The following is a 72089-nucleotide window of genomic DNA, read 5'->3' as shown; positions in this document are numbered from 1 at the left end:
ATCATCTTGTCCTTCAAGTTGACCAACCCCCTCCTAGGTGTTGCTTGCAATCACACTTCTATGCTTTTGGGGTATCAGTTTGTACTACCTCTTTCCGTTGCTTTGGATCCAAAGACTGGAAACTGGTGGCTGCAATATGACGGCACCACCAACATAGGCAATGGGTTTCCCTTGCCCTTTGGGAAGGCCAAGTGAAAACTAAGAAGTCAAAATCCGCACACATGAACAAGAGAGTCAGACCCTTCGACCCAAGAAATAGAGTCCTATCAGATTGAAATGAGACATGATCCACAATTGTCTCAACTCAACATTAAAGACAACAAAGAACGATCAAAGACAAGATACCATCAACAAGTGGATCATCCATCGAGCAATAACCAGTTTGGAATTAAAAAATCATAGCTAAGAGTCCTAAAAATCAAAGTTTTTATACCATGTTGATTTTCAAGACTTCATGGATTCTCAGGTAAAGAAGAGAACACATGTTGGGGGAAAAAGAGGAGGAATAATGAGTTTATGAACTTAGTCCAAACCCTCCCCCCTTAAGCTATATTTATAGATGATAAAAGTACAATATTACAGTTATACTCTTCACCCTAGTAAAAGTGAAGAAGAGAAAAAAAACATAAATTAATTACATCAATGACACACTAATTACATCATATATTTCAACAACAAGAAAAAATATGAAAGGAAAAAGAAGAAGAAAGCAAAAAAAAGAAAAATCAAGAAAAAAGTTAGAATTGACTTTAAAGTATGCAAATGATGCTAAAGAATTAAAGGATACATTAAAGAAGGCTAATGGGTTTTAAAGTACCAAATTCTAACTTCAACTTCAACTTCAATGTTGATTCAACTTCAATTCTTCCTTGGGTGTTAGTGTAGACGAGTTCAAATACACCTGTTAGTACTCCAAAATGAAAAATATGATGTAAATTAACTTTTTAAAATATACTTAAATAGAACATATACCTAAACAAATAATTAACCAAAATAAACATGGTAACTACACTAATTAGTGATTTAATGTAGTATTAAAATATATTAATATACTAATTAATGAAATACTATATTATATTAATTAATGATTATAATTTATTATAAATTAATACAATAATTACGTGTGAGTATAATAAATTATAAAAAATAAATAAATAAGTAAAAAATAACATAAAAGAATATTAAAATTATTAATTATTTTTTTAATAACAAAAAATATATTTTAACATTAAAAATCACTAATTTAATACAGTAAAAAATATAATAAATAAATAAATATATTATTTTACCAATAACACAATATATTTTTAACGTATTATTAATTAATAATATATTACCAAAAAATTTAAAACCATTGGTTTAATTAATTAGAACAATGGGATAATTAAACCAAAATAATTGATCAAATGTTTACTTTAGTAATATTTTAATTATGACTATTAAATCAGTAATTTAATTCAGTAATTACAAAATGAATATAGTGAATAAATAAATAAATAATATTTTATTAATAACAGAAGATGGATTTTTTACGTAGTATTAATTAATAATATATTTTTACAAAATTAAAAATGAATAGTTTAATTAATTATAAAAATGGGATAATTAAACCAAAATAATTGATCAAAGGCTTTCTTTAACAATATTTTAATTACTAGTCTTAAATTTATAATTTAATATAGTAATAAAATTAATGAATTTAATAAATAAATATAGTATTTTATAAATAACCTAGGATACACGCGCACACACACACACACACACACACACACACACATATATATATATATATATAACTAAAACTTAAAAAACATGCTTGAAAATGAACCGAGTTACTCGTAATAGTCCACAATTTACAGCATAAAAGCAAACGAGTTCGTGCCTTTAATATTAAAATCATCAACTTACTAGTTTATGCCTTGGAATATAACAACGAGTTTGTGAGTTAATATTAAAATAATTCATTTACTAGTTTAGTACATATGAACTATAAAATACATTTTCAAAAGCATTAAGATACAACCATCAATGATCATTCCACATGCGAGTCGCTATGTCATCTCGAAATTGTGCGACTCTCGAAATTAACTACATCTTCATTGAACCTATTGACACAGTCCATATACACCTCAAGCTTCCAAACGCCATAGGGCAACTTGTTCCCCATATTGACCTGCTCAACCATGAGATCGAGCATTTTGCTGTCATCCTCGACAGTCCAAATATCATATGATCAAGGAGTTTGTTGTCTTCTTCCAGTCATTTATAATCTAAATCTGAGATGGTCCTCATGGAAAAAAAACTTTATCGGACAACCTTTACCCGTTATAGTAAATAGGGACACAAGGAAACAGAAATAACCACATAAAAAAAACACGTGGTGAATATTTATAACCTATCCGAATCTCCTCACCACATGGCAAGATCATTCCGTAACACTTCAAAATTATTCAGCAACATTCTATAACATTTACAAATAAATCAAACTAATTTCATTGCAAATGACTAGAACAATGTAAAAACACACTCATAGAGTCCAAATTTACCGAACACCCCTAGTAGAGCCCCATATGACTTCGTAGTCACTACGAACCGTACCTCGTCAGTGATGGGGGTCGGGTTTTGTTGGCTAATGGATGCTCGTGTAGGCGACTTAACCTAGTTTGAACTGGACTCAACCCACCTAGTAGCCCCATAAACCCTAAACCCTAAACTTAGCCCCTCAAGCCTAAAGCCTAAACCCATCCTCCATTAGCCCCTAAACCCTAAACCCTTAATCCTAACCCTAATTCCATAACCTAAACCCTAAACTTCTTACATTAAACCCCCTAAAATCCCCAAACACTAAACCCTAAAGCCCTAAACCCTAACTTCTATTAACCCTACCTTGACTGTGCTTTAAAAAAAAAAAAACTCTAACCCTAAATACCATAAACCCTACCTTAACCATACACTAAATACCCTAAACACGAAGTTATACCTTACCTTAACCCTAACTCTAAATACCCTAAACCCTAAAGATGAAATTGAACCCTAAATACCATAAACCCTAACCCTATATCCCGAAATTATGCAAAAACTAAACAATAAATACAAATACCACAAATTGAAATTAAGATTAAATCAAATACAACAGTAAGTTAATAAAAAAATTAGGCTTTAGGGTTACCTTCTGAAATTTTGAAAAAACCGAAACCCAATGTGGAAATCGAAGCCAAATGGGGAAATCAAGGGAAATTGAAGTAGAATAGAAGAAATCGATGTTGAAATGGGGAAATTGCAGGAAATTGAAACCAAAATGGGTTAAATCGTAGGAAATCGGGAGGATTTTTAGGGGAAAAGAGAAGAGCCAGAGAGAGAAGGGAGAGGGAGGCCGAGAGAAACAGGGAGAGGAGATGTGAAGACGATTAAGGGAGAAGTGATGCAAAGTCGATGAGAAGGGAGAAGAGATATGAAGATGACGAAGGGAGAAGAAGCCAAAGGGAGTGCGAAAACAAGAGGAATAAGAGAGAGCGGGAGAAAAAAAAATTCGAGAGAGGAATGCCAAAAGGGAGAAGCGTGTGCGAATGAGAAAAAAACGTCGAGGGAGGGAAAGACACGTCCCAAACGAGGCTTCATATGGATGATTCGCAAATTTGGGTTGAATCACAATTCCATGATTTTAGCCTGAGACGATTACTTGCATTTTTCAGATGACACAATTGAATGAACTACATAATGTGTATGAACTTCATTTCAACTTCATTGTTGACTAACCCCCTAAAAGTAGATCAAATTGACTTAAATTTATGAATTTAATGTGTTTTATTGATGTATGAAAATATTATTTAGTTGATGTTAATTATCTAAACATCATTTGAAAGAGTATAACAATGTTCTTTCATAAAATCCAAAAGAGTTGTTAAATTTCTATCATACATCATTGAAGAATGAAATTGAAAGAATATTTGGAGTTCTATTTTTATTTTTTATTTTTACAGACACCACCACTAGGGGTGACATCGATCCAAGCCGAGCTTGATTTAAATATTTTGAGCCGAGCTTCGAGCCGAGCCTCGTCTCGAGCCTAAAATTGTTATCGAGCACGAGCCGAGCTCGAGCCTCAACATACATTTAAAACTTTTCAAAAAATATATATCGAATAAAATGTATATAAAATTATGCATACATTTTACATAAAATTGGACATGACCTCTACATAAAATTGGGCATAACTTATATATATAATATGTGTATAAGATTGGGCATAACCTCTACTTAAAATTGAGCATAATCTATATATATAATACTTGTATAAAATTCGGCATGACCTCTACTTAAAATTGGGCATAATCAATATACATAATACCTGCATAAACACTCCATAAAATTGTCTATACATTCTATAAACACTTCATGAAATTGTTTATACACTCCATAAAATTGTCTATACATTCTATAAACACTTCATGAAATTGTTTATACACTCCATAAAATAATCTAAACACTCCATACACTGCATAACATTATAAATAAACTCCATATAATAATCAAACACAACAAAATTAAATAAAATATCACTATCAATTTACAATCACCCAAATAAAACTTATAAATCCTTTAAATAAAATCTTATTACTATTACAGACTTACTAGAAACTTGCAAGAAATATTTTAATTTTTTCTTAGGAAAGTTATATGGACCTCTTATTGCCTTTTCTAAGGAAATAAATAAAAATTAATAATTAATCTAATATATTATTATACTTATCGATAAATTTTTAATCACATAAAATGTCAAACACAAAATTGCTATGAAAATTGCCTCATGCTCAAGGTATTATATCATCAACTGTCAAGTACTTATTCAAAAAAATTTTATATGGTTTTCTAACCCATCTTGGCAAGAAAATCTTACTTGGAAAATTATATGATTTTTTAAAAAGAATTTATAATTAGAAAAATATTTTGAAAAAATATGAGGCACCAATGGTCCCTATATTTCTATTAAAAATGTCTTTTCAACATTTATTGAAAAAACCACTAATAGTCTCTAGAAACGTATTTCTACTAAAATATCTTTTCAATTTATTTAAGAGCCATGAGGAAGGGACAAAGAGTTTTTTTTTTCCTTGTTTATGATCTCGCACGTAGGGGTGGCTTTGAATAAATTATATATAAAATTATGCATACATTTTTTAAAAATATATTGATAGGGGAGGTTCAGGATTGTATTTCAATAATGGATTAAAATGCACCAAAATTAATATTTTTGCCTCCAATTGTTGTCTAGCTTGTTTTGTAATTTTTGAATCTGGCCATAATTTATTATGGCCTCCTTAGTGCCCCTAGATAAAAAATTATATTCTAGGAAAAACTAAAAATATTTTTCCTATGATACATATTCCCAAAAAAACCTTTAAATAAAATCTTATTACTATTAGTAACTTATTAGAAAATTACAGGAAATATTTTAAAATTTTCTTAGGAAAGTTAAATGGACCTTTTATTGTCTCTTCTAGGGAAATAAATAAAAATTAATAATCAATCTAATATATTATTATACTTATCGATAAATTTTTAATTTAATAAAATATCAAACACAAAATTGCAATGAAAATTGCTTCATGCTAAAAGTATTACAGTATCAACTATTAAATACTTATTCAAAAAATTTCTATACAGTTTTCTACCCTATCTTGGTACGAAAAATCTTACTTAGAAAATTATATGATTTTTAATAAAAAATTTCAATTAGAAAAATGTTTAAAAAAACATGAGACACTAATAGTTTATAGAAAATTATTTCTATAAAATTTATTTTTAATTTTTCCAGATGAAAAAGTTTTTTTTTTTTTTTTTTAACGTGCGAGATCTTCTCGCTAGGGAAGGGGGAGATTATTTCTCCCTTGTTCTGGTTTTCTACCGAGACGACGCGGAGGGAAAGGGGGTTACGGCACCGGGGAGGACCTATTGTCGGGGATGACGGCCACGACGGAGTCGGGGGCGACGGAAGCAGCGGTGACGGAAGCGGTGGCGACGGCGAGGAGAAGAAGAAATCGAACGGACGGCTACAGACGTGGCCGGCAAGCAGTTGCGACGGCGGTATAGACGCCGACGAACAACTACGACGACGGTAGAGGCGGCGACAACAACCGATGGGAGGGGTCGATGGTGACGAGGGGGGAGGAAAAAATTTTCCCCCCCTCTCTCGCTCCCGCTCCCCCGCTCGCGATCCCGTTACCGATTCATACCGATCCGACTCATTTCGAACCGGCTCGCGAGCCGACGAATCGAACCTAGCTTCGATCGATCTCGGCTCGTTAAGGTAAACGAGCTGATTTCGGTGCTCGAGGTCGACTCGAGCTCGATAAATGACGAATCGAACCGAGCCAATACCGAGCCGACTCGAAGGCATCCCTAACCACCATCGTCTCCATATCCTATTCAAGTGAAGATTGTATTGGTGTGTTGTATTATCCATAATTAACTTCTTGGAGAATGTGTAAGTGATGAATTTACTCGAAGAGCAAGGTCCAAGCAATGCCTTAGAGTTGACAAACTTCATGGTGAGATGACTTATCGTATGTGGGATGATTCTTGTTATCATATTTGACTTATAACGTAGTTTTTATTTAATATACCGAGTGGTTTTTTATTTGCAATGGACTTATGTAGGCCAGTAATTTTCTTTGATCCTTTTCTTATTTGTTATGGCCGGGATGGCTAAAGATCATCAAGACGGTGAGATAATCACCGGTGTCATCTTCCCAAGGAGGTGTGGCTGGGTTTCTGGCTGTTGGAAGAATTAATCAGAACTGCCCGATGTTACTCTCACCATTGTTGAAACCTCTCATTTATATAATCCTCAACGAGACTAACCACCCCAAGTGCCAATCAGTTTTTACTCATCCATTTTCTTTTTTAGTGTTTCTGTATGTCCTTCGTTCTCGATGTTCCCACAACCATGTAATTTGATTCCTTTTGAATAAAGCATATTACACAAAATCTATCAGTGACACAGCAACTAGAGAGACTGAAGGTAGCTTGTTGAGGTTTTTAATTTAAACACAGCACGGGGCCAAAGAGAGGAAATCGAGCTCGAAGAGGGAGAGACCTGTTTCTCTAGCACCTCAACAAAAGAGATTGGGCAAGATTCTAGAGAAAGAGGGGGATTCCAACAAAATAAGACATGTACAATGTATATGCATAAAGTTAACAACGGATGATCAAATCCAACATTTTACTGGTCTTGGATTGTTAAACACGGAATAGATTTCAACTGATAAACAATTAACATATAAAAATGTGAGACGGAATCAGTAGACAAACGACACCAGCAGCCGCTCATCTGTGGATCCATCACTACGGTTGTCTGGCCGCTGCCGTTGAATTCAATCCAACGGCTTTCTCTTTTGCACTGTCTATCAAGGTCCTCGACACATTCAACACAGTCAAGGGCCCATAAAATCAGACATTGCAACCAAGGACTCTCGACCTCAAATGGCGAGAACACAAAAACTCAAAATCAAAATAAAAAATAAAAAAAATCGAAGTGTGCAATAACTGAAATACAAGCAAAACACATACAGGAAGGAGGGGATTATCACAAAAAAAAAAAAAAAAAAAAAAAAAACAAGAAGTCCTATGAACCAGAAATAAAGGATATGATAGGTGATCCAAAAGGCTCATATCAAGTGTATGTTAGGGAGATCTATCAGCGTGGGCACCCCAGTGGAGAAGAAGATACCTAGCCACGCAAATGAATCCGCGGCGGCACCGCCTTCTCCAAATCTAGGGTTTTAGGAAACCCACTCGAGGCCTCTCTCTTTCTAATCACAGCCAAACAGAATGAAAATCCAAGTGCGGGGAAGAAAATGCCACAACGACATTCATCCAGGCTTCCGGGCTGAGAATAGATGAAGAAGGATTCAGCGGGACTTCAGATAGTGGAGAGGGAGGAGAAGTGAAAGCACAAATATAGTTTGCAGGTTTTAGGGCTTGTAAGGGTTATAAGATTGGACGTTATCTGGAACGTTCATTTCATTTAAAGATCCACAGAAGGATCTACGATGTAAAATGCTTACGATCCGGCATTCTAGTCAAACCAAACCTATGGTGGAAATCCACGCATTAGGTTAGGTTACAAAAACTTACACAAATCTGGACCAACCGATTGAACCAGGTTCAATTGGCCTCGCTTTCTTTGTGAGGCGGATTGCAGCTTTGTCTAGTGGGTTTAATAACTTGACTATCAAGATAGTCATTGTTGAGATTACTACAAATAAAAATTATAAGATTATTAATATATTTCCAAGTACACTAGCTACAAGTTATTTTTATTATCTAGCTAGCCATTATTACTGTCAGAGTGGTTTCGTCCACTCGGTAGCTTTTTGTACCTAACATATCGGTCTTTTGGATATATTGGCTAGCCGCTGTCATGGTATCAAAGCTGGGCACGCCACGTCCCGTGTTCGAATCCTGTGAGAGACAATTAAGAATGGGCGGGGTGGGTGTCAGAGTGGTTCTATCCACTCTTGTAGGCGGTAGCTTTCCGCACCTAACAGATCGGTCTTTTGGGTAAATTGGCTAGCTGTTGTCAATTACAATCATTACAAATCCAAAAATTAATAGATCTTTTGTAATCTATTTGCATATATATTATTTATTAATTACTTAATTTGGCTCATTATTAAGTGAAGTTAAACATATCATTTAACAATAATGTAGTTCATCTTATTTTGTTTTATTACATCATTACCATTAATACATGATTAATTATTAAGTAATTTTCAAATGTGACCAATATGAACTCACTTCTCTTTTGGGAGTTCAAAACTATTAAAATGATATAATGGTAGAACACTACAACAAGGAATGGATGAGTGCTACATAAGAAAACATCTATCAATGTATTACGTGAGCTATCATACATGAAAAATGTAACAAAAAAAATCTACCATAACTAAAAATAAATTTGACGAAGCCAAATTTCAAATTTGGCATCGCTGAAAATGAACTTGACAAAGCCAAATATCAACTTTGGCATCGCTAAAACTAAATCTAGCATAGCATAGCTAGATTTAAATACCTGAAATTTAAATGTATACCTCAATTTTAAATATATGCTTTAGTATTGAAATATACCTTGGATTCAATGAAAATATGTCTCGGTTTTAAAACAAAGGTGTATTCTACAATTTGGCTCCACCAAACATTATATTCCATTTTGACAATGTGGAGGTGTTGTCCCATTGGGGTCAAGAATGAATGTGGTGGGAAGGAAATTTAAAAATTCATTTTCTATCCTTTCCATGTTACATACTTTCAATTTAAAAAAACGAATTTTGAAGTAAGAATGGAGGTAGTTTGGGCAGGAAATTCTGCCACTTTTATTGTGTTATTTTTATATGCTTATCTATTGCAAAATGACATGCACTAATGAGGAAATAAATGTAGAACTAAAATTGTGTAATGGTAAAAATGGAATATAATGTTACAATGTTTGATAAAGGATACATTGTCTCCTCTTTTTTTTATCCTCCTCTTCCCTTCTTCTTCATTGTTTTTAAAATTTACATGAAGATCTGAACAAATATCCCCTCCCTCATTGTTACCATCTTCCTCCTCTCCTTCTTTTCCTTTTTTTTATTTAAATAGGTGAAACAAATCTCCCCTCATTCGTCTTTCACAAAGCGTTAAAAAACTTCTTTCTTTTTATATTTTATAGGTGAAAAAAAATCTTCCCTCGTTCATCTTCAATATCTATTTCATAGAGCATTGAAATCTTCTTATTTTTTATTTATAAAGCTTATAACATCTCCCCTTATTTGCCTTCAATGTTCAGACCATTGGAATTAGACGAGGTAGAGTAACAATGAGGAAGAAGAGGATAGAACAAGGCCATGAATTTAAAAAATAAAAATAAAATCTATGTTTGAATTGATGGGTTTGTGAGATGAAATAGTAGTGGGAACAAAGCAAAAGTTGAGATATATAACTAGAGCAAGGAAACAAGTGATAATGAAAAAAAGGTAAACTCAACTAAAACTAATAGGGAGAGAGAAATACATCATCTTGGTAAAGTGATGTTGTGTCAATCCACACCTTGCTCTAATACTATGTTGAATTTCTGGAAAATAAAAATAATTCATTGGCTTATGTTAAACTGAGTGCATTGGTTTTTTTATTTATAATAAATGTAACAATTCGAATTATAATATAAACTACCCATGTTCTAGTTACACCCGAAATCTAACTCTAAAAGTCCTAGGATAACTAAATAGCTATAACATAAGTAGAAGACCAATAATACTAAAAAAATTCCTTATGTGAGACTCCTTTTTGTTAGACTCCAGTATGACTCCACCATATTAATTCATCTTTTTTAAGATTTCTTCCTGTGAGAGATGTAAGAATCTTCCAAAGTCGCTCCTCAATGGGACCCTTTATGGTAGGTGTTGTTTGGTTATTATTGGTGGATTTTTTTAATTCTAAGGTGGATAGTCCTTGGAACTGGATTAGTAATTTGAGGTGAAATTGTGAACCACTATAAAATTATGGTATAGTGTTGATTGATTGATTTGTTTCTTGGGTAGGTTTAATGGAGTTATTTTTTACTTAGTTTAAAATTTGAAACATTTCTTGCTTGGCAACAATTTTGATCTATAGGAAATCACCACCCAATGACCTTACATCCCTAAGAAAAAGGATCTAGAAAAGGAAGTGGAGAAAGAAATCAGTGAATACACTGATGAGGACAAGAAAAATGTCAGTAAACCATAAGGCATTAGACATACTTTTGTGTTCTTTTAGTGCTATGGAGCAGTCTAGAGTCATTGGAGCATCTAGTGCTAAGGAAGTAGGGGACAAACTTGAGGCAACACATGAATGTACCTTTCAAGTCAGAGAGGATAAGGTAAATATTATTCTTAGTGAAAATGATAAACTTTAAGATGAAACCAAGTGAAACAATTGAAAGTATGATTGAAAGATTTAATAGAATCTTGAGAAAATTGGCACTTCTAGACACCACCTACACTGAAAAATAAAAAGGTAGATAAAGTCCTTAGGAGTTTTCCTAAAGAATGGATACCCTAAGGCAACAACCATTAATAAGATCGAAAGAGTTAGAGATTCTACCCTAGAAGAACTAATGGGTAGCTTTCTTATCCATGAAATGAGTCTAAAAAAATTTGAAAAGGAAGATTTTAGGCCTAAGAAACAAATACCTTCACATGTAATAGTGATGGTTTTTCTAGTGGTTCTAATATGGATGATAATGATATTGTCATGTTTTTTAGAATATTTAAAAGTTTGCTCTCTCATGCTTAAAAAGTGAATAAAAAAAAGTAGTTGTCAATATGACAGTCATGGATCTTGAAAGTGAGGTATGTTTTAAACTCGAGCATGATGAATTTGATATAGATAAATTAATTACAAAATATGAGTACCTTTGGTTAAAAACAAGAGGTTGACCAAGATGTCAATAAAGAAAATATTGAAAATAAAAATTTATATTGTTGAATTTATGAAAAAGAGAAAAACTTCATTGACTTGATGTAATCAGAGTGCATAAACTTCTATTTATAATAGAGGAAAGTAGTAGAGTCCAATTACAATTAAACTACCTTTGTCCCAATTATACCCAAACTCTAACACTTAAAGATAAGTCCTAACATAATTAAATAACTCAACATAAATAGAAGACTAACATAAATAAAACACCTTTAAACTGAAACTCTTCTATGAGACCTGCTTCCATAATAGTTTTGGCTCTATAAGACTTCTTATTGTGAGAATCATGTAAGACTCTTCCATATTTTCTCTTCGACACTCTCCCTCAAGGTGGAGTTTATAACTTCAACTTGCAATGAAAAGGATTCTTGGTCTTCAATTTTCTTTTACTGAAAAAAAATTCTTGACAAGTATAGTTCTTCAAAGATGCAAAACTTTCGTCTTTTGTGCTCCATTTTCTTGAATATTTTGGTGACATAAAACTTACCACAACATATGGAATAAAATACTTCTTTCTTGTACTTGTACTTCTTCTCCTCCTCAAGTTGGGAGGTAATGGTAGTGATCCCAACTTAATAAGCTCCTCCATCATGGTGTCCCAACTCGGACACCAACTCTCAAAGGTAAAAATGGGTGATAAGTGGGTAATGCTTATCATTCACAAGACAATTATAAAAGACCCACAAATAATATAAAAAAGTCTTAATGAACTTAAAATACCCATATATATATATATATATATATATATATATATATATATATATATATATATATATATATATATATATATATATATATATATATATATATATATATATAGGTAAACCAACCGAAACAACACACAAGAGCTTGGGCCAAAGGGGCATGTGAGAGGCAAATAAAGGATGGTAAGAGAAAGGTTGCCAAATAACCAATGGGTAATGGGTAAACAGGAAGATAAGATGTTGTGGCCACGATGTGCTTTATTTTTCTAAGAAATTCAAATTCCACAACAGATGAACTAATGCTGACAATAGTCAGAAAAGAATGAACCCAGGACAAGTAACCAAGAAGTTCTTCATCAGAAATAAAGTCTCAATCAAAGAGACATAATAGTAGTAGCAAAAATAGGCCCAAGCCCAAATAACGTGTACCACATGTGCAGTTGTATAGCAACAGATAACCAGTAAATAATAGAAGTCCTTAAGGGTAATAAAGACACATGAAATAGTCCACAACAAGTCCAACAGTAAATAAGGAAGTTTCACAAAATAGTATGTTGAAATCGAGTAATTATCCAAGATAATAATCCAGACGGAGATAGAGAACCGACTTGAGCCAACTCAAATATTTGACCAATATTGCCGAGTCTTGGGAGGAATCGTCATAGAACTTGGGACCCGAATCGGTATACCGAGGCAAAAAAATAAGTGGATCAAGTCAAGTTGTCTGGGTCATGAACATAACTAGTAAGTAGCCTCGGGTTGTTGGGTTAACTTGGCCAGGTCCGGGTTGCTTGGCAGGTGCTTGATTAAATCAAGTTTCCTAACTTAGGAAACTTGATATTCAACAACCAATCTTCTTCTTCCCCATGGCTTCGAACAGAGCGGTCGTCTTTTTCCCCGCAACACTGGCTCCTGAACAATGTGGGACAACAGAAAAAAAACTTTGCAAACTGGTGCGGCTCAGTTTCAAGTGGCAGCAAAACAACTCAGTAGAGAGATCTTGAAGACGGAAACAAAAACTTTCCAAACAGGAAATTTTTGAAATCTACTATTAACTAGCAAAGAGGCAGAGACTTCCAAAAACAACAATGAGAATCGGAAAAATCTCAAAGATGAGTAATATGACTTTCGAATAACTTCTAAATCTGGCGGACATTAGAAAAGATACGATTCTATCTTTGGAAGGTAGCAAAGGAGACAAGCTAGAGATAACCAAGAAAAAACCATTCCATAATCTGAATAGCAGCTGCGTACTAGAAATCATCAATACTTTCTGGAAAAAAAGCATCAAACATCAACGTCCCAATATCAATCAGTAAGACGTTCCTTAATTCAACAATATGACCTGCTGGATACAAACACGCATCTTGCTGTAAACTTTCCAGAATGATAGTTGTGCGCTAGAACTGCTCTTGAAAACCAGCAGCGTTCTGAAAAACTTCCTTTCTGAATCATGAAAGAACCAATGATTAGTTTCTGAATCAATTGTTGCATCCAATAGGGGGGACCTCGTGATTCTCATATCACTTTCTGGATTATGAAAGTCTGTTAGCAAATACTATGGTATCTTGATTTCCAGCAAGGCAGTAGCAAGTCTTGTTAGAATTCTAAACAACAAATATATTCTCGAAGAGGCAACGGTGAGCGATCTCGGATGACAATCACAGTAGGAGATTTTTGAGAAGATCGGAGACATCAAGCAAGATTTCCAAAGTTGATTCTCAAAATAAAACTCCGTCAATATATAATATGCAATATTAAAAGCTTTTTGTAGAGGTAAAAATGTAAAGCAAACAAGGGTGTAGGGATTGAAAAGAAAAAAAAAAGATAGATACGAACCTAAACTGCTAGAGATAATAGATCATAAAAGAATTGCATTATCTCTATGGGTTGATCGATTCAACTCATAAAACTTGCTTTGATACCATGTTGAATTTATGGTAAAGAGAAAAACATCAATAACTTGATGTAAACAGAGTATATGAACCTTTATTTATAATAGAGGAAAATAGTAGAGTCCAATTACAATTAAACTATCCTTGTCCCAATTACACCCAAACTCTAACACTTAAAGATAAGTCTTAACATAATTAAATAACTCAACATAAATAGAAGACTAACATAACTAAAACTCCTTTAAACTGAAACTCTTCTGTGAGACCTACTTGCATAATAATTTTGGCTTTATAAGACTTCTTTTTTTTAGAGTCATGTAAGACTATTCCATATTTGCTCTTCAACATATACCATTCACAATGAAGTAGTCTCAATATTGGATGCCTTAAGTGTTAAGCATGAAAGCTTAGTCAAAGTGCATGTGCACTAACCAAGATGAACATATAGAGGTAGAAGAATTCTAAGAAGAATGAATTTGCATTGAGGAAAATCAAACCTTAAAAGGACAAGTATGACTCTTTAGATAACGACAAAGATTGCATAAAGAGACTTTGAAAAATTCTCTTTGAGTCAAAACAAATCGGATACATTGATCTTATCACAAAAAAAATGTACATGATGTGATTGACCGAAGCGATAGTGGAAATGAAAACTTAGTAAACCTAAAGGATTAGATTGTAAAACCTATCACCCTAGAAGGTTTTGACATTTTTATTGATCCTACCCAATCAAGGGGCATGTTAAGGTACCGAGTACCTCTACAAGCCAAGAGAGAGAGAACTTCAAAGGACACCAAAGGCAAAACAACGCTATATGAGAAGGGAAATGTGCTAAATGACACAAGGCAATCTTAGAGACTTTAGAAATCAAAGAAACATGAGGAGCATTTTAGAGAAACCAATAAAATGGACACTAGCACCAACAAGAGTTTTGTGCATGCAAGTCTATATGAAAAAATGTGCCTCAAAAGTTATGGCAAAGGAGGAACATGGTCCCTAGATAGCAGTTGTGCAAGGCATATTGTTAGATTTTGAGGTTTAATCCATTGTTGAGGCTAGTGGTAAAAAAATAAAAGAGAAGGAGAAGAAGAAGAAGAAGAAGAAGAAGAAGAAGAAGAAGAAGCAGAAGAGAAAAGAAGAGAGAAGAAGAGAGAAAGAGGAAAGAGAGTGAACGAGTAGAGAGGGAAGGAGAGAGTGATCAAGAATTTTAGTGAGAGAGAGAGCTTTCACTCTTAGGTCTTAATTAGGGTTAGCTCCATTCACCTTAATTTATATTGATAAATCTTGATAAAATGATAAGAGTGCCCCTTGGCCGCTTAAGGAAGAAAAATAACATAAGAGACACTTGATTACATTATATTCTTTCAACACTCCCCCTCAAGCTGGCTATGGAAAGACATCAAACACCCCAAGTTTGATACCTAAAAGCTGAAGTGCATACTAATAACTCTAATCTTGAGTTTTTTATAAATAAAATGGTATTTAATTGCAATGTGTTTTGTCCTTTCATGAAGCACCGAATTTGGAACAATGTGAAAAGTTGTTTGATTGTCACAATGAGGTTGTATGAGGATCTCTACTAGAAAACCAAGTTCTATAAGTAAAGATTGAAGCTATAACATCTCACTAACTACTTATGCCGTAGTCTTGTATTCGAACCTCTGCATTGGATCAAGCTACAACACTTTGTTTCTTACTGTGTTAGGTCACTAGATTGCTACCAACCATTATACATAAACCAAAAACAACTTTCCTATCATCATCAGAACCTGGCTGGTTTTTATCTGCTAATCCTTCAACCCTAAAATGCACATGGTTCTAATACAATAATCCTTGCCCTAGACTCTTTTTCAAATACCTCAACATCTTTTCAAGAGCTTGCCCATGAGATAGTTGAGGTTTATGCATTACTTGGTTGATAACACTTAAAACCAGAGAAATATCTAGTCTAGTAACAGTCAAATATATCAACTTACTAGAGAAATATCTAGTCTAGTAATAGTCAAATATATCAACTTACTAACCAGCCTTTCTAACTTGCAAACATCAACTTCATTTCCAGATTTTACACAGAATTTGACATTTGGGTTCGTAGGAGTGTTAAGGGGCCTACAACCAAATATTATTGTTTCTTCAAGTAAGTGCAACACATACTTTCTTTGAGATAAAACAAATCTATGTAGAAATTGTAACACCTCAATTTCAAGAAAATGTTTAAGAGTCCAATACCTTTAGTTTGAAACACGTTGGAGAAGTTTTCTGTGTCGAGGGTGATGTGATGCTAAACCATGAGAGAGTTCAACAACACCAATTTCTTTAGAGATGGCAACTAATGATGGACATAAATAATCATGATGAAATTATAAAATAACTTTCAAATAATATCAAAATACTAAACAGTATATAAAAAATAAGTTAAATATATAATTAAATTATCTTTAACCGATATATTTAAATTATGGTATTTTATATATAAGAGTGAGTTTGTTCTGATACTTGCATACAAAGGAGCTAAAATTTATAGAACGGTTACATCAGTTGTGCGCTTTTTGCACATTCCCTCCAGCGCACATCCACCAACAACTCAATCTGGCAAAATAGGGGGGTGGCCGACCCATGTGATTTCGAGACTCCAGCATAGCATCGTTTTAATTTTCAGGAGACGCAGGTGTTTGAAAATTGTAAAATCTCTTCAGGCACGAAGATTTACTGAGCCCATCATCAAAGAGTCTTCAACGCTGGGCATTTGGAGATCCAAGCTTCCTCTTCAACAATTAAACGATTCTGTTTCCGGCGTGCAGTGTCGTCATCGTCGGAGGTACTTTTCCCTCCTTGCCACGGAAAATCGCATTGCCCACGCCAATATTCCAATTTTTGAAAAGTAAGCATCAGTAAAAAAATATATATATTATTAGCTGGACGAGAAGTCGACGATGACCAAAGAGTCGTCGTTGCGACTTCTAGACGATTTTGAAACAGACCACGACTTTTCTCCTTTGTGCAGTTTCGCAATCCATCGTTTGTTATGAATAAGAGATGACGATAACACAACTTGGAAGTATTACTTTTTCTGCTTTTGATTCCTTTTAATTTGTTGTTAGATATGGCTTGATCTTATTCAAAAAGCCAGGGATGGCGGCCTTACGCTATTGCGACCTACGTTTTCGTGGTCGATGAACTCCATATGATACTCTTTCCAACTAACATTAGAAATTGGTATTTTCCACCATTTTCAGCATTGCTGCCTTCCTGAGCTGTATAACTTCGACTGTTATCTCGATCTTGTTCGGTTTTTTAAGAGTTGAGATCGTGCAAGAGGCTGGACTCTACGCTGTTTGACATATTGGTCTTTACGACAGTGGAGTGGATCGAAGTTATCTTCAAGCTCTTCTTACCTCGGTGATTATCTACACTTTTCCAAAATATTCTGTTTTAATTTAGACTCCAGCTTCGCTGCAGCAGGTGCCTGGTATGGTGTTTCGAGCAGATCATTTGATTTTTCAATGTAATCCGGGAAGATAAATCAGGAAGATTGGAGACTAGTCGTAGAGGAAGTGCAGATTCACTAGAAAATAAAAAAAGAGGCAAAAGTCATGTTGACGTGGTATGGTGAGATAGCATTCCACGTAGGATGCAATGTCACAGGTCAACTTTACCTGCTCTAATAATTGCACTTATAGCATTTTTCTTTCGGTTTAAGACCTTACAGGATAAAAACATGATTTTAACAAGCGCGGGGGTGCATCGGCTATCTGGCTCTTACTGGACTCGTCTTCCTTCCCCCTTCCTCTTATGTTTTGATTTAAAAGAGAAATTCGCCGACCCTGGCTTCAAACGATAGAACCGCCAAACTTGCCCAATCCAACCTCGCTGTCCTCCAGATCATCTTTTTTTATTTATTTATATCCCCCTTCCGTTCTTCTTTTCTCTTTTATGGGTATGGTTCTCTCTCGATCTCGCTTTTGATTTTCCTGAAAAATCGACGGAGGGTTGATAAATATCTCTTGGAAACTATTTTGATTTGGGTTGTTCGTGAAGTCGAGGAACCGCAGATCGTTTGAATTGTTTCCTGAATTTTGTTGATTTTACGGGAGGGATCGAAAAAAGGAGGCACATGGCGGCGAAGGATCAAAAGCAAGGCGGTGGCTTTTTCGCCTCGCTCGCTTCTAGCTTGTCGAATTTCAGCAGTGCGATGCATAAATCCGTCAACGGGTACGAACTTGAATTTGGCTTTTTCGTCTTTTGAATCTATGTTTATGTGGTCATGGCGTTGATCCGTTGGTTTTATTCTTGATTTGGGCGCTTGCCACCTTTTTTTTTATATATATATATTTCTTTCATTTTGTTAAGGTTTCCGGTTTATTGGAGGGAGGTTTGGGTCACCATCGGTGCGTGGCATGGCTGATTCCAGCGTATCCTCCTCCTTACTTTCTCAACAACAAAATGAGAGAGCGAATTTGAAGTTTATCTAGAATAAAATATCCGTCGTATGTTTGGATTTCTTCGCCTTTGCTTGATTAGCCTTTGTGCATGGTATATGGTAATCTCAGAATTGTGTATGTGAAATTTGGTTTAGTTGATTGGTTCTGTGCACTTTCTGTGAAAATTTTGCTTCATTCCCCTGGAGATTAGAAGGTTGTGTTTTTGTTCTGTAGTGGATTTGGACATTAAGTTTATAATTCATATTAATTTAGTTAAAACCCGAAGTTCGTATCCTCATCAAGCGTATGGTCGTGAAGCTTATCTGTTTGTATGTTGGTGTTGTTGTTTTGGTGTTATCTTATTGGTCATTTTAATTACGTTGTTGCATCTTGTTGGTGGATTTGCCATCTTAGCTCATTGTATGTGTTACTCTTTTTGTGAATGTTCATTGTTATTATTGTCATTATTATATTGTTCAGTAAAAGTTTTTCGCGTACGAAATTGTTTGCATCTTGAGCTTGCAGTCAATGTCTTGAGCTTTTGTACGATTTTGTGGTCTTGAGCTTGTGTACGATTTTGTGGTGTTTGGAAATGAAGCAGCTTCAAGGCTTTTGCCTGTCGAATGAATTTCTCGCCTGAATGTTTTACAAGGTTGTTTGATGAGCTCTGTTGTCAGAGTTATGATGTTGTATGTTTTCTTACTTTCAGACTAGTTGGTTATGAAGGACTAGAGGTTATTAATCCAGAAGGAGGCACGGAGGATGCAGAGGAGGAAGCCCAGAGAGGAAGATGGAAGCAGGAGGTGCTAGTTTGATTCTATGCTCGATACTCTTTCTATTTTTGTTTTGCTGTCTGCTCAGAATGTTTTATTATTGGTATTTTTTTAAAATAAAACTTGTCAATAAAAGATATTCTTTATTTTGCAGTATCTTACTTTCCCTTTGACTGTTTTTCTATGTGCATATTTTCTACTTATAACAGTGCATGTTTTCCTTCCAAAAATTAACCAGTTCTGTCCTGTTAGCTGCATCCAGTTACGCCAGTGTTGTTCGTACAACATGATGGAATTGGTTGCGAGTCAATAAACTTTGGACCATCTGTTGCAGATAAATACCAATTTGATATGTTTTCTAATTTGATGTTGTTTTGTAGTTTTCTGATGTTGGTCTGTCTGGACCTTGTTCATGGTTAGTTTTCTTATATGTTAGTATCCACAATACAGCACAAACAATAAATATTTGTGGTTGGTGGGCAGTTTATTATTTGTATAGTGTGAATTATCATTTAAATGCTTTGGCGTCAATTCTGATTTTCTTTACTATAACTTGATAATTTTTTTTTGAAATAGACTATAACTTGATAATTGGAAGTCAACAAATGAAAAGTCTGATTGTTTAGTGAAATGTGAAAATGTAAAATATGCAATGCCTTGAATAAATTTTCTCCTTGAATTTTAAATATGGAAAATTATCAGATTTAAGAAGGCAGAGGCCCCAATATGGAAATTATAGAGGATTATGCATGTACAGAGCCTTTTCCTCCTTGAAATTGAGGCTGCCCCGTACACTGTCATACCCTAAAATCTGTCTGTTAAGCAGCTGAAACATCATGGAACAGGTCACTCATTATGTTCTCAATGCTAATTGTCCCCCAAAGCTTCTCTGTTGGCAAAAGTTCGTTTATTATCAAAATGGTTTGCAAAATATCTTTTCTTCTGCAAAATCGTCACTCATAAAAAGCTCATTTTTTTTTGCATGTGCTTAACCACTCATTACTTGTGCATATATTTGTTTTTTCTGCCCCTCTTTATAAGACATGGATACATTTTGCTCCTTTTCCATTTTCTCTCTCTTTTTTTTTTCTTTTTTGTTTGTTTCAAGTACATTAAGGAATTCTCTTTCATGTATATTTTCTATGTTCTTTGGTTCAATTTCTGTTCTTTTTCAGGAACGAGATAGTTACTGGAAGATGATGCAAAAATATATAGGGTCTGATATTACATCTATGGTGACACTTCCCGTCATCATTTTCGAGCCGATGACCATGATTCAAAAGATGGCTGAGGTTTGTCTGTGTGCTTGTTCTTGTTTTTTGTTGGTTCGATTTGATTCACATGTTGAATGTTCTTCTTGTCTCACAGTTGATGGAGTATTCCTACTTGTTAGATCTGGCAGACAAATGCGAGGATCCCTATATGCAGCTTGTGTATGCTTGTAAGTGTTCTCATCCATTCTCCTTTCCTTGATCTGTTTGTGTGTATGATGTGGTCTGATATTTGAACCTTTGATGCAGCAACATGGGCTTTATCTGTTTATTTTGCTTATCAACGCACCTGGAAGCCTTTCAATCCCATCCTTGGTGAAACTTATGAAATGGTTAATCATGGTGGCATGACGTTCATTGCTGAGCAGGTAAAGCATGGGTTACCGTTTTGTGCAAGATGATGGTTTAATTTTCTCTCTTTTGCACTTCTATTTTTCTTGGATTGTGGCTTGCACCTTTTCTTCTTCTCCAAGAAGAGGGAACTGAATATTATTGTAATTGTTGTACTCTAAAATAATTGGACTGTGCTTCTTTTTAACATAAACTAAATTTGTGATTTTCTTTCAGGTGAGCCACCATCCTCCAATGAGTGCTGGGCATGCTGAAAATGAGCATTTTACTTATGATGTAACTTCCAAGTTGAAGACCAAATTTTTGGGCAATTCAGTTGATGTGTATCCGGTTGGAAGGTGAGTTTATATGGTTACTTCTGCTCTTGGAATGTATTTTTCTGAAGTCTGTTTTTCCTTACTTTATAGTTTTACAGACTAAATTTTGGGTGAGTAATATTTTTGAAACATAGCCTTGGTGTTTAATCTTATTGTTGCGATACCTTCATTTATGTTCATTATTTAGGTGCAATTGGTTTAATGTGACTCTTCCTCTATAGGACGCGAGTCACTCTTAAGAGAGATGGTATTGTGTTAGATTTGGTGCCACCTCCCACAAAAGTGAACAATCTTATTTTTGGAAGAACCTGGGTTGACTCTCCTGGTGAGATGATTTTGTCAAACTTGACTACTGGAGACAAAGTTGTTCTTTGTTTTAATGCTTGTGGTTGGTTTGGGTATGTCTCATCTTTTCCTCCATCTGTTGTCTCAAGATCTCTATTTTGTTGAAAGTTATGCTACATACCTGCTAAAAGTTAAAGCTAAAGTCACTGCTTCTTGTGGTTCTTGACTTGTTGGTCCAGCTGCACCACATTTATGGCCCTTGTCTCATTACAACACTCTCTGGTTGCAGGGCTGGTCGGTATGAAGTTGATGGGTATGTATATAATGCAAATGAGGAACCTAAGATATTGATGACTGGCAAGTGGAACGAATCAATGAGTTATCAACCATGTGATTTGGAAGGAGAGCCACTTGGAGGCACTGAACTGAAAGAGGTAAAGCTTACTTATGAGGTTCTATTTATTTTTATCATGATTAGACTCCTCTATTACTTTTCTAATAATTCAGCATTTTGATCAAGTGTTGGGCTCCTCTTGTTAGTTTCTCATAACTAAAAAGAATGTGCTGTTGGTGTATGCTTTCTGTCAGATTACTCATGTGATTTACTCCAGGTGTAAAATTTCTACGTAGAAGTGATTCTTTTATTTACTCTCTATTGAATGATGTTATGAGCCATTCTATGTAAGCATCCTTTCAAACTTAGTGGATTATTACGTTTTTTTTTTTTTGGTGTAAGAATTATTACTGTTGCTATTTATTGTTGTTGTTGTTGTTGCTGTTATTATTATTATTGTTGTTGTTATCAGTATTATTGTTATTGTTATTAATTTATTAATTAATGGAGAAGAAGTTCTACCTGGATAAGGCTTATCCTCATTTTTTTAGGTCTGGAGTGTAGCAGAGACACCTGCAAATGATAAATTTCAGTATACATATTTTGCACACAAAATAAATAGCTTTGACACTGCACCAAAGAAATTGCTAGCTTCTGATTCCCGCCTGCGTTCAGATCGATTTGCTCTCGAAAAGGGTGATCTATCTAAAGCTGGAGCAGAAAAGAGCAGGTATGTCTACTTGCTCAAGCCTTTTGAAGTTTGGACAAATCCTTCAAAGCTACAAGCTTCTTGTTTCCGTTCTAGTTCTAGTTCTAGTTCAGTGTTGAGACTATTACTACTTTTTGGTGATTATCATTGCTGTAACTATGGAAGGAGAACGTGAAAGAAGCGAGGAAGTTAATGAACTAATATTGGCCCCCTAATCTCTTTTTTTGCATTAAGATATACTGTTATTAAAAGGAAAGCAGTACAGTACTATGATTCTGTGTATTGTACGTGGGTCTCATTTGTGTTTGTCCATATCTGACAAATAGTTATGACTAGTGATGTTTTTATGGATTGCAGTCTGGAAGAAAGGCAGAGAGCTGAAAAGAAACACAGAGAAGCCAATAACCACAAGTTTGTGCCTAGATGGTTCGACTTTACTGACGAAGTTACAACAACACCTTGGGGAGAGTTGGAAGTATATCAATATAATGGGAAATACAGTGAGCACCGAGCTGCTGTTGATAGCTCAGACTGTGTTGAAGAGGCTGATGTGCAGTCGATTGAGTTTAACCCGTGGCAGTATGGTAATCTCTGTGTGGAGTGAGTTGATTCTTTGCATGTCTGAGTTCTGTTTGTATTTCTTTTTAAAACTGCAGCTAAGCATTCTGTAATTTGATTTAGTAGCTGTAGCAGCAACTTAGATGTGATGTAGCTATTGTTTGTGATGGTAAGTGTAGATGGCATCTGATTTTAGTGTTTGCTTACAACAACAATTTTTTGTGGCCATGCTGCATAAACTTAGCCCAAGGATCACTTCTGACTGCATCGCCTGAAAGATTAGACCTGCTTCACTACCTTGTGAATGTCTAAATTTGGTGCAACTTATCATTAATTGCGGAAAATTGTCTTGCACGAGGTTCAGGCCCTGTTAGTGCTCCTGGTTGGAAACATTTGTGTACTAGGAGACATTAGAAATGTATTTCTGAGTTACTGGTTACCTTGATACATGCAGTTGGGAAGGCTATGATTGTGTGGAAAATCTTTTTAGGCTTTCCTTGCTATTGTTAGAGCATTTTCCTGGGCAATGATGTAAACTAAATTATGAATCAAGAACATGTCACTTGTTAAGATCAGAAGAGCTTCACTTGTATAGTGTGATCTTCGTGCTACTCTGGTTGCATAAGTTAAACATATAAAAACTTTAAAAAATGGGACATCTCAGGTAATGGATCAGTCAATTGGTCATGTTTCTCTCTTTTTTTTTTTTTTTTTGGGGCCACGTCTCCTGGAAAGAGAAGAGTTCATCTTACTTACGAAACACATGTACAAAAGCATTGTTTTCAACCTCTGTACCAACCTTTTATCTGCAACTAGAAATGCACAATGTAAGACTAACAAAAATCAAAATCCTTCACTTGAAACTCAACAGTAACCAAGCAGCAGTTTTATAACTGTATTATCAGTTTTCTAAACTTATGGGACATTTGCTCCGAGGATTCTATACTGTGCAGCATTATGCCACGCCATGTCTACTAGCCCTCATTAGGATTAGTGAGATCTAAAGAAGGTAAGACTCATTGAACTATTTAATAACCCCTATGAACTGCTATCTTTGTGGCTTTCAAGTCTTGAGATTTGTTGGACAGGCACAGGCCAGTGCATAATCTCAGTACGGCAAATTTGGGAAATTCTAGAAACCAGAACCGTCTCGTGACCTAGACACACTATTATGGGGTGGGGAATAAGAGAAAGGGTTAAGTAGGGTGTATAAATCGGTAATGACCCGAAGAAGGGTTATTCTATTTCATCTTTTCTTAGTTTCTTCATATTTGAATGCTTACAGTTGTTCTTTTACCCCTTAGCTACCCAATTTCTTCTGATTTTAAAATGACTTTAAAAATCTTCAAGACATAACATGACACTAAAAATAACAAACGAAAGTCATATTATATAATTTTATAAAATAGGGCTATGCATAAACTATACTTAAACTGTTAAACTATCATAATAAATGCGACTTTCAAACAAATATATCATAACTAAACCTCCTTAAATGGGATGGGAAAATCATGTTAAGCTCTCATAGTTATTAGAACTCCCTAAGTAGGTGAATATTTGCTGATTAAGGGTGCTAGTTTTATCTTTTTCTTTGTTTATCGTTTGTTTAATGGTTACATGATTACTTATTGATTCTCGCACTGGTCGATTGCCATGGGATTCTGCTTAGTGTCCAGTCCACTGCTGAGTTGCCCCATGTTTTGATTCTCATGCCGTTGGTGGTTACGGTGAAACTACAGACTTCTACCACCAGTCCCCTCCACAACCCCATTGTTTGCGTGTTTCCCCAGGTTCCCCTTGTTGGGAAAATCAAAATGGTTTTTTTCTGGACATTTACAGCAAATGGATCAAAACCAAAAGCAACTGAAACGAAGACCGACTTCCAATCGTTGCTGACAATTTCGACGCATTAGTTCATTGATCTCATAGCCCGAGCCGCGAGTCACCCAGACAATCCGAGTTACTGTGTCCGACGGAAATGCATTCGTCCCCAGTTGCGATGGAAAAGGAGAAGATTGTATCAGAAGAAGATCTTTCGATCTGAATTCCATCTGTGTTGGGACTGTTCGCTGGGGCAGAGATTCTGAGGCCGTTCGCTTGGAATTTGTTGCATGCCATCACTTCCATGTGGAAGAACTTGTTGTTCACCGAAGATATGCCGCTGATGACCATGATGATCTGAAGGAGAAGAAAGGACACCCAACAACAGATTCTCATTAATTTTTCAGTTCGTGTTTTGGGTTCATTTTTTAAATCTATGGCTAACTGATCGACCAAAGTGCCGGCGGCGGTGAGCGTCAGCCCCGCTCACCCAAATAAACCCCACCCACATGTCTCGAGTGTACCGCTTCAGATTAGTTGATGCCTTTAGATAACCACATAAGAGGACTACAGAAATCCTTCCACGATTGCAAGGCAAACTGAAAGATAAGGGGGATCAGTTAGAGGGGATGAAGATTTGAGTGAGGACAACGCCGGTCTGCTAGGTTGTCCTTTTTGTTTTTGTTGCTATTTTTCAGTTTGTTGTTCAGTCGGCGCATATGTTAAGATTCTATTTGTTTTTTCGCTATGCATTGTCATGTTTCATCTTTGTTACCCCTTAGGGGAGGTCATTTAAAGAAGCCGTCAGTGGTGCATCAACGTCAGCTTCATCTGAACGACGTAAGTAATCGAGATGAAACCGCCCAGGTTTAAATTGTGAAATTAGGAATTTGCCCGTTTTTACGAGTCATCCACTTTACGATGTCCGAACATGTCTCTTCCTCTCAATTTTTTTTTCTTCTACAGCCTTCACATGTAACATGAATCAAAAAACTGAACGGATGAAAATGAAAATGAACGGATGACGACAGTGGTTTAATTAATAAATCTACTAGTTGGTGTTCAATGGATAGAAATGAGACCTGAAGTTTTTTGGCTAAGACTTGATCCCGAACATAATGAAAGTCTATTTCAATATGTTTAGTTAAGGCACGGAAGATAGGATTAGAGGATAAATAAGTAACTCCAATATTATCATACCATAATATTGGACTGGTCATTAAGGGAAGACGCAAGTCATGAAGTATAGAGTGAAGCCAATGTAACTCTGCCGTTGTGTTGGAGAGAGATTTATATTCTGATTCAGTGCTACTTCGTGCAACAGTTTGTTGTTGTTTACAGCTTCAACTGATAATATTAGAACCATGGAAAATGTAGTATGCCCCAATACTATGTCAGTCATCTTTGTCGGTAGCCCAATCAGCATCACTATACGCTTGTAGAGAATGATTTGAATCACATTGGAAACAAAGTCCATAGTTCATCGTAGATTTGAGATACCGAAGAATTCTCTTGACAACTTGCCAATGAGTGTCTTTGGGTTGATGCATGAATTTGCTAACACGATGGACTGAAAGCAATATCTGGACGAGTGAAGCCCAAGTAATGTAGTGCCCCAACTGTGCTTCGATAAAGTTGATGGTAAAAAAAATCATGACCTTCAAACTTAGATAAATTGCAAGTGGTACTCATAAGAGTTGAACATGGCTTTGCTTCATGCATGTGAACCCGTTGTAGCAGGTCGGCCACATATTTTCTTTGGGTTAAAAACAGATTATGACCATGGAATAAAACCTCTACATCGAGAAAATAAGATAGAGTGCCTAAATCTTTGACGGGAAAAATACCTTCAAGTTGTTGAATAAATTTGTCAATCGCATCTGAAGAGGGCTCGGTGATGATGATATCGTCAATGTATATAAGGATGAAAATAGAGAACTCGTCGTGATGAAGTGTGAATAAAGAGGTATCTGCCTTTGAACCAACGAATCCCATTTGATGCAGTGTCTCGGTCAGTCTAGAAAACCAGGCTCGTGGATCTTGTTTAAGACCGTATAAGCTCTTCTTTAAGAGGCATACATGAGTTGGAAAATCAGGGTGAACATACCATTGAGGTTGTTGCATATAGACTTCTTCCTGCAACTAGCCATGTAGAAATGCATTTTGAATATCAATCTGTTGAATGCTCCATTGTCGTGTAATAGCTAAAGATAACAACAACCGTATAGTCCCTGGTTTAACCACATGGCTAAAGGTTTCCGTGAAGTCGACACCGGGTTGTTGATGATACCCTTTTTCCACTAGTCGTGCTTTAAAACGCTCAACACTGCCATCGACATGTTGTTTAATTCGGAACACCCATTTATTTCCAACAAGATTGTAAATTTGCTGAGATGGGACAAGATCCCAAGTGCCATTTTTGACAAGAGCATTAAACTCGGTGTCCATGGCTTCACACCAGTGTTGATGTTTGAGGCCTCAGAAAAATAAGTTCTGCAAGAGACGAGACATGATTAATAAGTAGACATTGAGGCAGTGGGTATCAGGCTATACCAACATAGGGAACTTTTGGTTTGAGAGAGTTTGTTTGTGATCGGGTAAGTATGTGGCATGGCATTTGAATATCGCGTGAATGAGGAGGATTTGGTGGTTGAGATGGTCCAACAACAACTTCTGAAGTGCAAGTGAGATCCTTTGCTGGTACATGAGCAACATTCGAGGAGAACATAGTAGACTGAATATCCGAGGGCACTTGATTTGGTGGATTGGCGTGATCAGAGTGCAGCTGGTTATTGGGACATATGGGTGGATTTGCACGGTTAGGTGGATTATATGGTTGACATAAGTAGGATGGTAAGGAAAATTTTTTTTGGTATGGATGGAGTAGATGTCGAGGATTCTTTTTGGTATGGAAACAAGGACTCATCAAAGATGACATGGCACGAGACATATAATTTTCCGGTGGCCAAATTGAGACATTTGTAGCCCTGATGTGATATATTATAACCAAGAAAAATACAAGTTTTAGATCGAAGTCCAATTTTATGTTTGTTATAAGCACACAAGTTAGGCCAACAAGCACATCAAAAAACTCGCATAAACATATAGTAGGGTTTTTTGTTATAAGCCATTTCAAAAGGTGATTTGTTGTCTAGTGCTTTGGAAGGAAGACGATTAATAATATAAGTGGCAGTTAAAAAAGTGTCTTCCCAATAAGGTTGGGGCAAATTTGAATGGCCAAGCAAAGCTAAGCCCATTTCAACAATTTGACGATGCCGACGTTCAATTGAACCCATTTGTTCATGGGTGTAAGGACAAGCTAAACGATGTTGAATGCCATAAGTTTTGAAATAAGTATTTAAACGTCGATATTCACCTCCCCAATCGGTTTGAAGGGCCTTAATTTGTAGATCAAAATGCCTTTCAACATATTTTTGAAATTGAATGAAAATAGGTTCAACATCAGATTTCAGTTTCCAAGGAAAGATCCAAAGGAATTTAGTAAAGGCATAAAAAAAAAAAACATAATAACGAGATCCATAAGTAGAAACAACGGAGCTAGGCCCCCAGACATTAGAATAAATTAGTTCAAGAGGTCGAAAAACAGAAGGAATTGAAGTAGAAAAAGGTAAATTATAACTTTTAGCGATTGCACACTCAGGACAAATATTACGTCTCTTATTGGAACCAACTGGTAAATTATTATTGCCAAGCACATATTGAACAGTACCATAAGATGCATGACCAAAACAACGGTGCCAGTTTGTAACCGAGATCCGAGCACTAACAAAGGCAGAGGGAAAAAAGTGTTGAAGAGATGGAGAGAAGCAATAAAGGCCATCAGATATAGATCCTTTATGTAGGAGGTTCCCCGAGTAATCCTTAAGCAGAAAAAAAGAATTGTGAAACTCAAAATAAACATTATTATCTTGAGCAAACTTTTGAATAGATAGCAGATTTTTTTTTTTTTTAATTTGGGAAACGACAAGAATCTTATCAAGAATAAAAGACAAACAAGAGTTAGATAAAGAGGCAGAACCAATATGAGTTATTGTTAAACCTGTACCATCACCAATGTGAATTTGATCAGTGCCAGAAAAATCATCACTTCGGATATTCAGATTACTTATGTTGTTGGTCAGATGATGCTGCACTAGTGTCGGGATGCCACTCTGGTTCAGTCGATAGCTGTGGAGATTGGTTGGAGGTGAGGTTTGCTTGAGGAGTTGGGCAAAGCGGTGGGGTGAGGAAATTTGGGTTAGAACGCTTCCATCAGTGGGAAGCCGTGTGGCCAAGTTCTTCACACAGTTGACAACTCATATTGGAGTTGTTACGGGCACCTCCACGGTTGCCGGAGAACGAAGTACGCCCCCTGCTTCGAGGAGCTGAGAATGTGCCACGAGCCTGTCCTCCTGAATAGTTTTGCTGGCGGGTGGCAACATGAACCGAAGCCATGGGCAAGGACAAAAGTTCATTATTATGCTCGATGCGAGCTTCACATGTCAGAAGCATTGAATAAAGTTCTTCTAATGTGAGAGAGTTATCTCAGTGAGAAACCATGGAAATATGAGAGTCATATTTGGGATTGAGCCCAACAAGCAAATATGGGATAATTTCGTCACATTTCAGAGCCTGACCAATAATGGCCAAATCGTCCGTAAGTCGTTTGATTTTCATGAAGTAATCAGTTGCAGTTTGATTACCTTTCTGGAGGGTAGAGAGTTGAGAGCGAACATGTACCACTTTAGCACGGGATTGGGATGCAAAAGCAAATCTTAGAGCCATCCAAACTTCAGCGGAGGAGCTACAGTGAGCAACTTGGGCAAGAACTTCATTAGACAGAGAAGAATTGATGCGGCTAAGAATAAAGTTATCTTGGGTTTCCCAAATATCGTATGAGGGGTTGGGGATTATAGAACCTTCAACGGTAGTGATGGTTTTTTTAGGTTGCCGAATGGAGCCATCGATGTATCTGTAGACTTTCTGGCCTTTGAGGTAGGGTAATATGGTGGCTTTCCACGTTGGGTAATTAAGACGTGTGAGTTTGATGGAGGAAGAGGGGTTGAAAGTGGGAAGATTGGTGGCGACAACATTTGAAGTGGAGGAATTTGGGGAGGCAGACATCTTGAAGGGGATCAGTGGTTTAGACGTGAGTGGTATCGGGCTCTGATACCATGTAAGATTTAATTGGATGAGAGAATTGAAAGGGGTGAGCGAACACTACAGGAAGAGGATCGTACAATTTGTAGAACTTCAGAGATGTAAATGAAAAGAGATGTCGGAGTCGGAGAAGAAGAGAAATTTAACAGAGAGTTGATGAGTTTTAAGAATTTTCGTTTCGTCCTTTTATAGTATATACAACATATGATTATTATACACAGAATCTCCGTAACGTCCTCCTATGCATAAGCTATTCAAAAATATCAGTTGCGTTCTCTGTTTTGACTGGGCATTTTTTGTTCCACAATCTTCTTTGCCGAGATATCAGTTGCGTTCTCTGTTTGGACTAGGTACCGATCTTCCCTTGGCTTCCATTGTGTTTGTTCCACAATCTTCTCTGCCGAGATATCAGTTGTGTTCTCTATTTTGATTGGCCACTCTGGTTCCCTTGGCTGTTGTTGTGTTGTTAGAAGTAGGTTCAAAGTTTTATCTCCAATACTTGCCAAAGAAGAAGCGAAAGGCGGAAGAGGAGAAGTCATCGAAGAGCAAGGTGAAGACGATTAGCCATTTGGTGTCTTCGCTGCTGCTGATGATGGACGAGGAGGAGAGGTCACAACAGTGTGAATTGCAAAAGCCCGAGAAAGGTGATGACTATTAACCCATTTTTATAATTAATCAAACCAATGATTTAAATTTAACGGAAAAATATTATTAATTAATAATACGTAAAAATATATAGTGTTTTAAAGTAAGCATTTGATCAATTCTTTTTGTTTAATCATTCCTTTTTATGTTAAAGTATATCTTATGTTATTAATAAATTAATAAATTAATTTATTATATTCACTTTTGTTATTTTTAACTTTATTTTTTATTTTTATAATTAATCATGTGCACAGTTAATTGGCTCACATAATTACTGTATTAATGTACAATAAATTGGAATCATTAAATAATATAATATCTAATTTAATTAATTAATATATTTTAATTATACATTAATTTACTTATTAGTGTAGTAATCATGTTTGTTTGACCTAATTTGGTATTTAGGTATTATGTTTTATTTAAGTATATTATTACAAGTTACTCATTCTCTTGTTTTTGTTATATTTCTCATTTTACGGCACTAACACTGGAAACTGTTTCATCCACACTAACACCAAATTTGAAGTTGAAGTTTATGTAGATGATTCAAATACACTTGAATTGGGAGGGGGGTTAGTCCACAATGAAGTGGAATGAATTCCCCCGGCATTACTTAGTTCATTAAATAATGACGTTAGGGGGGGGTTAGTCAACAAAACGGATTTTTGACGTTCATGTTCATCTCCAACATGAAGATTATGTCAATCATCTACATGATCTTCATCTTCGCACTTGGTGTTAGTATTGATGACTTCATGTGCACTGAAAAATAGTTTCCAATGTTAGTGCCCCAACATGAGAAAAACATAAAAAACAAGAGAATGCCTACCCCAAATTAAGTAAAACAATTATTATTACTACACGAATAAGTTATTTAATGTATAATTAAATATATTAATATATTTATTAATTAAATTATATTTTTTATTATGAATTACTATGGTAATTACGTTAGCCAATAAAATACGCACATGATTAATTACAAGTAATAAATAAATAATGTTATAAATTATTTTTTAATAACATAACATATGTTTTAATATTAAAAACCACTAATTTAATACAATAATAAAAAAATCATATAAAAAATAAATTTATATATTTACAATAACATAATATATTTTATAATAACATAATATATTTTATGTATTACAAGTTAATAATATATTGTCACAAAATTTAAAACCATTGGTTTAATTAATTATAGCAATGGGATAATTAAACCAAAATAATTTATCAAATATTTATTTTAATAATATTTTAATTATGACTATTAAATCACTATTTTAATATAGTAATTATAAAATAAATATATTAAATAAATAAAAATAATTAAATTATAAACAAAATTATAAATTAGTGATTTTTATGACAATAGTTTAATTTTTCCTAACTTAGGAAAAATTAAACAATCGTCTTGCGTGTCGTCTTCCTCAGCGGTGAACCAGCGGGCAACGACGACGGCAGAGGGCAATGTCGACAGAGGTGACGCTCCGACGGTACACCGAGAGGGAGAAGAGAGGGAGGCCGAGAGAGAAGAGAAGCCGGGAGGCTGAGAGGGAGAGGAGAGGGAGGAAGGCTGACGGGGGGAGGGGGTGGGGGGTAGAGAAGTCGTCGCCGAGGGAGGAAGGCCTCCCTCTCAACCTCCCGTACTTTGTGACAGAGGTTGAGAGGGAGAGGCTGCTGCAATGGAGGTTGAGAGAGAGAGGTCGTAGAGAGGGAGACCGGAGTGAGATGCCGAAGCTGAGAGAGGGAGTAGAGAGATGGATGCCGAAGCTGAGAGAAGGGTTGCGGGAAAGAAATGAGAGGGGCACGCTTGTTTCATGTACATAAATGCCAAAATTGGGAGGAAAGCACTTTTCGTAGTTTATGCTTTGGACATGATCTCCTAAGTCATGTTAGTCATGTACATGACTTGAAGGCCGGCTTTCAACTAACGACCTCAAAACATGAATTGAGTAAAGCGGCTGAAGTTCATGTCCTGAGTCAAGTTGACTAACCCCCCTTAGGGGGGGTTAGTCCACAATGAACTTGAATGGAAGTGAAGAATTGAATTGAAGTAAAATGAATTGATTCAACTTCAACTCATGTTTGGGTGTTAGTATAGACGAGTTCAAGTGACTGGAAAACAGATTCCAGTGTTAGTGCCCCCAAATGAAAAATATGATATAAAAAAGAGAATAAGTAACATTTTATAATATACTTAAATAGAACATATACCTAAACATATAATTAACAAAAATAAATGTGGTTACTACACTTATAAGTGATTTAACGTGTAGTATTAGAATATATTAATATCCTAATTAATGAAAAACTATATTATATTACTTAATGATTATAATTTATTATAAATTAAAACAATAATTACGTGTGACTAGAATAAATTATAAAAAAATTAATAAAAAAATAAAAAAATAACACAAGAGAATATAATAAATAAACCTAATGGTTTAATTAATTATAACAATTGGATAATTAAACCAATTAATGATTATAGTTTATTATAAATTAATATACTAATTACGTGTGACTAGAATAAATTATTTAAAATAAATAAAAAAGTTAAAAATAACATAAGTGAATATAATAAATAAATAAATTATTCTGTAATAACATAAGATATAGCTTAACATTAAAACTCACTATTTTAATAAAAAATAAAAAATACATAATAAATAAATAAATATATTAATTTATCAATAACATAATATACATTTTAAATATTATTAATTAATAATATAATAACAAAGAATAAAAACTAATGGTTTAATTAATTGGATAATTAAACCATGGTTTAATTTTTCCTAACTTAGGAAAAATTAAACATCGTCTTCGTCTTCCTCTGCGGTGGGCTTGGCAACAGCGACGGCGATGGCGGCGGGCAACGTCGACGGGGCCGACGCTCCGACGGTACGCCGAGAGGGAGAAAATAGGGAGGCCGAGAGAGTAGAGAAGCTAGGAGGCCGAGGGGCTCTGGCCTCCCGTGCTTTGCGACGGAGGTCGAGAGAGGGAGGAAGGAAGGCCGACGGGGGGGGGAAAGAGAGGGAGGCCGAGGGGCTCTGCGACAGAGGCTCGGCCTCCCGTGCTCTGCGACGGAGGTCGAGAGAGGGAGGAAGGAAGGCCGACGAGGGCGAAAAGAGAGGGAGGCCGAGGGGCTCTGCGACAGAGGCTCGACCTGCCGTGCTCTACGACGGAGGTGGGGACAGAGGGAGGACGACCGACGGGGGTGGGGGCAGAGGGAGGAAAAAATACTTTGCTGAACGATCGCGGAGGGAGCAGAGATTGTCTGGAGTGGCCGATGAGAAGGAGAGCAGAATAACGGGGGGAAGAAGCAACGCGCGTCATGCGTAGAAAGCAGATGATTCGCAAAATAGGTAGGAAACAACTTTCCCCCGTTTTTGCCTGAGCGAACGAAATGGTGTAATCTCACTTCAATTCAAGTCTTTCTACTCTAACGCTATTTTTTAATGAACTAAGTAATGCGGGGGGAATTCATTCCACTTCATTGTGGACTAACCCCCCCTTTGTGTAGAATGAATTACATTGAAGTGAGATTAAGCCACTTCATTCGCTCGAGTAAAAATCGGGGAAAGCTGATTCATACCTATTTTGTGAATCAACCGATTGAAGCGCGCGACGCGCGTTGCTCCTTCCCCTCTCCCCCTCGCGATCCTTCAGCAAAGTTTTTTTTTCTCCTCCCTCTTCCCCATCCCCGTTGGTCTTCCTCCCTCTTGGCCTCCCGATTTCTCCTCTCTCAGCCTCCCTCTTTTCTCCTTCTTGATGTACCGTCGAAGTGTCGCTTCCGTCGCCATTGCCCGCTGGCCCGCCGTTGAGGAAGACAATGCGCGCTAAGGAAGACGATGTTTAATTTTTCCAAAGTTAGGAAAAATTAAACCATCGTCATAATTGGTTTAATTATCCAATTAATTAAACCATTAGTTTTTCATTTTTGTTAATATATTATTAATTAATAATATGTAAAATATATATTATGTTATTGATAAATTAATATATTTATTTATTTATTATGTATTTTTATTTATTTTTAAAATAGTGAGTTTTAATGTTAAACTATATCTTATGTTATTACAAAATAATTTATTTATTTATTATATTCACTTGTGTTATTTTATTTTTTTTATTTTAAATAATTTATTATAGTCACATGTAATTATTGTTTTAATTTATAATAAACTATAATCATTAAGTAATATAATATAGTTTTTCTTTAATTATGATATTAATATATTCTAATACTACACGTTAAATCACTTATAAGTGTAGTAACCATGTTTATTTTGGTTAATTATCTGTTTAGGTATATATTCTATTTAAGTATATTATAAAAGGTTACTCATTCTCTTCTTTATATCACACTTTTTATTTGGGGCACTAACATTGGAATCTGTTTTCTAGTGCACTTGAACCCGTCTACACTAACACCCAAAGATGAGTTGAAGTTGAATCAATTCATTTAAGTTCAATTCAATTCTTCACTTTAATTCAAGTTCTTTGTGGACTCACCCCTGAGATGATTAAAATGAACTTGAATTTGAATTTGAAGTTCAAGTTCATGTTGACACTAGTGTTGACTAACCCCCTCTTCTCCCTTCACACTCTCTTCTCCCTTCTTTGTATTCACATTCCATTCTTCTTCTCGGCCTCCCTCTCCCTTCTCCCTCTCACTGCCCTCCTCCTCTCGGCCTCCCTCTCTCTCTCTCTCTCTCTCTCTCTCTCTCTCTCTCTCTCTCTCTCGCACTCGCTTTCCCTCTCCTTTCTCCCTGTCGTTGCTTTTTTTCTCTCTAAAAATCCTTCGAATTTCCTTCGATTTACCCCATTTTGGTTTTGATTTCCTTCAATTTCCTCCATTTTGGCGTCGATTTCTTAGTTTCCACTTCGATTTCCCTTGACTTCCCCATTTAAGGCCCTCATCTTGTTTTTCTGGTTTTGCGGAGCACATCTCTTCTCCCGCTACTGGTGCCTGCTTCATTTCGATTATAGTCGCCATTGTCTTCAATTTCGATTGTTTCTTCTCTCGAGACGAAAGGCTTTGGCACTCCATTGACTCGGCTGTGCTCTTTTAAGTTAATTTTGCACCTTGGTCTTGAAGACAGCAGGCAGGGTGGCCCTCAAGTTATACGGATCTGTGTACCATGTAAGGAAAAAAAATTGGAATTAGATCTTCAAGTTATACAGAACCCTATACCATGTAAGGAAAAAATAAATTTTGGAATTACCAGAGTTTCGATTTTCTTGAGCATTAATGATTCATGGAATGACAAAATTTCATGGCTTCAACATCAAGCAGAATTGAACATTTGAATAGGCAAAAAAATACCATGAGAAAATGAGTTAGTTAACTACACAATGCATGAGAAAAAAAAAATGTACAAAGGTAAAATTTTAGTGTAGTAATCATGTCTATTTAAGTATATTATTACAAGTGACTCATTCTTTTTTTTGGTTATATTTCTCATTTTGTGGATCTAACAGTTAGGGGTGGCATCGAATCGAGCCGAGCTTGGTTTAAATATTTCGAGCTCGACTCGAGCCTAGCCTCAAACCTAAAATTTTAATCGAGCTTGAGCCTAATAATTTTAATCGAGTTCGAGCTTCAACCTACATTTAATACTCTGCATAAAATATATGTCAAATAAATTATATATAAAATTATGCATACATTTAAAAAAAAGAATGATAGGTGTTGGAAGATAGGGCCCAAGTCCACATATCTAAGAGTATTATAAGATGGGTCACACGACCAAGGAAGTCCACAAGATGGGCCCAAGCCCGTAAGAAGTAAGACCCACCATGATTACCACGAGCTGACATCCTTATCATATAAGTTGGAAGATCAAGAAGGACTCACAAAGACATTTTTATCTTATGGTCACGTCCACGAAAAGTTCTAGTTTGAGTTATATTTGTCTTTTATAAATATTGAGTTATTTAATTATACTAGGACTTATCTTTAAGTGTTAGAGTTTTGGTGTAATTGGGACAAAGGTAGTTTTATTTTAATTGGACTCTACTACCTTCCTTTATTATAAATAGAGGTTCATGTATTCTGATTATAATAAGTTTATGAACTCAATGAAGTAGTTTTTTTCCATCAATTCAATATGGTATCAGAGCGGGTTATGTAAGTTGACTTGGTCAACCCATAGAGATAATGAGATCATTTTCTCTAAACCCTAAACCTTAAGTCTAGGTTCGTAGTGTTTTTTTTTTGTCCGTTCTACCATAGTTTTCTTTGCGTTTTTTTTACCTCTATATTGAGATTTTTATATTTTAAATTATATATTGACAGAAATATTTTTGAGTTTACTTTCCAAGGAAAAAATTATTTTTTCTAATCAGAATTATCTACAGAGAGATATCGATATTTGAATGAGGGAAGGTCAGATTGCAAAAAGGTTCGAACAGAAGCAGAAAACTTCAGATTCCAAGGTATTTTATTCTATCAAGAACTAGACTTTATATAGAGAAATATATATCAAAAGAAATATCTATAAGTCTATTTTTTTACCGATTCAACAAATTTTTGATTTGAGTTATCTACAAAGAGAAATCGATATTGGAAGCAACAAAGGTCAGATTAAAAAAGGGGTTCAAACAGTAGCAAAAAGCTTCAACTTCCGAAGTATTTTTTGCTTTCAAGAAAGAGACTTTATATGAAGAATTATATATCAAAAGAAAGATACATAAGTCTATTTTCTTACATATTCAACCAATTCTATTTATGATTTTTGTTTATAAGGAGATATTGATCTTGGAAGAGTCAATGGTCATTCTGGAAAAAAAGGAGAAACAATGCTTAGTTCAGCTAGATGACAGAGAGCGAAATCTATCAAATCATTTATCTTCTGATAATTATATTTTTGTTACGGTCCCGGGTCATGGATCGAGTAACACGGCGTGGGATTTGTGAATCCAGCACTCAGAATTTACTCACTTCACGTCAAGGGTCTGTGTATGAGTATTTCTCCTTAACCAGTGCTTGGCCAGGAGGAAAGATCCTCTTTTGAGGGTCCTACCGAGTTGTTGTGCTAGGTAGAAGACCCCACAACAATGCTGACCTTGCTAGATCAAGGTGCTCTCTTTTCTTGGTCACGACAAAGAGGGTTTGGCCCTCTTTGTTGCTGCTCTAGCTAAGAATGCAATCCTTCTTTCTTAAATAACTTGAAACACGAGTTTGGTATAGATTAATACCTCTGCTTTGATGCTATGATCAGCTCCCACGTTGCACCAGTATTTGCTCAAGATTTGAGAATAAAAATCCTCACTTTGCTGCTTGGTAAGGGAGGAATTCGGCCTCTCTTGCTGCTGCTGCCGAAAGGGAGGATAGACCTTCTCTTTGGGCTTGAAAAAGGGGCAGGAAGCTCCTTTTCTTAGTAGGGATGATGGTGGATGAATTTGGGTGAAGATGGATGGCAATGGATGGTGAAGGATAGGTTGGATTTTTGGAGTAAACCCTAAACTCGAGATCAAGAGGTGATTTCAACCTATTTAGACTAGGTTATTCTAAAATCTCAAAGCTTACCTATTTCATTCATACCTATCCCTTAAATAGGGAGTTTTAGGGTTAGGGTTACAATAATTCCCCATAATGCCCTTACATATAAAGTAATTAGAAATAACTCCTACTTAAAACAATATAAGAAATAAATCCTACTCAAAGAATTATAAGAATTAAATCCTATTGAGTGAGTTGTTGTTCTTCGTTGTGTGACTCGGTGTGCTATTGAGTCGACAACAATTTCATGAAGAGAAGTTATACTTGGATGAAAGATATTTAAGTATAGTTTTAGAAAGAGAAAATTTCATGTCAATCTGATTTATATTTAAAGATATATTTGCATTGGAAGAATCAAAGGTCATGCTAGTATTCTGTTGTATTGAAAAATCCGAATTTATGCCAATTTTTTTGCGTCACTTTTTGAGTCGATATATCAGGAAAATATCTCGCATCTCCCTGGTTTGAGGGCTTATTTATACATCTCTATTATTTGGGGTTATTGATACATCTATACTATTTGGTTCAAGTTGGGATCACTGCCATTACTTCCCAGCTTGAGGGGGAGATGTAGAAGAAGTACAAGAAAGAGGTATTTTATTCCTTATGTTGTGGATACGTTTATGTAACCAAAATATTCAAGAAATGGAGAGCACAAAAGATGAAACTTGTGCATCTAAGAAGAAATTTTTATATCGGATTATTTCATGGGTTTTTTTACAAAATTTATTATTTGGTTCGTGTTATATGTGTTGGAAGATGGTCATGTTATCTTCAGCTGCAACTATTATATTTCTTTGGGGACATTATTATTGAAGAAGAGGTGGCATCATACCATTATTTATTTGTTTTGTCAAAAATGTCAAAAATGTCAATGGTTGGATTCCATGACAGAGGAACTTAATACCTCGTCAAAAATATCAAATGTCAACGGTTGGGATTCCATGACGGAGGAACTAAATACCCCGTAAAAAATATAAAAAATTGTCAACGGTTGGGATTCCATCACAAGGGAACTTAATAAACTTAATACCCAATAAAAAATATCAAATGTCAATAGTTGGGACACCATGAAGGAGGAACTTATTATTACATCTATGTTATACCCCTCTGAATTGGCCAGCTGGGCCTCATGGAAGAGAGCACCAGCGTGAGGGGGAGTGTTGGAAGATTGGAGGACTGCCATTTTATACAAATAAATTTTATACATCATTTGCAGCAAACTAGGAGTTCTTGATGTTATCCCACCCCCAGCTTGAGGGGGAGTGTTGGAAGATAGGGCCCAAACCCGCACGACCAAGGAAAACCCACATATCTAAGAGTATTATAAGATGGGCCACACGATTAAGGAAGGTCCACAAGATGGGCCCAAGCCCATAAAAAGTAAGACCCACCATGATTACCAAGAGCTGACATCCTTATCACATAAGTTGGAAGATCAAGAAGGACTCATAAAGACATCTTTATCTTATGGTCACGTCCTAGAAGAGTTCTTGTTTGAGTTATGTTTGTCTTTTATAAATATTGAGTTATTTAATTATGCTAGGACTTATCTTTAAGTGTTAGAGTTTATTGTAATCGGGACAAAGGTAGTTTTATTGTAATTGGACTGTACTACCTTCCTCTATTATAAATAGAGGTTCATGTATTCTGATTATAATAAGTTTATGAAGTCAATGAAGTATTTTTTTTTCCATAAATTCAACAATAGGGGAGGTTCGGGATTAAATCTCGATAATGGATTAGATCGCACCAATATTAATCTTTTTTACCCCAAATATTGTCTAGTTTATTTTGTAATTTTTGAATCTGGCCATAAATTTACTATGACCTCCTTAGTGTCCCTGGTTGAAAATTTATATTCTAGGAAAAACTAGAAATGTTTTTCCTAAGATAAATATTTCTAAAAAAACCTTTAAATAAAATCCTATTAGTGACTTACTAGAAAATTACAAGAAATATTTTAAAATTTTCTTAGAAAGTTAAATGGACCTCTTATTGCCTCTTCTAGGGAAATAAATAAAAATTAGCAATCAATCTAATATATTACTATACTTATCGATAAATTTTTAATCAAATAAAATGTCAAACACAAAATTGCTATGAAAATTGCCTCATGCTAAAAGTATTACTGCATCAACTGTCAAATACTTATTCAAAAATTTTGATATCTATAAGTACAACTTAAGGGGGAGGGTTTGGAAAAGTCCATTGCCCTAATCTTCCTCCTCTTTTCTCCAAATTCGTCACTCTTCCTCTTCTCCTACTAAAACCTTATCTCCACAACTCTTCTTCTTCTTCTCACCCCTTAATCTCATTTTACAGTGATTATAAATCATGGAATCCTAAGTTTCAACATGGTATCAAAGCCGACAACGAATTGAGATGTAAAAGGAGAAGAAGATGGAGAAGAAAAGGAGGAAGACGAAGAAGAAGAAAAAGAAAAAAGAAAAAAAAAGGAGTTTCTCATTTTTCCTTAAGTTTTATTTCTCAATTTCTATAGTTCATTGGATGTTTCACTCTCTTGACTTAATTTTTCATATATAAAAAATATACCGTTGGCAAGATATTTGAGTCTAGTTTCTAACTTAAAGAGGATCGTTGAAATCAGATTTTCTCGAAGGAGAAATAGACATCTGAAGTAGGAAAGGTAAAATAACAGAATAGTTTTGTGTAACAGCAGAAAGCTTTAAATTTTGAGCCTTTTTATGCCATCAAGAATGAGACGTTATATGGAGAATTATATATCAAAAGAGATATTTGTAAGTCTATTTTCTTACCTATTCAACAAATTCTAAATCTGAGCTTTTTAGATGGAGATATAAATCTTGGAAGAGTCAATGGTCATGATGGCTAAAGAAGAAAGTACTTAGTTCGGCCAGATTACAGTCTGAAATCTATCAGATTATTTATCTCAAAAGAAGTATAATTTATGAAGAGATGTTATATTTTTTTGAAATTTATTTAAGTCTATTTTCATAAGGAGAAAATTTCATGTCAATATGATATATATATATATAAGGAGATATTCTCTTTGAAATAATCAATGGTTATGTTGGTATACTGTTGCGTGCAAAGATCCAGATTTAAGCCAATTTTTTTGCTTAAATTTTTGAGTTGCTATTATTGATCAACAATATTTGGAAAATATCTCATATCTACCATTTGGAAAGTTTCTGTTTATTAACTAACAATATTTGGAAAAAAATCTTTAGAAGATCATCTTATTTTCAGAAACTTTCCTTAGATTTATTTGTCAAAGATTTCCTTGCCTAAAGGTTTCAAGAAAAAAAAAGGCAAGAAAAGGTGTCTTCTTTGATTGCTAAGTTGGCACAAATTGAAGGATGAAACTACCTTCTATAGAAGATTTTTCTAGCAATGATTTTTTGAGATTTTGTTGGTATTTTGAAAGATTACAAAGAATTTTGTTTGGTATCCTTGCCTAAAAAATTGAGGCAAAAAAAGATTGAAATATTTGGCTTGGCTTGAGTAACTTGGTTTAAAATATTTGAGTTAGTGAAGTTGTTGATTCCCATCTTCTTTTACTTGATCTTACAAGAGGTGGATTAACATTTGAACTTGCAAAATATTTGTTGACTTCAAGCTGGGATCATTGATATTATCTCCCAACTTAAGGGGGAGAATAGAAGGAGAAGTATGAAGGATGAGCACATTGGAGATTGTTTGATTTATTGATTTTCAAACAACACTTGGTTCAACTTATTATTGGCAATCTATTACTCCGCTTGACTCACTCACTCATTGTCACAACTACTATTTGCTATTTGCTATCTATTATCTGCTACCGACTTGACTCTGACTTAATTATTACCCTGAATTATTAATGTTAAGTTATAGAGCGTAATCAATGCCCTACGCTAAGTTAGTACACTGATCGTTTGGGGATTTCATGATATATTGACTACTATTTCAATAAGGGTAGTTTGAAGATTTTACACTTGTAATCCAGTTGCCCTAATTTTCTCTTTATATTTGGGAATGCCACTATTAGGGTTTTATCATTAGAGGAGCATCATAAGTTGCAGCGTGAGAGGATAGATAAAAACACCTGTAAGTGTGTGCGATTTTTCTTATAAACCATTTCATCTTCATAGAGGATTACTGCAACCGTGGAAGACAAAATGTAGTCTCACCTTGAGGTGTACCTGTATAAATCTTGTTATATTTTTTTGTGCTTGCTTTTTTCCTTCTTCCGCGATTATTATTATTGCCCTCATTGGTTTGAAATTATAGCGTCTAATTCCTAACAAGTGGTATCAGATATTTGGTTTGTGATTGAGAGCAATGGCTGGCGGAGAAGGATCGACACTAGGAATCAACAAGTTTTATGGTATGAATTTTACATTTTGGAGGATGAAAATCGAATACTATCTATACAGTAAAAAGTTGCATGCATTACTTCTGGATATGAAACTAGAAGTTATGAAAGATGATGAGTAAAATCTTCTCGATAGATAGGTGTTGGGAGTAGTCTAGTTAACATTGTCGAAGAACGTTGCTCACAACGTGGCAGAAGAGAAAACCACAACGGGGATGATGAAGATTCTATCTGACATGTATGAGAAGCCTTTCGCAAATAATAAGGTACATCTCATAAAAAAACTCTTCAATTTAAAGAAGACAAAAAATATATTAGTGACATCACATTTGAATGAATTTAACATGATTGTCAATCAATTGACCTCCATTCAAATTAAATTTGATGATGAGGTTCATGCTTTAATTCTTTTGACGTCTTTGCCAATTTTTTGGGAGCCTATGAGGGTTGCGGTCAACAACTCTATAGGCAATGAAAAATTGATCTTTATGATGTTTGGGATACCATTCTTGAGGAGGAAGTTCATAGAAAGGACTCCGAAGAATCATCAACATGTAATTCTGCCCTAAATGTCAATACTAAGAGCAGGAGCTTCAAGAGGAATTCCAACAAGGGTAACGATAGAGGGAAATCAAGGAAGGAAAGAAGCAAGTCCAAATTTGGAAGGAATGTGGAGTGCTAGAATTGTGGCAAGTTTGGTCACATAAAAGAATAACTGTAAAGCACCGAAGAAGGATGAAAAGAAAAGCGATGCTGCAAATGCGGGGATTGAAGAAGTACAAGATGCTTTACTCTTGTCGGTTGATAGCCCTATTGACTCTTGAGTGTTAGATTCAGAAGTTTCTTTTCACACCAATGCGTATCGTGAGATCATGGAGAATTATGTTATTGGAGATCACGGGAAGGTGTATCCTGCAGATGGAGAAACCTTGGATATTGTTGGTATTGGTAATGTCTCTTTGAGGATGTCAAATAGGTCAGTATGGAAAATTCACAAGGTGAGACATGTACCAAAACTGATGCGTAATTTGATCTCAGTAGGGCAACTTGATGATGAAGGTCATAATATGAATTTTAATGGTGCTTCCTGGAAAGTCACCAAGGGATCAATGGTTGTTGCACGAGGAGTTAAAATTGGAACTCTTTATATCACTTCCAGTTGCAAAGACATGATTGCAGTTGCTGATGTTGTTACTGATTCTGATTTGTGGCATTATAGGCTCGATCACATGAGTGAGAAGGGAATGAAAGTGCTTAAGTCCGAAGGGAAGCTACCAAGGTTGAAAAGTATAAATAAAAATTTGTGTGAAGGCTGTATTTTAAGGAAGCAGAAAAGGGTTAGCTTTTCTAAGGCTAGAAAAGAGCAAAAGACAACAAAATTGGAGTTGGTTCACATAGATGTGTGGGGGCTTTCAACTGTTACTTACCTTGGTGGTTCTAACTACTATGTGACCTTTATTTATGATGCAAGAAAAAAAGGTATGTGTTTATTTCCTGAAAAATAAACCTGATGTCTTTGATACATTCAAGAGATGGAGAGCAATGGATGAGAATGAGACATATTTGAAGGTGAAGTACTTGCTGTTAGATAATGGGGGAGAATACATAGATGATGATTTTAAGCAGTATTGTGCCAATAATGGAATCAAGATGAAGAAGGCCATTCCTAGAAAACCTTAACAAAATGGTGTAACAGAGAGGATGAACATGGCCTTGAACAGGCATGCTAGGAGCATGATATTACATGCAACATTGCCAAAGATGTTCTAGTCTGAGGCTATTAGCATATATGCCTATTTGATCAACATAGGTCCCTCAACACCATTGGATTGCGAAATACCAGAAGAGGTTTGGAGTGGAAAAGAGGTAAACCTTTCTTTCTTGAAAGTTTTTTGTTGTGTTTCTTATATTCATATTGATTCTGCAGTGAGAAATAAACTTGATGCTAAATCTAAGATATGTTACATGAAGAATATGTGAAGAAGGTATTGAGAAGATTCAACATGAATGATGCAAAACTAGTGAGTATTCCTTTGGTTAGTCACTTTAGGCTATCTAAGGAGCAATCACCTTTTACACAACAGAAGCGAGCCTACATGGCTAATGTGTCTTATGCTTCTGGTATTGGCAATCTCATGTATGCCATGGTGTCCATTAGACCAGACATAGCTCATGCAGTGGAAGTTGTGAGTAGATATATGAGTAATCCGGGTAAACAACATTGGGAAGAAGTGAAGTGGATTTTCAAGTATTTGAGAGGTACAACAATTGATGTTATGTAGATGCTGACATGGCTGGAGACATTGATAGTAGGAAGAGTACCATTAAATTTGTATACGCATTGGGTGGTACAACAATTACTTGGGTCTCTAAGTTGCAGAAGATAGTTGCTCTTTCCACTATTGAGACAGAATATGTCACCATGACCGACGCCAACAAAGAGATGGATAGGCTGCAGTCTTTTTGGGAAAAATTAGGTCTCAAGCTTGGGAAGAATGTGTTGTATTGTGACAACCATAGTGTTATTCATTTAGCAAAGAACCTTGTTTATCATGCCAGAACAAAGCACATACAGGTGCGTTCTCACTTCATTAGATCGGCTCTTGAAGATGGAGTATTAACACTTGAGAAAATTCAAGGGAGTCAGAATCTGGCTGATATATTGACAAAGACTATTACGATTGAGAAACTGAAGTTGTTCAATTGAACTTCTCTATGAGGATTGAGAAATTTTTGCTGCTGCAAAGGATATATTAATGATGGATTAGTTTCCAAGTGGAAGATTATTAAGTTATAGAGCTTAATCAATGCCCTATGCTGAGTCGGTACGCGGATCGATCTTCGTGGTAAGGTCGCCATGGGAAACCCCCCTCCAGGGTGTGTGTGTGTGTGTGGGGGGGGGGGGGGGGGGGGGGGGGGGGGGGGGGGAGGGGAGCTGTTATGGACTCTATAGCATCACGAGTTAGCAGCAGGTGTAGGAATTAATTAACGTGATTTTAAATTTCATTGTAATTGATTTGGTTTGGTTTGGTTTAGAATTTATTTGGTTTGAACCATTGACCCAAGGGTCTGAATTGTATTTGGCGTCCTCAACCCTATTTAAGGGGACAACTAGGTTAATGAAAGGTAGAAATTGAGTCTACTTTAGCCTAGAGTAAATTAGTTAAACAGGTTGAGAGCTCCTTCAAGCTCTCTCCCGTTTTTCCCCCAATCCCCCTTCCGAAATTCCCTTTCCGAAATTCTTCTTCAGCACTCCATCCATACACCTTAACATCAAGCAATGGAAGAAAGAGAAGAGAGGTGGGTGACAAGATCCATGGCTCGTGAGGATCCTAACAATGTGGTATCAGACAGGTCCACCCTCGGTGACTTCTCTTCTCCAGAGGACATACTTCAAGTGCTTTCAGAACTTCAACAACGATCCACTCTTCAAGGTATTGAAATTACTAACATCCACAATACCTTGCACATGCTGGAATCCTCTCTCCAAACCGTCATCCGCCAACTTGCTGCAATTCAATCGCCAATGCCACCACTAGCCACCAACTTTCACCCACAACTAGTACATCACCCACACTTCACGCCACCACCACCCCCACCACTGCGCCAACAACCTGTTCCCATGGCTACTCACGCACAAGGACCAACTACGGTTCCCAGGTACTTTAAACTCAACTTTACTACATATGATGGCTCTAAAGATCCTTTACTCTGGTTCATGAAATGTGAACAATTCTTCTATCATCAACAAACTGTGGATATGGAAAATGTTACACTGGAAGAGACGCTATGCTCAATGAGGTACGTACTCATCTCCAGGAGGCCCAACACTGTATGAAGCTCTATTATGATAAGAAGCATCGTGAGGTATCTTATTACCCAGGAGACTATGTATGGTTAAAGCTTCAACACTACCGACAATTGTCCCTAACTGCCTCCAAGCGCCATAAGCTTTCTCCAAAATATTATGGTCTATTTTAGGTGTTGGACCAAATTGGCCCCGTGGCCTATTGAAGTGAAATTTAATTACATCGGCTTTTATACCTCGCAAGCGTACGAATCGTTCATGTAATCTAGCGGGAAGCGAGGGTCATATCCATAGGAGGACTGAATTTTGTGTATTCTTCAGTCAACTAGCCTAACCAAATACGATGAATGAATCTAAACTAAACACTAATTATATCCTAAATTATCAAGCAATCATCTGGTTAACTACTTGCACTATAGGAAACGTCAACTCTGGATTTTACCATGATACATGCCTCTCTCAAGCGCCACGTAACCACGAATCCGGATTCTCAATCCTTGTGTCTAGCCCCTCTCGGGCGCCTAAATTTAATGACAGAGATCGGATTACAATAGAATGCAGAGAATCAATTTCCTATTGTGATGATGCTAAAATTATCAACTCTGGATTTTACCGTGATTCATGCCTCTCTCGAGCGCCACATAACCATGGATCCAATTTCTCAATCCTTGCTTCTAGCCCCTCTCGAGCGCATAGAGTGAAAGACAGAAATCAGATTAAAATACCAAAATCCAACCTAAATTACAATCCTACCCTAACTAGCTAATTTAATCAAATATCCGAAAAACAAATATTTGATAAACATTAATGATCAAATCACATTTAATAAACATTCAAAACCTAAGTTCAAACTATAGAAAAATTAAATTCCAAAATGACTGATTACTCCCCTTCTCCTTCCTCTCGCTCGGGCAGGAGACTCGTTCTCAGAGGTGCTACAATTTCCCGAAATTGATGGCTTCGGGTAGCAAGAGTGAGTGGCCAGAGGTAGAGACGACGTCGGTGAAGAAGGATAGAAACCCATGGACGGAGGGGACGATCGACGAAGAACGAAACGGAGCTGAAGTCCTCTAACCGGCTCTCTCGAGTCTCGGTTAGAGTCGGAATAGCTCCGAAAATGGTCGGAAATAGGTAATCGACGGCAGAGGATGGTCAGAATGCGGAATTGGCACCGGAGGAGCCCTCTCGGGTCACCTCTCGGCCTGGCGAGCAGAAACTGGTACTGTCGAACTCGCCGCGACAGAGACTCTCTTGAGCTCTCCTCGGGTCTGTTCTCGGTTGCCGGACGGCGGTGGACGACAGTGACGAATGGCGTTCGGAGGGAGCCCTCTCGGGTCTTCCCTCCGAACGGTCGACGACCACCTCTGTTTTTCCCCTGTTTTTGGTCCACCGCCCCCCATTTCGATCGACGGTTTCCCCTTCTTTTAAATACGAATTGCCCTAAAAAATCACCTCCTTTTCACTAATGGCATTTTGGTAAATATCTCCTTCTCCACCAAAATTCTCCTGAAATTCCATAATTGAATCTATAAAAAGCATTTCAGGAAGAAATAAACCCTAAAAGCATTGAAATATAATTCAGGAGAGAAAAATATGCAATATAGACAGTGATTAATGCCAAATTCAATAAATGCACGTTTCATTTGAAAACCGATAAATAATCACCTATAACACAATTATAAGGGTTATTCTATTATAATTAACCTAGTTCTCATGTCAGAATATGACATCTATCACACCCCCAAACCTAAATCTTTGCTAGTCTGTAGCAAAACAACAATAGAACCAAAATTAAGCCTAGGAAAACAAAATGCCACTTTCGTAGGGAACACAATTGCATTTAGCGCATGCAACAAGCCGTTAAACCCCTGCTTTACAGTAGTGGACGAGTTATGTCTCGTGAGGGTTTACATGGAATTTACCCACAAAATTCATCTAAATCAATAATATAAAAAGAAAAGTGAAGAAAATTTACTCCTCATTAGCATATGACTAACACTTAGTCTCGTAAAATATATGAAAATCATTTGAAACCCTGCTCAATTTGAAAACCTGCGTAAAACTATAGCACATTGTCAATCCAAATACACTCATTGTTACTCCACCTGAACCAATGTGACCCATAAGCAATTACTTCAACAGAACAAAGAGGCAACAAATAACAATAAAATCCTGGTCACATCACAATTAAGAGAAAATAGTAGAGTAAGCCTGTTGTTTGACAATCTCACAAAAGAAGTATACCAATTTCAATCTTGACCTACAACTTCTTTCAACTTACAATTCATCATCAAAGTTAAGGAAACTCATTGCTTCCAGATTTAAACCCATTTTACGCTATTACCATCGCATTTTTGCTATTACCAACGTAATTTTTGTTTCACTGAATACTTTTGGGATTACCACCATTTTGTATTCGTCTTCACTACACATGCACTTATTTTTAGGTAACTGACTATTCCATTGCATGTCCCTGGGTTTGCTTAGGCTGTTTTTGAAGTTATCTGTCTTTTGCAAGCAAGAGCATTTCCATTTGCATTCATACATTACAACAAGGAATTTCACTGAGATATAAAAAGGAATGAGTTCAAACAGGCATACAAGACTATTCAGACTAACATAGATCAACACTAGATTTACATGTTCTCTTTTGCAACTAAGTTCCAACTCTAATGCAATAGTAAGTTATCCCGCTGAATTCTCATGGATCACAACAAATGATATCAGATTTCTCATAGGCATATTCTACGCAGTTTTACGAAAAATTTTGAAACACATTTGAGCAACTTATTTTAACTCTACTAAAGTTAACCACATACTAAGAGGAGTAATTTGAAAACCACGAACAAAAATCAAAAGAAAATCATTGCTAAGACATAAAAGAGCCGTTTCCCCCCCAAACCTAAACGTTACATTGTCCTCAGTGGGGAAAAATTAAAACACCAGAACGACTACAAAAAGGAATAATAGCTAAAGAATAATAAAACTCATGGAAACCACATGCTCCATTGGCACACAAGAAGTAAAGCAGAGCAAAAACAGTGCAATGAAAAGAGATATCAGCAAACACCCCCAAACCTAGAGCATGACACATCATCAAACAAACCAACTAACAATCACTAAAATATCTAATTTACTAGACGATTTATTGCTGGCCTTAACGTTGGTTCTGGTGCCGGTCTTTTCGTCTAGTAGCTACTACTCTATTTGACTCACAGCTTAGCTAGTTATACTCCAGTAGAGTAAGGGTTAAGCTCCCTCAGGGCTCCTAAATCCATAGGTGGGACCATATGTGTTTGGTCATCAACAATAATACCGAAGAGTCAATAAAGACCCCTAGGAATGATACATAGTCTCCCTCGAAGAAGGTTTACTTGTATCAGTCGTACCCGTAGGTAATCATCCGTAGATGAAACCGCTATCCCACTTCACACTTTGAAGAAATCTCCGTGTGACTGGCCACTGAAGGCAGTAGGAATCACGCACTGAACACAAGTCCTTGAGTTACTCACCATAAGGTTTTCATTCAATACTTCAAGTTCAAACTGGTCAATCCCAGAATGGTTGTTTGAGTATAGACCTCTCAAACTAGGGACCAAAAGTCTGGTTTTTGACTACCGGAACCATTTATGCTCTCAGCCGGCAAGAGAGTACCCCGAGTCCATGATGGGGCGAGCATCGCCACGGGACCTCCAATCAATCAAGACCAGAGTACACCAAAGGTTATCCCAATAAGAATGAATAAGCCAAAAATAAAAATTGTAATGTACAAAGGGATAGAAACGTGGGGATTGCCACAATGTGCTAAGTTTATAGTCGTAAGCAAGACTCTGATGCAGTCAAGATGAATGGACAGGTTCCTCCAAGAAACCACCATCACCTTCTCTGGTGTGGGAACATTCTCACGATACAGTTTGAGCCTCTAATCGTTAACGTTGAAGACTGACCCGTTGACCACCTGGATCTCAGCGTCACTGGAAACAAATGCAATCGTTAGTTATAAAGTAAAACATTTTGCCCAACAGTAAAAGATTTACGAAAAATAGATTTATAATGTAAAAGTTTTGTTCGCTCCTTATACAATTTGGCATTCTAATAAGCATCATGACGTATCTCCTCCAACTCATTCAATTATAATTTCCTCTCCTCACTCGCTTGAGCAAAATCAAAATTCAAAGCCTTAATGGCCCAATAAGCTCTATGTTCAAGCTTAACAGGTAGATGACATGCTTTACCGAACACTAGGTGAAATAGAGACATCCCAATAGGAGTCATAAGCATGTATTTTTTTTTATCCTAACCTAAGACCATGGAGAACAAAGAAATACACTTAATATGTGCCTCCCCGGCAACGGCGCCAAAAACTTGATGTGAAATTTAATTACATCGGCTTTTATACCTCGCAAGCGTATGAATCGTTCATGTAATCTAGCGGGAAGCGAGGGTCATATCCACAAGGAGGACTGAATTTTGTGTATTCTTCAGTCAACTAGCCTAACCAAATATGAAGAATTAATCTAAACTAAACACTAATTATATCCTAAATTATCAAGAATTCATCTGGTTAACTACTTGCACTATAGGAAACGTCAACTCTGAATTTTACCATGATACGTGCCTCTCTCGAGCGCCACGTAACCACGAATCCAGATTCTCAATCCTTGCGTCTAGCCCCTCTCGGGCGCCTAGATTTAATGACAGAGATCGGATTACAATAGAATGTAGAGAATCAATTCCTATTGTGATGATGCTAAAATTACCAACTCTGGATTTTATCGTGATTCGTGCCTTTCTCAAGCGCCACGTAACCACGAATCCGATTTCTCAATCCTTGCGTCTAGCCCCTCTCAGGCGCATAGAGTGAAAGACAGAAATCGGATTAAAATACCAAAATCCAACCTAAATTACAATCCTACCCTAACTAGCTAATTTAATCAAATATTCAGAAAACAAATATTCGATAAACATTAGTTATCAAATCACATTTAATAAACATTCAAAACCTAAGTTCAAACTGTAGAAAAATTAAATTCCAAAATGACGGATTACTCCCCTTCTCCTTCCTCTAGCTCGGGCAGCAGACTCGTTCTCACAGGTGCTGCAATTTCCCGAAATTGATGGCTTCGGGTAGCAAGAGCGAGTGGCCGGAGGTAGAGACGATGCCGACGAAGAAGGATAGAAACCCACGGACAGAGGGGACGATCGGCCAAGAACGGAACGAAGCTTAAGTCCTCTAACCGACTCTCTCGAGTCTCGGTAGGAGTCGGAATAGCTCCAAAAATGGTCGAAAATAGGTAACCGACACCGGAGGATGGTTGAAATGCGGAATTGGCACTGGAGGAGCCCTCTCGGGTCACCTCTCAGCCTGGCGAGCAGAAATTGGCACTGTCGAACTCGCCACGACGGAGACTCTCTCGAGCTCTCCATGGGTCTGTTCTCGGTTGCCAGACGGCGGTGGACAACGGTGACGAACGACGTTCGGAGGGAGCCTTTTGGGGTCTTCCCTCCAAACGGTCGGCGGCCACCTCTGTTTCTCCCTTGTTTGAGGTCCACTGCCCCCCGTTTCGGTTGACAGTCTGCCCTTCTTTTCAATACGATTTGCTCTAAAAAATCACCTCCCTTTCACTAATGGCATTTTGGTAAATATCTCCTTCTCCACCATAATTCTCCTAAAATTCCATAATTGAATCCATAAAAAGCATTTCAGGAAGAAATAAACCCTAACAGCAATGAAATATAATTCAGGAGAGAAAAATACGCAATATAGACAGTGAATAATACCAAATTCAATAAATGCACGTTTAATTTGAAAATCGATAAATAACCACCTATAACACAATTGTAAGGGTTATTCTATTATAATTAACCTAGTTCTCATGTCAAAATATGGCATCTATCACCTACCGCTTGCAGCTACCAACTGAGGCAAAGATACATAATGTATTTCACGTATCCCAATTGAGGCCATTCCAGGGTGACTAGCCCCTACTACACACTCCTCTGCTGCCACTCCATGAGGGCATAGTCCTTTCTACTCCAGTTAAGGTATTGAAAGCATGCCACATTCAAGGTGATTGGGAAATTCTCGTCCAGTGGACCGATGCAGACCCCAGTGACACGACATGGGAGCCATTATCAGCATTTCGACTTCTCTATCCTTCCTTCGAGCTTGAGGACAAGCTCTTTCTCCAGGAGAGGGGTGATGTAAGGGACTCTATAGCATCACGAGTTACCAGCAGGCGTAGGAATTAATTAATGTGATTTTCAATTTCCATGTAATTGATTTTGGTTTGGTTTGGTTTAGAATTTATTTGGTTTGAACCATTGACCCAAGGGTCTGAATTGCATTTGGCGTCCTCAACCCTATTTAAGGGGACAACTAGGTTAATGAAAGGTAGCAATTGAGTCTACTTTAGCCTGGAGTAAATTAGTTAAATAGGTCGAGAGCTCCTTTATGCTCTCTCCCGTTTTTTCCCCAATTCCCCTTCCGAAATTCCCTTTCCAAAATTCTTCTTCAACACTCCATCCATACACCTTAACTTCAAGCAATGGAAGGAAGAGAAGAGAGCAGGGTGACAAGATTCATGGCTCGTGAGGATTCTAACAGGAGCCCCCACCATATCCACGTTATATTGACAATTATTTCATTAAGGGTAGTTTGGGAATTTCACACTTGTAATCTAGTTGCCCTAATTTTATCATTATATTTGGGGGTGCCACTGGCTTTTATCATCCGAGGAGCATCATAAGTTGCAACCGTAGAGGTTAGAGAAAAACACCTGTAAGTGTGTGCGATTTCTCTTGTAAACTATTTCATCTTCATAATGGATTACTGCAGCTACGAAAGACAGGATGTAGTCTCACCTTGAGGCGAACCTGTATAAATCTTATTGTGTTTTTTCGTGCTTGCTTTTTTCCTTCTTTTGCAATTATTATTATTGCTCTTAGTTTGGAATTAGGGTGTCTAATTCCTAATAATTACTTTGGATTATCCACAACTTATTACTTGGTGCATAGCTTCCTTATTCAAGGATGAACTTGCTGCAGATTATCTATATGCCCTTATTGCTCTTAAGGACTTTTACTACCCATTGGTTATCCGCTGCTATATAGTTGCCTATTTGGTACATGTTATTTGGGCATTGCCTCATTACCGCTACTACTATTGTGTCTCTCTGGTTGAGACATTATTATTGAAGAAGGACTTCTTGATTGCTGATTGTTGTCAGTATTGGTTATTCTGATGAAGAAGAAAGCATATGGCAGCCCCATAATATTATCTTCCCATGATTACCCTTTAACCCTCTTATTTGGCATTTTTACTCCTACTATTTGACAGTCGGTGCCTAGTGGAGGGACACTGTGATGGAGGAGTTTATTATTACACTTCTGAGCAATGCCAATAGAACCACTACTTATAGAGGATAGGAGTGTGTCCAACATCCATTGTGAGTCAAGTCTATTATTCACCCAATATGTGTTTTTTTGAGCTACCCTGAGAAAGTGGGTAGACTTTGTGCTCCACAGTAGAGCTACTTTTCTGCCTATGAAATTGAGAGGAAAGTATTTTTGACTACGACCATTTGACTGGAGTATGGAGCGATGTCTTATGGCTAGGACTACTTTTACTCTCTCTTATATTATGCTAGTTGGGTCTCTTTGAAAAAAGAGACCACTAGCTTGAGGGGCAGTGTTTGAAGATATAGTAAACTGTTATTTTATATGGGAAGATCCTATACACAATTTGTAGCAAGCTAGGCATTTATGATGTTCTCTCACCCCCAACTTGAGGGGGAGTATTGGAAGATGGGCCCAAGCTCACATGACCAAGGAAGGCCCACATGTCCAAGTGTGTGGAAGATGAGCTCATACCCACAGACCAAGGAGAAGGCCCATACAGTGGTGGCATGATGGTAAATAAAGAGTCATCTCATAAAGATGGCTTTGATGTAATTAGTTTATGATTTATGTCTCTTATTCACTCTTACTAGTGTGAAGAGTATTCTTTTAATATTAGTAGTTTTGATATCTATAAATACAACTTAAGGGGGTTTGGAAAAGTCCATTACCCTAATCTTCCTCCTCTTTCCTCAAAATTTGTTACTCTTCCTCTTCTCCTCCTAAGACCTTCTCTCCACAACTCTTCTTCTTCTCACCCCTTAATACTCTTCTAATGTGATTATACATCATGGAATCCTAAGTTTTAACAAACCTGACATGGACATTGGTGCTAAAGATGACCCTATTACATTTTCATGAAATAAATACACATTATGGTATGGTGCCATGAAGGATGAGTTGGATTCAATGGCTAATAACTAAATCTGATATCTTGTTGAATTGGCTAAAGAAGGAAAGGCCATTGACTATAAGTGGGGTTTTTAAAATCAAAAGAGACTCTTTAGGCAATATTGAAAGATATTAGGCAAGACTTATAGTGAAATGATTCACTAAACAAGAAAAAATTGATTATCACGATACCTTTTATCTTGTTCCAAAGAAGGAATCATTTTGGATAATCATGACATTGGTAGCTCATTTTGATATGGAGTTGCATCAAATGGATGTGAAAATGACATTCCTCATTCGAGACCTAGAGGAAGAGGTTTACATGAAACAACCAAAAGGTTTTATTTAAGAGGGGAATGATCACTTAGTTTATAGGCTTAAGAAATCTATATATGGGCCAAAACAAACCTCCATTCAATGGTATTTAAAATTCCAAAACGTTATTTCTTAATTTGGTTTTACGAAGAATATCATGGATCAATTTATATACCATAAGTTCAGTGGGAAAAAACTAATTTTTTAATCTTATATGTAGATGATATTCTACTTGCTTCAAGTGATTTGGCTTTACTTCATGAGATTAAGCGATTTCTCTTGATGCAATTTGATGTGAAAGAAATGGGTGTAGCTTCTTATTTCATAGGCATAAAGATTGAAATAGATAGATTCCAAAGGACATTAGGGTTGTCTCAAAGCCTATATCAATAAAGGTTTAGAGAGATTTCATATGAAGGATTATTCATGTAGTGTTGCGCCTATTGTCAAAGGTGACAAGTTTAGTTTGGAAAAAATCCCAATAAATGATTTAAAGAGGGAACAAATGAAACACCTTCCTTATGCTTATGTGGTTGAGAGTTTAATGTATGCTCAAGCTTGCACAAGACCTGACATTGCATATGTAGTTGGAATGTTGGGCGGATATCAAAGTAACCCAGATTTGGACCATTCGAGAGCTGCAAAGAAAGTCATGAGATACCTTCAAGGGACTAAAGACTACAAGCTTACATATAGGTGATCTAATCATCTAGAAATGATTGGACATTCAGATTTTGACTTTACTGACTACCTTGATTCAAGAAAATTGACATCAAAATATGTCTTCTTAATGGCTGGAGGGGCCATGTTTTGGAGAAGTGGAAAATACTCTTTGGTTGCTATTTCTGCCATTAAAGTAGAGTTTGTATCATGCTTTAAAGTGACATCACATGCTATATGGTTGAGGAGTTTTATTTGGGCTTGAAGTTGTTGCCATTGAGGATTTACTGCGACAATTCAGCTACAATGTTTTTGGCCAAGAACGATAAGAACGGAAGTCTAAGTAGTACGCACATTGACCTTAAGTATCTAGCTATTCAAGAATATGTCAAATAAAACAAAGTGGTTGTTGAACACGTCAATACTAGATTGATGATTGTTGATCTGCTGACAAAAGCTTTGCCACCTATTGCTTATAAGAGACATGTTGAACATATGGGACAATTCTACTATATAGTTTTTTATGTGATTGACATACCCTTTATGTTTGTATTACATTTTGTCGATTTAATACGTGGAAGGTAATACTTATTCTAAAGGACTTACTGCCATGATTCACGGAATTTAAACTCTTTTGTTTGGGTATAAAGATATTATATCTATGAGATTTTTTTTGAGAATGTATCAATATTGAATTGGAACATATTAAGTGTTGAATGGGCCAAGTGGGAGAATGTTAGCCACGTTTTATTTATAAATAAAAAATTGATTATTGTGGCCAATTATCATTTATTTAATATTTAAATAAATAATATTTAATTTTCCCTTAGATGTTGAGATAGTGGAACATGTGGCAAGAGGTAATTTCCAATCAGTTATTACCCCCATTCTTTTGATCGGAAAGAAGTTTTTAAGAAAATATATGTGAAATTTTTCATAGAGAGTGCTAGGGACAAAACACAAGCACAAGAGATCTCAAGGAAAGGAGAAAAGAGAGGATTCCAAACTCTTGAGAGAGAGGAGAGAAGATACCAAGGGAGAGAAGGAAGAGGAAAAGAGAAGGAGGTGTATGAACGAATTTGAGCCAAGAGTAAGAGGCTTGAATGCTCTACCCCATGGCTTGAGGCTATATCTATAGTTGTTTGAAGGTGTTTACAATGACTACAATGCCCATAGGGCTACATGCTTAATATATATATATATATATATATATATATATATAAGAGGACACACACCAGCTTGCATAATTATAATTTTATGCCATCTCTATATAAGTTCTTCTTATTTACTAGCCATGCCACCCCTACACACATGAGTGTCTCTTAACACTCTCCCTCAAGTTGGTGTTTGTAACTTCACTGACAAATAATCTTGGTCAAGAAATTTGTATGTTTGAAAAATAAAATTATTACTTTGCTTTGATCCATCTTGTTCTTGTTCACATCTTGCTTGTAGTCTTCATCTTGTTGTCTTTTTGATGCCGCCTTACTTAGATATTCTAGTAACATACAATTTGATTATGACAACACGTGGAATTCTTCATTCTAGATTATGCTTCTTCTTCTCAAATGATAGCAACATCCATATTTCAATTCGAAAGGAGGCGCAACCACTGCAACACTCAACTTCCAATATTATTTTTCATACTTCTCCTTCTGTTTAATGAAAATGATAACAACTCGAAACAAAAAAATAGTCGTAGTAATTTTCTCCTCCATCAAGGTGTCTTAAGAATAAGTACTCAATCAGACACAAACTCTGAAAAAGTAAAACATGAGTGATAAAGAAAAAGTCAAAACCAACCTTAAAGAATTTCAAACAAGATAGTGAGAATAATCACTAAAATGGGTAATGCCAGTCACTCAGAAGGTGGTGTAAAAACTGAAAAGGTACCAATAAAAAAGTCTCAAAGGGCTTAAAAACACCCATATATGAAAAAGAAGACCAATCAAAGCAATTCACCAAGGGGTTGGCCTAAGAGGGTAAACGGGAGTAAAAATAGGATAGTAGGAGAAAGGCAATCGAGTAAAAGATGAATGGGTGATTACAGTTGGAGAAAATAACCGCCACCATAATAAGAAGGAGATTGTAGTGGTAGTAATGAATTAACTTAACAAATTCGACCAAGTCTGACTTTTGGGGGGTGGCCAAATTTGACTCAAGAGGGAGACAAAAAAATTCCTCAATTAACATGATGATCATGGAAACTTAAAAAAACCCAATAAGAAAGTTTTGAGATGGAACTTAATAATGAGAACTTTCCAAACATAGACTTCTTATATAAGGCAATTACTTTTTAACACAACTTGACCAATTTGAAAAGAAAATATTCAAGAGATAATTTCTGGAGTGAGAAAGGTTTTAGGACTCTAAGGGTTGGAATTTAGAATGAGAAAACAAGACTTTCTAATTAAAAAATTTCAAACTTTTTCAAAAAAGGAAACTAAACTCATAATGGGATAGACATCTCTTAAGGAAACTAATGTAATATGAGATCAAACAAAAGAAATTTTCAAGGAAGGAAAGATACTCAAGTTGGTAAAATCTTGACTAGATTTTTTAAACAAATAGGTAACTCAATAAAGATTAGCAACTCAAAATGTGAAGGTAAAAAATGGGCTTAAATTCAGATCTTCGCATGCAATAGGATACTAGCATGACCTTTGATTCTTTCAAAGTGGATATCTTTCTCTAGAAAGATTAGATTGAGAAATGGTTTATTGGGATAGAAATTAGACTCAAATATATTTCTTTTGAAATATAATTCTTAATATAAATCTTCAGTAATTTTGGTACACACCATTCAGGAATTTGAGGCTTTCTGCTGCTACATGAAACTTTTCTGTTGCTTGATCTTTGCTGCTTCAGATATCGATTTCTCTTTGTAAAAAAATCTGATTGAAAAATTCTTTTTGCGTTGAAAACTAGACTCAAAAATGAGAAACTTTTTTTTTTTTTTCTTCTTCCTCCCTTTCTTCTCCATATTCTTCTCCTTTTCCATCTCAGATCTTTGCCTACTCTGATACCCTGTTGATGTCTAGGAGAAGACTTAAACACAAGAGATCTCAAGGCGAAGAGAGAAGAAAGGAATTCCAACTCTGGGAGAGAGGAGAGAAGAAACCAAGGGAGAGAATGAAGAGGAAAAGAGAGGGAGGTGTATGGATGAATTTGAGCCAAAAGTAAGAGGTTTGATTGCTCTAGCCTATTCCTTGAGGCTATATTTATAGTTGTGTGAAGGTGTTTACAATGTCTAAATACCCTTATGGCCAAATGCTTCAAAATGAAAAATACATAAGAGGACATACACCAACTTGCATAATTGTAATTCTATGCCATCTCTATGGAAGTTCTCCTTATTTACTAGCCATGCCACCCCTACACACGTGGGTGTCTCTTAACAGAGAGAAAAAGGATGTCTAGTCAAACAACAGAGTTTGTGATATTTCCATCAATTGCATGGATTAAAGTCTTGAATAGACTACACAAAAATTTCTCAATTCCTTTCTACCATTTGGTGTTTATATTTTCTCACAATTGGAATCCGATTGCTATGGCTGGAGGTATGTGTTCTTGGGCTTCCGCTTTTAGTTTATTGAAATTCATGAGGATATTGCTAACATCACACACTTGTTTCCTATCTTCTTTACTTTTTAGGTATGTTTTGTTTAATATATATGTTTCTATGTTTTAGTGTCTTCCTGTTCTATGCTTGTTGTTTTAATATCTTTTCCTATTATTTTTAGCTATGAGGAAATGCTTTTTTAAAATATATTCTTTTATGTTATTTTTTTCAGGTTGAGAACTCTATGGTTCTCTATAATCATCTTAATCTCATTTGTAAGTTTGAGTCATTGATCCCCATTTCTATATAATCCTTTCCACATCTTTCTACTTCTTCATTTTGTAAGGTGCCCTGTTTCATTGATTCTCTTAGTGCCTTCCTTACGCTGCTCAATTACATTTCCAATTTTTTTATTCTTGGGGTTTTTTCTTTGTTTTCACTTTTCTTTTGCTTATTTCTTTTCTACATCTTCCATCTTCTTCCTTTTTTTTCAGGTAGCAATCATTGTCCATGAAACTTTATTTATGATACATTCAAGTTTTATTGGCAGATTCCTTCACTAGGTTAGCATATTTTTCAAGGTATGAGGATTTTAAGTGAAGTTAAGAAATATTACATGTAGGAACATTATGGATATCCAATGGAAACCAGAAATATCTTATTTGTGGTAAAAAAGTCTCCATCTCATGTAATTTGAGGTTATGAAATTAAAAGTGTGTTCGTAATTTATTTCTTTAAAGCATATGCATGTTTATCTATTATGCTCTCTTTTGATGTTTTATTTCCCGTTTATATGCTTTCTAGAGAGTTATGGTATTAATACTTGTAGAAGTTAAGATCCCATGAGAATGACTTTAGGTTAACGTGGAAGAAGAAGGAGAGAACATGGAGAAAAGAGAAGGACGTTGGAAAGTTTGGATTAAGGGAAGGATAAAATGCTTCAAGGGAGAAGAAAGGGCGGCTGGACGATTTCTCAAAGAGAGGAGAAGGCTTGAATGCCTTACCTCTTAGCCAATGCTCTTATTTATAGTATTACAAAGCCCTTAGGGTTACAACTCAATAGGTTAAAAGACATACTAAGATAATATATTTACATCTTCATGCCATCCTTATGGAACATACCATAAATAACCACTTTGCCACTCCTTTAATGTGTGGGCTTCTAGCCTTGAGCTTGTGGGCTTGAGCCCATCTTCCAACATACTCCATTGCCATTCTACTTGGTGAAGTAGCTTTAGAACTTTAGAAGGAAAAAGAAAGTTTCCAACTCTGTGGAAACCCCTCCTTTACATGGACTTGAACAGACAAAGAGGCATGCTCTGCCTCCCTGGTTTGTAATATGGTTTCTCACCTATTACTTTTTTGTTTTCTTACCTTTTGATCCTAGTTTTTTACATTTTTCGCCCGTTTATCTGTTTTTAATATATATATATCAGGTAACTTTTTTATTTGAATAATATTCCATATTCAATATCTTATTCCCTTTTTATGTTACTTATGCTTGTTGCATCCATTTGGTAAAAGTATTTGTTTCCTAACATTCTTTTGTTTTCTTATGTTTGATAGTTCGAATCATGTCGTTAATCTTGAGAGTTAGGGACAAGTTAATCTAATGTAATGACTGTTCTATTTTAGAATTCATTTGAAGAGGTCCTTGTTGGAAATCTTTAAATCTTGATCGCTATTCTCCAACAATCCTATAGGATAACACCCCCATAGAAAAGACAATGAAAGTGACCATTATCAGTTCTAGAGTTTTGCTTTTCCATTTTGATGTGTTTTGTGATGTTTTGCGATTACATTTTTCTGTTTTTTTACGTTTTGTGATGTTTTTCCTATATTTTATGACGTTTAATAAGTATTTTTATTTTTCATAACAAAATTCGTGATGGGCATAGTTGCGAAGTTCCTTCCTTGAAATAAATGAATCTTGATCTCTACACTCCATTTGTCTTATGGGATACGCTATTGCTAACAAATTGTGAAACACTTCTATTTTTTGTTCTATTTCTTTCTCCATTTACTATGTGTGCTTCATTTTGTGTTAGTTTCCTAATTTCTATGATTCTTAATAAGAAGGTCCATAATTTGAATATCAACACTATTGTTACTACCTTCCTTCAAACCAAATCCATAATCTTTTAACATTATTATAAATATTTTCATGAGTGCTTATTGGAGTATATCTCATGTGGTTTCCCATCTTTCTTATACATTACAAGTTTGTTCTTTTCATTTTTTCCCAAGCATAGCATGAGTGTTTGCTAATAGTATACAGATGAAACTACATAAGTTATTCCATGTATCACTTTGAGTACCTTTTTATTATTCAATTTCACTTGCAATTGAAACCAAGTTACTCTATTTTTTCTTGGTTTATTTTGAAAAGGATATGGCTATAAAATACCAAGGTCCTTTCATTGTTTTGTTTTAAAATTTAAGAACAAGATATATTTTGAAATACTAAGTTCAAGTTTTCCATTTTTTTATAATTAAATTTTTGAATGCGAAAATCTTTTTTCTCCAATAATGGAGTATATCTATATTCTCTTTATTTTTACTTGTGAAATAATCATTTAACACAATAATGCTACAAAGTATGCCTTTTCCTTCCACAAGGTTATAAAAGTTAATACTCCACCCATAAATATAAAAATATTAATCGATTTTGAAATTTTTTGTCGAAGTATACTCTGGGGGTAGGGGGTGTGAATAGGTTTATTAAGAGTTTTTAAGTTTTAAAAAAACTCATGCAAACACACCCATTATACAAGAATTTTTTAGTAGTTCACAATCATTATTTTAAATTACTACCCACGCCTAGAGAACTTTTGCCATAGAATTATAACACCTACCCAAACACTTTGGGACTTATATTCAATAGCTCTAGCTACAAGCACTTAGACCCAAAAGGGATTTCTAAAAATACAATAAATCAATCTACTTCAATTGACTTAAAATCAAGGATTTCTTATTTTATAATATGCTCAATAAATACATCTTAATAGAAAAAATTGCAATAAAAAATAATAACAATGATACACCAGAATTTCTAGGCGAAACTGTAGATTTGATTAGAAACACTATAATAGATATTAAAGTAAACTCAATTGATGCTAATTAGAATAGAAGTTTTAATTTGAAAAAAAAAAGATAAATAGATATCAACCAAAATTTTAAACACTTTCCAAAAAGTATTCAAGAGATGTAAAAAATAAATACAAAAAAAACTTAGCTCAAATATTGAGAGGAGACTTCAATCTCATACTTCAAAATCAGACCCTTCGACACCACTTGAATATGATAAAGAAACTTTGGAAATTTTATGGATTTATTTTTTTATCAAGGCTAGAAATGACTTAGGGTATTTATAGGAAAAATTCCAAGTTAAAAAAACTAGTTTTTAAAAAAATCAGACTTGTTCCTAGGTCTTGTCAGAAATAAATAAAAAATAATCCAAAATTAATATACAACTAGTCAATAAATTCTAGTAGTGTTGTTTGTCATTTTGATAGGCCTCTTTCATAATTTGAAGACATATAACCAAAGTTATGGTCTTTGAAATATCTTAAATTTTATATTTGCAGCTTTGGGTTGAATCTTTTGTGCTCTAATGACTCTTTTGAGGGTCAAATCCTCTATCTAATTTGAATTTCATATCTTCTGTTTCCTACAAGGGTGAACTCCTTGTTTGCAAGTGTCAAATCCTTCTTGTTTCACACCTCCAGTTTAGGTCAAATCCTCAATCTAACTCAAATTTCATATCGTTTGTCTCCTACAAAGGTTGGCTCCTTTTTGCAATTGTCAAATCCTATTGATGTAGTCAACTCCTATATACCATTTTTTCTATAGGGTCTACTCTTTTAATAATCCAAAACTTAATGTAACTTAGGTTTAACTCTTTGTTTGTTGCATTTGATTGTATGGGGTTAACTAATTTCCTATGAGGTCAACTCGTTTTTGTGAGTGAACGGAAGCTTGATTTAAAAATAAGTTTCCCTGAGCTCGACTTATTGTTTGTGTGCTTGACTCCATGTGCATGTGCTTGATTCTACTTCTTTTTAGTTGTTACTTATATGGAATTTTCAAATTCATTTTCTTGCTTTTTCAATTTGTTTAGCTACAATAGTATGTGTTTGGCTTCATACACCTTGGACTTGACTCCTTTTGTTTCTTGAAGTGTTAGAGATTGAAGTTGACTCCTTTCTTGAATACAGTAGGCTTCCTTTTGCATATGTACCCAACTCCTTTTATGTGGAGTTGACTCCTTCGATTACATTTTTAACTTGATGTCTATGTTTGTTATCATCAAAATCATGGTACTTAGAGAAGTCTTTGAACTTCTTCTTCTTCACCCCTCACCTCACCCCTACACCATCCCCCCCCCCCTCCCACCCAACCCAAAAAAAAAAAAAAAAAAAAAAAAAGATCCCAATCCCATTCTTCTACTCCCCCCTCCTACCCGGTTGAAGCATAATGATCATACATCTGTAATGCATTGTATGTCCCCTAATAGGTCCCAATCCCAATCTTCTACCCTTTCCCGCATGTCAATGACTATTCATAGCTACCCTCTTATGATTGTTGAATTTCTAGAAAAGAGAAATCTTCACGAACTTGTTATTAACTAAGTACAATGAGCCTCTATTTATAATAGCGAAAACAAGTATAATCCAATTACAATTAAACTATCCTTGTCCATATTACACCTAAAAGTTAAATACTTAAAGATAAGTCCTAGAACAGCTAAACAATTGAATGTAAATAAAAAACTAACATAACTCAAACACCTTTAATTGAGACTCTTCTATGAGACCTCCTTTCATGAGACTCTTCTTAGACTCCACCATATTAATTTTGTCTCTGTGAGACTTTTTACTTTGAAATTCATGTAAGACTCTTCCATACTTGTTCTTCAACACTCCCCTTGCAAGCTGATTCTTGGTCTTCAATTTTATTTTGCTGAAAAAAATCTTCATAGATGCAAAAACTTCATCTTTTGTGTTCTCACTTTCTTGAATATTTTGGTCACATAAAAATTACCACAACATGTGGAACAAAATACCTCTTTCTTGTACTTTTTATTCTACGTCTCCCCCTCAAGCTAGAGATAATAAGGACATAGAGACCCAGCTTAGACAAAACACTATATGGGAGAAGAATATCACTCCTAGCCATATGACAAAACTTCATACACCAATCAAAACGGTCAAAGTCTGAAACTCACTCTGCTCAATTTTGAAGGTGAAAAAATGACCCAACTTTAGGGCTTAACAAAGAGAGTACTAACTTTTTAAGGGTAGCTCAACCACAAATCACCTCTTGAGTAAAGAATAAAAGATTTGACTCATGCAGGATGTTGGGCACACTCCTATACTTTTTAGGTTGTGGGTCTAGGCATTGCTTTGAAGCGAAGAAAACAAGAAGATAAACAAAATAAATAAGAAAGGAAAACAATTTTTACTGGAAGGAGGCGACTAGGCAACATTCATACTTCCAAATGAATCAAGAATACAACTCTTTTTTAAAAAAAAAACTAGGGGAGACTATAATGGGAAAACTTAATAAATTTGAATAAGTATAATTTTTTTATGGGTGACCACAATTTTTGGAGCTGACGATGTGTAAGATACACAACCAAGTAACAAAAACGATAAACTTGAAAATAATATTGAAGCAATAAATTTTTGCATACATTGAATGAGCACATCATGAAGTGATTAATTATGACAAAAAATCTTTGATTAGATTAGAAATTTGGCTGAAAAATTAGGATTCTAGGAGAAAAGGAAACTAAATTTACTCCAATGCAAGGTGAGATAATAGGAGAGAAAATCGGAAAAAGAGAGATTTTTGGCATAACTAACCTTTAGTACTTCTGATATAAATATCTCCAAAAATTTAGATCAAAATCACAAAATATTTTTTTCTAAGAAACTAGACTCAGAGATCTTTAATTTGATATATAATTTGACATAAAAAGTGTTGGAAGATGGGCTCAAGCCCACGAGCTCAAGACAAGAAGCCCACACGTTAAAGGAGTGGCATATGTGTAAAATATGGTATTTTCCAAAAAGATGGCATAGAAGTGTAAATATGTGTTCCTTTTATGTCTTTTGTTTTATCAAGTTGTAGCCCTAAGGGCATTGTAAAACTATAAATAAAGGCATTGGCTAAGAGGTAGGGCATTGAAACACTCTCCTCTCTTTCCACAAATTCGTCCAACCCTCATTTTTCTTTTTGACACAACCCTCTTCTCCCTTAATCCAAACTCTCTCCTTCACGTTCTTCTTCTTCTCTTCCGCTTCTCTCTTCTCTCTTCTTCTTCTTCTTCTTTCTTGTTGATCTAAAGTTCCTTTCATGAGATCCTAAATTCTACATGGTATCAAAGCAAAGAGTTTAGGATCTCTTCATGGAGTTATTATGAAATCTGTTCAAGAAGTTGTAAAAGGAGTTCAGTCATGAAGATATAAGTTCATGCTCTTCTTATTTACGTTTTTTTGTTTCCTTTTTTTATTTACATACTCCATTTTTACTGTTTTTCTTTAATTCTTGAATTTTGAGTCACATCAAGTCAAGATAAATCTTTATATGATGTAAAGATTTATTTCTATGACTAAATTGATATTATAATCTTGAATCCTTGTAAATCAATTACAAGAGTGATCATGATCATTTGCTGTTTGCATCTTATTAAGATTGATGGGTGAAATTGAATTACCTTTATGTAATTTGGATCCATCTCATTTGAGGTAGAATTCCAGCACATGTTCCTGTATCTTCTCATACTTAAGGGTGCTCATGGGTTTGTATTATGTTGTTAGATGCCCATTATATGTTTGATGAAATTCCAACAGTCATTGTCCCTTTGTAGTTCCGTTTTTTTTAACTTCAACAATTGAATTTTTTTTTTTACTTTGAAGTCTCCCATGCCCTTGTGAAAGAAATTGGTTCTTGTTCTCTTTTGTTGGTGATTGATTTGGTCTACGGGTTCTTCAAATTACATTGAGTAAATGTTCTTTGAAGAAGACCTTTTCCCTTGACCTCCATATTTTACTTGCCTCATCATGGAGATTGGATACAATAGTAATAAGAGTGATATACTCCGTATTACTACAATTCAACTTAGAGGTCTCTCCAATTACATAAGCTGGTCACAATCGGTTCAGAGGGTTCTTATTACTCATGACCTCTTGAGCCATGTTGTTAACTTTCCTCCTCTAATTGATGAAGAAGATGCGTCCTACCACAAGTTGGTTAAGGATGATAACATGGTGATAATTTGGCTCATTAATAGCATAGAACAGTAGGTGGCCAACAATGTGGTCCACTTGGAAACTACCAAGAACATATGGGACACTTGTGCCAAGCTTTACTCAAGCACTGCTTCATTACAAAAAATATATGATGTCTTACAAAATATGCTGCATATGAAACATGGAGATAATATTCACAAATTTTTGGCACGGTTTCGAGGTCTTCTTCAAGAATGGAAACTAGCTCAGCCATATTCCACTAATATTGCCATTCAAGAACAACAAAGAGAAGCTTTGCCAGCATCCATTTGCTTATCGAATATTAAACCATACCTTGAGGTGGCCAAAACTCAGCTTCTAAGTTCTTCTGCTCTTCCATCCTTCGATGATATTAGTGCTATATTACCCAGTCTCGGTTAATGTTGAGAAAAATGAAGATAAGGCTGAATCATCATCCGGAAATGTGACTCTTATGGCTGAGGACTATGCTGCATTTCAGAAGATGATGTCCTTCATGGAATCATCTATTCCCTCATCATCTACTGCTGCCACTACTATTGCCTCAGGTATGCTTTCTTCCTCTTCTTCCTCTTCCTCTTGGATCATTGACTCCGGGGCCTCCAAACATCTATCAGGTAACCAACACTTGTTGCAGTCCTTATCTCCTTGTCATCCTCATAAATTCGTTACTATTGCTGATGGTACCCAAACCAAGGTCTTTGGCAAAGGTTCCTCCTCTCTTACTTCATCTATTCCCCTTCAAGATGTTTTGTTTGTTCCTCAATTTCCTTTAAATTTTCTCTCGGTTAGCCAATTGACCAAACAATTAAATTGCTCTATCACCTTCTCACTGTTTTCTTGTGTCTTTCAGGATCTCACTACGAAGCAGGTGATTGGTGGTGGCCATGAAAAGGGGGTTTTGTACTACACTCTTCCACCATTAGCTGCATTATCGTCCACTACATTTGAGGCCCAACTTTGGCACAACCGACTTGGTCATCCGTCTACCCCTTCACTTCATTATTTGGTTCCATATTTAAAAGGACTTTCTAATTTCAGTTATGAGGTTTGTCAATTAAGTAAACATGTCAGGAGTACATATTCTCCTTGTCTTACAACTACAAGTACTGCTCCGTTTGAGCTAATACATTCTGATGTATGGGGCCTTTTATGTGTCTCAAATATTTCCCACATTAAATATTTTGTCATTTTTGTTGATGATTTTACTCAAGTGACTTGGTTATATCTATTTAAAGAGCGTTCTGAAATTCTTCCTTTGTTTAAAAATTTTCATGCTATAGTCTTGACACAATTTGGGAAGAAAATTCAAACCCTTAGATTTGATAATGCTAAGGAATACATGTCTCATGACTTCAAATCATTTTGTGAGAGTAATGGGCTTATTCATCAAACATCATGTGCCTATACTCCTCAACAAAATGGTGTTGCTGAAAGGAAGAATCGTCATCTTCTTGAAGTTGCTCGGGGCCTCCTCTACTCCATGAAGGTACCCTATTTCTATTGGCCTCATGCTATACTTACAACATGCTTTCTCATTAATAGGTTACCTTCATCAGTCCTTCATCATAAAACTCCTTACTCTGTGTTATTTAATGGTGAAGATCCTTTTTCTCTTCCTTTGAAAGTGTTTGGATGTACGCGTTTTGTTCATGTTACATCTCTACATAAAAATAAACTTGATCCTCGGTCTATGAAGTGCATTTTTTTGGGATACTCTCGCACTGAGAAAGGTTATGTCGGTTACAATCCTACCCTTCGAAGGATGTTTATCTCTAGGGATGTGACTTTCTTTGAGGACACACCCTTCTACTCCTCCCATGATGCTCCTCCAGGATGGACTTGTCCAACTACTACTACTTGTCCGCTTGTGCCGTTCAATCTTGAAGTGGATCCATCTCCTGATGCATTGGCCGTACCTTCACCTGTGGAGTTGTCGGATCCACCCGAGGTAAGTCCTTCTTCTCCTATGTATGGGCCTGAATTTGATACTCGGCCAATTGCTTTAAGAAAATAACGTCGCTCCTGTACTACTTCGCATCCTATCTCAAATTTTATGTCTCACCATCGCTTGTCTTCCGAGTATTTTCAGTTTCTTGCATCATTTTCTTCTACTTCCGTTCTGCAGTCGTATCAGGAGGCCCTAAGACATCCAGGATGGAAGGCAGCTATGGATGAAAAAATGCACGCTTTATACGAAAACCAAACCTGGTACTTAACATCACTCCCGAAAGGTAAAAGACCAGTTGGTTGTCGATGGGTTTTTTCGGTGAAACATAATCCAGATGGATTAGTTGCTCGTCTTAAAGCATGACTGGTTGCTAAGGGCTATACGCAGTGCTATGGGATAGATTATGAGGAGACCTTCTCTCCTGTTGTAAAATTGAATTCGATACACATCATCTTATCTATTGCTGCTAACTCCTCATGGCCCGTCTATCAGTTGGATGTTAAAAATGCTTTTTTAAATGGTGATATCAGTGAGGAAATTTATATGGTTCAACCACCTGGTTATGTGGTTGAGGGGGAGTCAGTATGCCGGTTAAAAAATTCTTTATATGGGCTTAAGCAGTCCCTTCGGGCTTGGTTTGATAAATTTAGTCAAACACTCCTACGGTTTGGTTTTCATCGGTGCTCAGTTGATCATTCCGTATATTATAAAGATACGGTCAAAGGGAAAATATTATTGGCCATATACGTGGATGATATTATCTTAACCGGTGATGATGCTTTGAGCATACAAGAGGGAAGCAGATGATATGTCAGGAATTCAAGACTAAAGACCTTGGTATGCTTAAATTTTTTTTGGGTATAGAAGTTCTTCAATCCAAATATGAGATAATATTGTCTCAAAGGAAATATGTCTTGGATCTCCTAGAAGAAACATGAATGAAGGGTTGTAGACCAGTTGACATACCTATGGATTCAAATGTAAAATTATATGCCACAAATGAAGAAGATATTGATATTGGCAAATATCAAAGACTCGTGGGAAAACTGATTTATCTCATGGTAACTAGGCCAGATATATCATATGCTGTAAGTGTGGTGAGTCAATTCATCCACAAACCACAAATTACCCACTGGCAGACTTTAGAGAGAATATTACGTTATCTAAAAGGAGCTCCAGGAAGATGATTGCTGTATAAAAACATGGGCACTTCAACATAGAAGGCTTCTCAAATGCAGATTGGGCTGGATCTCCTGATGATAGAAAATCTACATAAGAATATTGTACTCTGATTGGGGGAAACTTGGTTACATGGAAAATTAAGAAGCAAAATGTGGTTGCAAGATCTAGCGCCAAAGCAAAATACAGAGCTATGGCCCATACAGTTAGTGGACTTTTATGGATCAGGACCCTTCTTACCGAACTAGGTTTTTATAAAAAAGGGTCCATGAATTTGTATTGTGATAATCAAGCAGCCATTCATATCACTTCAAATCTAATTTTTTATGAAAGAACTAAACATATTGAGGTGGATTGTCATTTTATATGGGAGAAGTTTCAAGCAGGAATAATCTCTCTCAAACATGTGTCATCTCAAGAGTAAGTAGCTGATATTCTCACTAAACCTGTTACATCTAAAATGCTATGGTTTATATGTGGCAAGCTGGGTATTTATGATGTCTTTTCTCCTCCAGCTTGAGGGGGAGTGTTGGAAGATGGGCTCAAGCCCATGAGCTCAAGACAAGAAGCCCACACTTCAAAGGAGTAGCATATGTGTAAAATATGGTACTTTCCATAAAGATGGCATAAAAGTGTAAAATATGGTACTTTTGTTTTATCAAGTTGTAGCCCTAAGGGCATTGTAAAACTATAAATAAAGGCATTGGCTAAGAGGTAGGGCATTGAAGCACTCTCCTCTCTTTCCACAAATTCGTCCAACCCTCATTTTTCTTTTTGACGCAACCCTCTTCTCCCTTAATCCAAATTCTCTCCTTCATGTTCTTCTTCTTCTCTTCTCCTTCTCTTTTCTTCTTCTTCGTCTTTCTTGTTGATCTAAATTTCCTTTCATGAGATCCTAAATTCTACAAAAAGCTTCATTCTTGGATCTATTATTACCTTTTTATTTTCTTCCTTTTGTAGCTTGATGGTTGTCGACTCCAATGAGAATATCTCCTTACATATAGATTAGGTTGACATAAAATTTTCTCCTTATGAAACTATAGTTTGATACCTTTCATCAAAGTATAATTTTACTTCATAAAATATAGTTCTTTTGAGAGACTAAATCTGATAGATTTCAGACTCTTCAATCTGGCTGAACTGAGTACTCTTTCTTCTTTGGCTAGCATGATCATTGACTCTTCCTAGATCGATATCTCCCTCTAGAAAAATCATATTGAGAATTGGTTGGGTAGGTAAGAAAATATACTTATATATATTTATTTTGATATATAATTCTCTATATAAAGCCTCAGTCTTGATGGCATAAATTGGTTCAAAAGTTGAAGTTTTCTGCTGCTGCTCGAACCTCTCTTGCAGTCTGACCTTTGCTACTTCAAATATCTACTTCTCTTTGTAGAAAACTCTGAGTGCCAGATTTATTTTTGCATTAGAAAGTAGACTTGTATAAATTTCCATCAATATATAATTTGAAGTATGAAAATTTCAGTATGAAGGTGCGAACACCAAGAAAACAATGGGTACCAGGTCAAGAAAGAAAGAAAAAAAAAGAATATGAACCTAAACTATTAGAGATAGATCAGAAAATGATCACATTATCTTTATGGGTTGACCGAGTCAACTCATTGAAACCTCTCTGATTCCATGTTGAATTTTTAGAAGAGAGAAATACTTCACTAACTTGTTGGTAAAACTAAAACTCATAAAATCCTCACATTTTCTGAAATTCCATCATTTTTCTCAAATCTGGTAATTCTTCTAACAATGCTTGTGCTATTAAGTATTAAACTACCAGGATTTGCTTTCTTATGATCAAATCCAAAAGTAATGATAAACTCAAAATAAGCATTTGAAAATCTAACTTACTTCTAGGAATTCCCAAGAGATCTTTCTAACTCTTATGAGAATCTGGGATCTTGGGTTCCATTCTAAACCGGGGAGGGATTGAAATTGATGGGTGGAGGAGTAGATGGTCCTTCGCTTGTTCTTTCTAAGGAGGAAGGAGGTTCTCTTTGAGAAAGTGAAGGTTGCCTGAGAATGGTAGTTTTCTTCCTTGCTTTGTATTTCTTCATGGGAGTCCTAATGGATGGACTAGTTCGATATGGAGTTAGAGCATGCACTAAAGATGTGGGAGGAGCTTGAATTTTGTGGAAGAATAAGTATGGAAGTCTCTCACATGACTCTCATAGAAAGAAGTCTTACAAAATAATAATTAATAGGGTGGACTCTAAGAAGACTCTCATAGAAGGGAGGTCTCATAAAAGAGTTTTGGTTTAAAGATATTTTTGGTTATTTTATTCTTCTATTCGTGTTCACTTGTTTAATTATTTTAGGACTTATCTTTTATTGTTTGACTTTGGGTGCAACTTGGACAAGAGTAGTTTAATTTTAAAATGATTCTAATTTTTTCCTCTATTATAAATAGAGACTCATTATTCTCAGTTATA

The 72089-nt window shown here is 35.8% G+C and overlaps 1 protein-coding gene and 1 non-coding gene across 2 annotated transcripts; one reads left to right on the top strand and one right to left on the bottom strand.

Annotated features, from left to right (window-relative positions):
- Positions 1-7283: 7283 nt before the first annotated feature.
- Positions 7284-7456, bottom strand: LOC137943320 (small nucleolar RNA snoR143). The gene has a single exon (XR_011110655.1). It is a non-coding gene; the product is annotated as a small nucleolar RNA snoR143 (small nucleolar RNA).
- A 10367-nt stretch (positions 7457-17823) lies between these two features.
- On the top strand, positions 17824-23384 carry LOC137934952 (oxysterol-binding protein-related protein 3A-like). Its single transcript, XM_068779557.1, has 10 exons — positions 17824-18310; positions 19229-19322; positions 20468-20584; positions 20661-20733; positions 20813-20931; positions 21131-21252; positions 21453-21629; positions 21806-21950; positions 22402-22580; positions 22917-23384. The coding sequence occupies exons 1-10, from the start codon at positions 18213-18215 to the stop codon at positions 23161-23163; spliced, it is 1371 nt and encodes a 456-aa protein (XP_068635658.1). The 5' UTR covers positions 17824-18212; the 3' UTR covers positions 23164-23384.
- The last annotated feature ends 48705 nt before the right edge of the window (positions 23385-72089 follow it).

The sequence above is a fragment of the Aristolochia californica genome, unplaced genomic scaffold, assembly GCF_029961685.1.
Source record: "Aristolochia californica isolate CCGP_79_NKW_82.1479 unplaced genomic scaffold, dmAriCali1.0.hap1 SCAF_10, whole genome shotgun sequence".
NCBI classification, from domain to species: Eukaryota; Viridiplantae; Streptophyta; class Magnoliopsida; order Piperales; family Aristolochiaceae; genus Aristolochia; species Aristolochia californica.
This window is presented reverse-complemented; position numbering and strand designations above follow the sequence as displayed.

What these genes read in the sequence shown, in the direction of transcription:
- LOC137934952 (XM_068779557.1), top strand. Translation starts at nt 18,213, where the DNA reads ATGGCGGCGAAGGATCAAAAGCAAGGCGGTGGCTTTTTCGCCTCGCTC. An exon ending in GAGGAAGATGGAAGCAGGAG is followed by an intron (nt 19,323 to 20,467) that starts GTGCTAGTTTGA and finishes GTTCTTTTTCAG; the next exon opens with GAACGAGATAGTTACTGGAA. An exon ending in TGACGTTCATTGCTGAGCAG is followed by an intron (nt 20,932 to 21,130) that starts GTAAAGCATGGG and finishes ATTTTCTTTCAG; the next exon opens with GTGAGCCACCATCCTCCAAT.